The sequence below is a fragment of a genome, unplaced genomic scaffold (genome assembly GCF_019419815.1).
Source record: "Pyrus x bretschneideri cultivar Hongxiangsu unplaced genomic scaffold, Pyrus_bretschneideri_v1 Contig67, whole genome shotgun sequence".
Classification (NCBI taxonomy): Eukaryota; Viridiplantae; Streptophyta; class Magnoliopsida; order Rosales; family Rosaceae; genus Pyrus; species Pyrus x bretschneideri.
In genome coordinates, this window is record NW_025999806.1 from 1,776,779 (window position 1) to 1,836,526 (window position 59,748).

A 59,748-nucleotide genomic window follows, 5' to 3' on the forward strand; every position below is an offset into this window, starting at 1 on the left:
ATCTGGGTTTACTTTCCAGTGCGAGAGGATAAACTAATTCCTCGGCATCTATCTAGGTTTACCCTTCAACAGAAAGGAGCAAACTGTTTATGAATTTCCACACAGTTACTCATTTTGATGTGAATAGTTAACGATTTTCATATTCCCATAAATTTTTATCATGTTGTGATTCACACAGCTTAAATGATTGAATACTCGAAAACCGGCTAAGCAGCAAATGGTCAAAGGGCAACAGCCCATGGTGAACTCAACAGCTCAATGCCTATGAAGCCAAACCTCACAACCATAGTGACTTTGTAGGATCATCAACTTTTTGCATAACATATATCAAGATGAAGTTGTGTAGTTGCCACCATAGCCAAATAGCCTCACTTCCTATATTTCGTATATGTTGTAAGTTTTACCCCCGTTGAGCCATGTTAGCCCATGTTCTTTGTTAACCCACTTTATCTTCACCTAACCTAGAATATGACCGTCCTTACCCTTGTTCTTAAAAGATAGTGAGCATGACTTAAATGAATTCCTTTTGAGTTACATTATGCAAGAAAATGAGTGTGGGGGAAGGAATGCTTGTTCTTAAGTATGTTTTGAGTTTCAAAAAAAAAAAAAAAAAAAAAAAAAAAAAAAAAGAAAGAAAGAAAAAAGAGCTTGAAAAAAAATGAAAGAATGAGTGATTGAAGAAAGGGCTCAAAACACCAATTCTGGCCCAAAATTGTCTAAATTCTCCCTTTTGTTCCAAAGTTGAGTTTTCATTCAAAAGTGAATTCTAAGTTGATTCAATTGCCTTGCTCACTATTTCTTTGAGAACCTTTGTTTTCCATATCCCTTCTTTGTTATCCACACGCCCCAAGCCCCATTACAACCCGTGACTTCAATCTTGAGTGTTATGTGTTTCAATTTGTGGAGTTTGAACTTGGTATGAGCATATGGTGTCACTGGTTCTCGCGTCTAAGTAGTAGCATTCCATTCATGAGATCATAATCTAAACATGCTTATTAACTCCAAAAATTGCGTTCTTTGTGATACATATATGTGAGTGTTCGTTTTCATGTTTACATCAATCTTCTCACATATGACTAGATTAGGGTGTGTAGTTAGAAAATCTGAGTGAAAATTGAGTGCATATCTTGTAAGGAATTGAGCAAATTCTCTAAGGCATGTTACTACATTCAAAACATGGTTTTAAATGCTTAATTGTGAACTAGTATGTGGTGACTATGATTAAGAATGTACTTAAGGGTAAAGATGGCTAAATTCTGTGGGAATAATAATTTTTAACTTGTCATGTGCATTGGAAATCCCTGAAACGATTGTTGGAAGGTGTAGGTTGTGTTTTACGTGTTTAGTGTCGTTTTGTTTATTTGTTTTTATTCTGTTTTGCTCGAGGACTAGCAAAAGATAAGTGTGGGGGAGTTTGATAGGAGCATATTTAGGCGACTTACTTAGCTTGTTTTCGTGCATCTATGTTGTTAATTCTTAGTTGTTTTAGTAGTTTAAGCCATTTTCGTGTGTTTTTAGGTTCATATGGCTAAGGAAGCAAAAAGATGCATTTTGGAGCATTTTGGAGCAAAATTGGGCTTGGAATGGATAGCATATGATTGGAGCCAAAGTGTTGGACGAATTTGAAGGCTTTGTATTCATTTTGGACATAAAACAAAGGGCCTAGCCCATTCTCTCTTAAACCAACCCCAAGGCCATGCATTTCCTTCCAATTCCAAAGCCCACAATCACTTCAAAAGCCATGCAAAGAACCATCCATTCCATCAAAAACAATCCATCAATTCACATGCAAAACCACCATTAACACACATGCACCCAAACAAAGCCAACCTAGCTAACCCTACATGCATTCTTTATGCAACTCTTCATCATTCCACCATTCATTCTTTATTCCACAAACAAGTCACATGCATTTCCACCTTCCTACTTCATCATTTCACCACATTCTCCCTCTTTAACTCATTTCATTATTCATTCACTTTGCATTCATTCAATTCCACCCCACATGCACCCTTTATTCTTCATCATTGCAACCATGGCACATTTACACCAACAAAACAACTCCCATGCCATGGCCTACTCATATTCCCATTTCCTTTCCAACATCTCACATGCATTTCCACCTTCCTACTTCATCATTTCACCACATTTTCCCTTTTATTTCCACATGCAATTCTTCATCATTGTAGCCACAAACACCTTAAACAAATAGCCATATACATCTCCACTCCTCCTATAAATACCCTTGCATTCATTCATTCAAAAATCATCTCATCTCATTCACAACACAACACACCACAAACACATTCCTTTCTCCCTTAGCCGTGAGTCTCCCTTAGAATCCAAAAACCATCTTCCATTTCCACCACTCCTCATCCATTTCCATAATTTCCCAACACTTCCATCCTCCCAACCAACTATCCCTAGACCTTATGCTACAATAAAGAGGAAGATAAGAGGGCCTAAACGTTCATACAATTCAAGATTGAGTTGTTGGAATGTTTAGGCATTTCTTTGATTTCAATGTTTAATTTCAATTCTCTTTGTTTTGTACGTATGAGGAAATAAACCCCCTTTAGCTAGGGGGTGATTCGAAACTATGTTTATGTTTGTAATATGATTTGATTACTTTTAATTACGTTTCATAAGTTGTGAATTCAATTTGTTTAACTGTTTGATTGATAACCTATTTATGTATGTTTATTAAGAATGAACGCTTAATTTTCATGCATGAATTTGACGCTAGAATATAAGTGAGTTTCACGTAATAGTTATGAACTTATATTCACAAGTAGTGGAGGTTGCTTATAAACAATCGTGTTAAACATATTCTTGGCATAAGTTTCATGCAATCATAGTAACGAATGCCTCGTCAACACTTATAGTTTTCATGATGCTTAATGATTCTTGCTTGTATCTCTATTATGCAATTCATGTAGGGAACTTGTGAGGAATGCTTTGGATTGTCGTATGCAATCATCCAATTCATTAACTTAAGGAAAACTTGACGGTTAATTTAAGCGGACCTAATTAACCCGGGGCGTTGAGAATTCATGGTTTATTGAAAAGCAATTAGACATCGTTTTGTATGCAAGTATAACATATGTGGAGATGAACCCCTTAGCTAGCTTCCCATCCATTCATTTCCGTCAAATCCATATTTACAATTTGTTTTATTTCCAAGTTTCCATTTTTAGTTTAAAGTCGTCCAAATCCAATCCCCCTTTACTTTATTGTTCAATTTAGTTAGAAATCAATTTAGTTTGTGTTTTTAAAGCATTTTGAGTCTTTTGGTTTGTCTTAGTGTTTTAACGTTTAGTTTCACATTCTTTGAGTCTAGTTTAGTGTTTTATCTTGTTTTTACGTTTTTGAGTCAGTTTCCAAGGTTTTAGCAATCCCTCCTAATCCCCGGTCCAGAACGATCCCTACTTATACTTATACTACAATTGACAAAAAGAGGGTTTAATTTGTGTGCGTATAAATCTCGCATCAAATTTTGGCGCCGTTGCCGGGGATTAGCAACTTTGCTAATCCCTTGGATTGTTTTATTTTCGTTTGTTTTTATTTTTCCAGATTCTTAAATTTGTTTTGTTTCTTGTTTTAGGTACTAGTTCATGACTCGGAGTTCTCGTCCGATTCGTGAACATATCCTGGAGTGATTGGGTTCTTCGTCCGGCTGCAAGACGTAAAAGAAAGCGCTACTTGGGAGGCAACCCAATACAGTAAATAAAACAAAGCTTGTTCATTGATTTTTCGATAAATTACAATTGTATCTAAACATGGCAGAAATATGGAGTCTTCACAAAGGTTGTGTACGTGAGGCCCCACTACGTGGCAACACTCTCGGAGCAGAAGGCATCAGAAAAGGAGGCATCGGAACAGGAAGTCTCGGAGCAGAAGGCATTGGAGCAAGAGGCATCGGAGCGGAAGGCATAGGAGCGGGAGGCACCGAAGATAGATCATTCAAGGCCCCAAACCTTGGTGGAACGCTGGATGACCCAGGAAAGAGGTGCCTCTGGAAGAAAGCTGCAAGCCTTTGACGGTCATCAAGCTCATCAAGTTTCCTCTTCATGCCTGACGAATAATTGTTGGCAAGCACGTGCAAACTTCGGTTCTCGTACTTAAGCTGTTTGATCTCCTGCTTAAGACTCTCCACCTCCGCCATCAAGGATTCAACCTGACGGGAGCGAGCAAGAAGGCGTTGGCCCATGTTGGACACAGAGCCAGCACACTGAACACTCAGAGCCAGGGATTCTTGAACGGCCAACTCATCGGACCGTCCTGAAAGTAGCTGACTGTCTTTGGGAGTGAGGAGGTTCCGAGCCACTATCGTAGCCGTTGTGGGATCCGTCATCACAGAGTCCTCATCTGTAAGAGGGCCATGGGAAGATAAGAAAGACGGGCACCATACCTTACCCTGACGAGACGCGACCGGATCACTGCTTAGACTCAAATCTAAGCAAAGGTTCGATGGGTTGGATGAGCTAGCCATTGTTCACGAAGTTAAAAGAGAAGGGATGGACGGAGTAGATTTTCAAAGGGCCGGAGACGAGTTTCAAGAATGGAAAATCTTCAGAGTGTGTAAGTTGGCGGTGATCGATAGCTCTATAAAAAGCCAAGGCAACGCGTCCACCGATTCAAAAAGCCGGAAGTTCATGCGTAAAGTTCGGCGACGCTCCCTCGGCTTTTCAGAAAACGCGTTCAACACGTGGAGGCCATCATCGCAACTACACGTCTTTAGCCGACAAGCGCAAAGTTCGGCGACGCTTTATCTGCTTTTCAGAAAAAGCGTGCAGCTTTATCGAAGAGGCGTCTTCAAAGATCGAAGAGGCGTCTTCAAAGATCGAAGAGTCGTCACTATTCCAAAAAGCCGGATTTGCGGGATCAAAACGTTTGTCGACAAGGGTAAAAGAACAGTACCACCACTTGCTATTGGGAAATCCCTATATATGTCAACTTTCATCTTTTATGGCAAGGCAAACCTGAAGAAAATGCCCAACTTTTCCTCATCTCTGAGGGCGCACTCCCAGCAAAGCCTTTCGAAACACTCAATTCTTTCTTCTTGCCCAAAGATGATACCAGATGCCTGGATTACAGATGACCCAGGAGGAAGCAGCACAACAAATACATGTGCTGATTCATTTACCGCCTCTTCGAAAGCAAAGGTATCTCATATCATCAAGGGCGAAAGCAAAGGTATCTCATATCATGCTCTTTCCCTGTCTTTTCCTTTGTCCTTAATATTACTTGCATGGCAAAGTGAAAGAAGCAATCAGCCGGCACTTGGAGTCTATCTGGACTCTATTCCCTGGTTGCTTACCTAGCTTTGCTAAGCTATCCTCTAACCCTCTTCAATACGAATTGGAGAGATTGAACAAAGAAACAGATAAGAGGAGGAAGCTCAGACCTTCGGGGGAGACCAAAGGAAGCTTGCTGCCCAATTCAAGAGTAGCACAAAGGAAAATCAACGATGGGAGCAGCGCAGTTCAAGAGTAAGCCTGTGGAATCACAAAGATCCAAGCCTCACTGCAATCACCAAGGAGAAGATGGAACGAACACTCCATAACCAGATTTGCATCTCTAAACTCTTCTCTTTGTTAGATACATTCTGCCATGTTTAGTATGTTTAATTGTTGTTTATATGTTTGTTTGTGTTTAGTGTGGTTTTTAACATTGAGGACAATGTTTGATTTGAGTGTGGGGGAGTTACTAAAGTGTTTTGATGCAAATTCGTAGGGTTTTATCCACCATAACTTCAAATGTTGTTTCTTGCTGTTTTTAAGTGTGTTTAGTGTGTTTTGACTTAAAAATTCGAAAATCACATAAAAATTTGAAAAACTTGTTTTGAAAAGCCTAAAAAGAGTGTTTTGAGTCGTTTTTGTGTCGTAGGTCACCTTCCAACACAATGATAAGGATTTGGTTTCTAATTGCATGACTGTTAAAAAGAGTTATAAACATGGAGAAAAGTTTGATTCACTCTTGGTATATGCTTGGTTATGGTTATAATGTATGACTTCACATGCAATCATAAAAGAAAAAATTAGTTATGTAACATGCTTGAAGGAAGGAACTCAAACAAACGCTACAACCCTGAGAGACTTGAGCCTATAACGTTCTTTGGAGAGTATAATCTGTGATTTCTTGTTTTCTAAAGTCGTTGCATGATCTCATTATTCTTTGCTTGGTTACTACTTAGAAGGCGTTTCATCATATAGTTCCAAATGCTAGAACTCATGCCCATTTCATTCAAAGCATGTTATTGATTTGCATAACATATATCAAGATGAAGTTGTGTAGTTGCCACCATAGCCAAATAGCCTCACTTCCTATATTTCGTATATGTTGTAAGTTTTACCCCCGTTGAGCCATGTTAGCCCATGTTCTTTGTTAACCCACTTTATCTTCACCTAACCTAGAATATGACCGTCCTTACCCTTGTTCTTAAAAGATAGTGAGCATGACTTAAATGAATTCCTTTTGAGTTACATTATGCAAGAAAATGAGTGTGGGGGAAGGAATGCTTGTTCTTAAGTATGTTTTGAGTTTCAAAAAAAAAGAAAAAAAAAAAAAAAAAAAAAGAAAGAAAGAAAAAAGAGCTTGAAAAAAAATGAAAGAATGAGTGATTGAAGAAAGGGCTCAAAACACCAATTCTGGCCCAAAATTGTCTAAATTCTCCCTTTTGTTCCAAAGTTGAGTTTTCATTCAAAAGTGAATTCTAAGTTGATTCAATTGCCTTGCTCACTATTTCTTTGAGAACCTTTGTTTTCCATATCCCTTCTTTGTTATCCACACGCCCCAAGCCCCATTACAACCCGTGACTTCAATCTTGAGTGTTATGTGTTTCAATTTGTGGAGTTTGAACTTGGTATGAGCATATGGTGTCACTGGTTCTCGCGTCTAAGTAGTAGCATTCCATTCATGAGATCATAATCTAAACATGCTTATTAACTCCAAAAATTGCGTTCTTTGTGATACATATATGTGAGTGTTCGTTTTCATGTTTACATCAATCTTCTCACATATGACTAGATTAGGGTGTGTAGTTAGAAAATCTGAGTGAAAATTGAGTGCATATCTTGTAAGGAATTGAGCAAATTCTCTAAGGCATGTTACTACATTCAAAACATGGTTTTAAATGCTTAATTGTGAACTAGTATGTGGTGACTATGATTAAGAATGTACTTAAGGGTAAAGATGGCTAAATTCTGTGGGAATAATAATTTTTAACTTGTCATGTGCATTGGAAATCCCTGAAACGATTGTTGGAAGGTGTAGGTTGTGTTTTACGTGTTTAGTGTCGTTTTGTTTATTTGTTTTTATTCTGTTTTGCTCGAGGACTAGCAAAAGATAAGTGTGGGGGAGTTTGATAGGAGCATATTTAGGCGACTTACTTAGCTTGTTTTCGTGCATCTATGTTGTTAATTCTTAGTTGTTTTAGTAGTTTAAGCCATTTTCGTGTGTTTTTAGGTTCATATGGCTAAGGAAGCAAAAAGATGCATTTTGGAGCATTTTGGAGCAAAATTGGGCTTGGAATGGATAGCATATGATTGGAGCCAAAGTGTTGGACGAATTTGAAGGCTTTGTATTCATTTTGGACATAAAACAAAGGGCCTAGCCCATTCTCTCTTAAACCAACCCCAAGGCCATGCATTTCCTTCCAATTCCAAAGCCCACAATCACTTCAAAAGCCATGCAAAGAACCATCCATTCCATCAAAAACAATCCATCAATTCACATGCAAAACCACCATTAACACACATGCACCCAAACAAAGCCAACCTAGCTAACCCTACATGCATTCTTTATGCAACTCTTCATCATTCCACCATTCATTCTTTATTCCACAAACAAGTCACATGCATTTCCACCTTCCTACTTCATCATTTCACCACATTCTCCCTCTTTAACTCATTTCATTATTCATTCACTTTGCATTCATTCAATTCCACCCCACATGCACCCTTTATTCTTCATCATTGCAACCATGGCACATTTACACCAACAAAACAACTCCCATGCCATGGCCTACTCATATTCCCATTTCCTTTCCAACATCTCACATGCATTTCCACCTTCCTACTTCATCATTTCACCACATTTTCCCTTTTATTTCCACATGCAATTCTTCATCATTGTAGCCACAAACACCTTAAACAAATAGCCATATACATCTCCACTCCTCCTATAAATACCCTTGCATTCATTCATTCAAAAATCATCTCATCTCATTCACAACACAACACACCACAAACACATTCCTTTCTCCCTTAGCCGTGAGTCTCCCTTAGAATCCAAAAACCATCTTCCATTTCCACCACTCCTCATCCATTTCCATAATTTCCCAACACTTCCATCCTCCCAACCAACTATCCCTAGACCTTATGCTACAATAAAGAGGAAGATAAGAGGGCCTAAACGTTCATACAATTCAAGATTGAGTTGTTGGAATGTTTAGGCATTTCTTTGATTTCAATGTTTAATTTCAATTCTCTTTGTTTTGTACGTATGAGGAAATAAACCCCCTTTAGCTAGGGGGTGATTCGAAACTATGTTTATGTTTGTAATATGATTTGATTACTTTTAATTACGTTTCATAAGTTGTGAATTCAATTTGTTTAACTGTTTGATTGATAACCTATTTATGTATGTTTATTAAGAATGAACGCTTAATTTTCATGCATGAATTTGACGCTAGAATATAAGTGAGTTTCACGTAATAGTTATGAACTTATATTCACAAGTAGTGGAGGTTGCTTATAAACAATCGTGTTAAACATATTCTTGGCATAAGTTTCATGCAATCATAGTAACGAATGCCTCGTCAACACTTATAGTTTTCATGATGCTTAATGATTCTTGCTTGTATCTCTATTATGCAATTCATGTAGGGAACTTGTGAGGAATGCTTTGGATTGTCGTATGCAATCATCCAATTCATTAACTTAAGGAAAACTTGACGGTTAATTTAAGCGGACCTAATTAACCCGGGGCGTTGAGAATTCATGGTTTATTGAAAAGCAATTAGACATCGTTTTGTATGCAAGTATAACATATGTGGAGATGAACCCCTTAGCTAGCTTCCCATCCATTCATTTCCGTCAAATCCATATTTACAATTTGTTTTATTTCCAAGTTTCCATTTTTAGTTTAAAGTCGTCCAAATCCAATCCCCCTTTACTTTATTGTTCAATTTAGTTAGAAATCAATTTAGTTTGTGTTTTTAAAAGCATTTTGAGTCTTTTGGTTTGTCTTAGTGTTTTAACGTTTAGTTTCACATTCTTTGAGTCTAGTTTAGTGTTTTATCTTGTTTTTACGTTTTTGAGTCAGTTTCCAAGGTTTTAGCAATCCCTCCTAATCCCCGGTCCAGAACGATCCCTACTTATACTTATACTACAATTGACAAAAAGAGGGTTTAATTTGTGTGCGTATAAATCTCGCATCAACTATGCACTCCAATAATTATCATCAATATCCAATCATCATCAATTGCTAGCTTCTTACCCTTTAATTGGAAAGAGCATCCACACTTTTTCATTCTAGAATTTCTTTCTATCCTCATTCTTTATGTTTTTTATTTTTTATTTTTCTGCTAATTGGTTTTACATATTTGTCCATTCCTTTCACAGCCCAATGTAAATATGGGACTACTGTTATCTTTTCGCACCCAACCTATTAGTATGGTATTTTTTTAAGGTCCTTATTGGTCATTTGACAAATATACAGACTTGTATTTAAAATTTTCATTAAAAAGTGAGTGGGGAAATAAGACACTAGGGTGGGAATAACAAGAAAAACTTATGTGAGCCTCAGCTTGCCACAGGACTTCACTGAATGACGCTACTAACCACTCAAAATTTGCCACGTGGTAAGCTTTAGTGTAATATTTTCCATGCCAAATTTTATCTACCACCTAACTCATCATTCGTTCATGAGTGTTTCAAGCTTGATGATAATTGATAAAGAGTTCCATGTGTATCAGGATGACAACATGTTGGCCACTCTCTAAGAATCAGTCATTGGAAAACTTGAGAGGAAAATATAATTTGAGGTAATAATGGATTGGAATTTCAATTTAACCTGTGTTGGATATCACACAGAACCCAGATATAAAGTTTAAGAAGCAAATAATTGCAACTTCTCTAATACATAAAAAATTTCAACGAAATACTGCTTATAATTAGAAAAATGCACATACAACTTTTTTTTTTAAATGAAATTTGTGTTGGTTTTTTTATTTTATTTTATTTTTTTCATTTCATGATAGTTGGATATGAAGAAAGGAAAGATGGTTTTGGGAAGAAGATTGGATATGGCATAGAGTTTGTGAAGAAAAAGAGAGGGAGCAAAAATAAGGGAACTTTCATGAAAATGATTTAGGTTAAGTTTATTTTAATAAAAGATTATGCTATAACTTTATTTAATAAAAAAAATTAATTTTTAATGAAAAATTCTTAAATTTTAATTAAAATGACAAAAGAACTTAAATTTTAATTAAAAAACATAATTTTAATATTAAAAATAAATATTAAAAAACCGATGCATGGACCCGCGCGTCTTCACACAATCTGTTTATGAAACTTAATGTGACATCCAATCACAAGATTTATTGTATTTTATTCTCAGTAGTAGTGAAATTTCTAAAATGCCTCTGAGATGCCATGTAGACCTTCCAAGTGGACTTCAATTTTCCTTTCACTTTTCCAGTCTTATTTTACTTTTTGCGAATAGTACTCATTTATATGAACACGTGAATGCAGACGAAATTCAATTCAAAATTATAATGAAGAAGTTATGTTCGAAATCATGTAAAAATACCTAAGACAAATTCAAAGCTTAGAATTTTGGGAGTTTTAACGAAAAGTCTGCGGTACTGTTTACTTTAACGAAAAATCACATTTTTACATTAAAAAGTCAAACCTGGTACTATTTACTTTACCTTTTATTTTGTTCTTATCGTTAAAACCAAAAGCTTTCAAGTCATTTTCATTAATTTTCCTTAGAATTTTATCCTTGTGCAGCGTGCACCAATGCATGGGTCCTTTTTAGGACACTGAAATCTGTCTTTCGTGCAAAGATATTGCTGCAAGTATTGGCAATGTTGGTTAGTCTGTGTGCAAGTGGAACTATAAAATAATAGTTTCAATATATTTTAAAAACCTATCAATCCATCAAACGTCATTTGTCACTCCCTCCTCTTTTTTCTCATTCAACCGGTCATCTCTTTCTATCTCCCTCTTTCTCCCTCTCTCTCTTCCACACATATCACTTCCATCATTTTCTTTCTTTGGCCGGTACCCCACATCTCTCTCTCTCTCTCTCTCTCTCTCTCTCCCCCTAATTCTTTTTGTTCTGAAAATCATTCTTCCTCTCGAACTTTTGAACACACACACGCACTCCCTCTAAGCTCCGAGAGCTTCTCCCTAGCTTTCACCTCATTTCCTTCACAAATCAAACTTGAAACCTATGTCTTTGGAATCCTTGAGACTCAACGAACCCAACAATGCCCTTGCATGTGCCATCGGAGCACTAGGCAGTGACCTGCCATAGAACCCGAGAGCTTTGAGCTCTAACCTTCAACCCCAGGTGAGGTTCTCTGTGCGATCCCTGTGTATGGTATTATTTTCTTGCTCGGGAGGTTGTTTACATGGAAATGTAACTCGAAATGAGGGTTGAAATCCCCTGCTTTTCCTTCTGTTTGTTAACCCAGTTTCCGATGGTGTTCTTGTTAAAGGAAAAGAAATCACACGATTTGATTGAGAGTGATTGTAGCTTCAGAAATTGTCAACTCTTGTAATTGAGTGATTGTAGGATGTAAATATAATTAGCTTTATTCTAGGATTTGTTTACTTAGAATAGCACTTAGGTTCTGTATAAAGTCTTACCTTATGTACCAATATTTGAATCAATGCAATATACAAATTCTTAATTTAAGTTGGTACCAGAGCACCGATCTTGGTGACTCTATCACACTTTCGCCACTATAACCACCGTAGCCCTCCCATAACCACCACAGATCTCCCACAAACACCATTGCCAACACCATGACAGAACCAACCAAAATTATGAAACCAAATGAGAATCTCATGGAATTCTCAGACCCATATGCCATACATCACTCGGATCATACTGGGCTTATTCTAGTTTCCAAACCACTTGATGGGAACAATTATGGGCAATGGAGCCGTGCCATGTGCATGGGTCTCAGCGCAAAGAACAAGGTTGGGTTCATTGATGGAACCATTAAGGCTCCATCACCCTCGGACTCAAAATATGCAGCTTGGAAAAGATGCAACGACATGGTAACGTTGTGGATTGTGAACTCAGTCCACTCCGACATTGCTTGCAGCATTATGTACACTGAAACTGCTGCTGTAGTTTGGAACGATCTCAAAGATAGGTTTTCACAGATCAATGACTAGAGGATCTACCAAATTCGATAAGAAATTGTCCAAAATCGTCAAGGGCAGCTCTCGGTTTCTGCATATTACACCAAGATGCAGGCCTTATGGGACGAGTTAGCGTCTTACAATGACTCACTCACTTGCACTTGTGCAGGCTTAAGAGGACTCGCTGAATGGGAAGAAAAAGAAAGAGTTATGCAGTTTTTAATGGGATTGAACGACTCTTATGCGACTATACGAGGCTCGATTCTGATGATGAGTCCGCTCCCTGACACACGCCGAGTTCATGGCCTCATTCTTCAACATAAACGGCAGATGGATGTGGCCAGTCGCCGAGATATGGGGCGCACTCTCATGCAATGCAGGTTCAGCAAACCTCAACGCCATCGTTATCCAACAAGTAGCCTTCCAACACGTTTTCATGTAAGTCACTTAAATGCACCTACTGCGACGGAGATGGACACTTGGTGGACCGTTGCTACTACATTATTGGGTTTCCCGAAGGACACAAATGGCATGGCAAGAACGTGAAGCCCAAGAATAAGAGATCGGCAGTTAACAATGCCGAGGCTCTCAACTCTACTACAACCACCAAGCCTTATACTTCTGACGGTCATATGTTCACCACCGAAGAGTATAATCAGATCATTGCCATGCTCCGCAATGGTAATGGACAACCACTTGCAAACGCAACAGGTATCTTCTCACCTACATGCAATATAGCACGCACGGATTCACACTCGACTCTATATTGGATTGTTGATAGCGGAGCAACCGATCATATATCGTATTCTCCACCAACACACAACATCATTGATGCTCAGCATGATTTCGTTGGTTTACCAAATGGAGGGCAAGCAGAAATAAAAAAATATTGGCTCTGTAACATTGTCACATGATCTATCTCTTGATAAAGTTCTTTATGTCCCAAAGTTTCGTGTCAACTTATTGTCTGTTAGTAAATTGACGAAAGCTTTGCACTGTATAATGACATTCTATTCGGATTTTTGTGTTGTGCAGGACATGGATTCGAGGAGGGTGATTGGCCTGGGCAAGCATTTTGATGGTCTCTACTATCTTACACAGAGACAAAACCCTCACCTCGCCAACCATATTCATCATATCACTAGCCTATGGCATCAGTGTCTTGGACACCCATCATCTGCACCTTTACTTACATTAGCCAAAAATAATGTTGAAATAATATTTGATTCCAAACACATTTGTGCAGTTTGCCCTTTAGCAAAGCAAACTCGTTTACCCCTTTTCTCATAGTGAAATCAAAACTACTGCACCATTTGATTTGATTCATTGTGATATTTGGGGACCTCACAGAAATCTAACACACTCTGGGGCACGTTATTTTCTTGCTATTGTGGATGATTTCACACGTTTTTCTTGGGTGCATCTTATGAATTTCAAATCCGACACACAAACGATTTTGAAATCCTTTTTCTCTTGGGTCAAAACACAATTTCAACGTGACATTCAAGCTCTTCGTGCAGATTATGGTAGTGAATTTCTTTCCATGCGTTCTTATCTTGACTCATGTGGCACCTCCTTCCAACATTCTTGTCCTTACACACCACAACAAAACGGGGTGGTTGAACGTAAACATAGGCACCTTTTAAATGTTTGTCGTGCTCTTCGGTTTCAGGCCAACTTACCTTTAAAATTTTGGGGGGAAAGTATCCAAACTGCTTGTTATCTCATCAATCGTCTACCTACACCTTTGCTCTCCCATAAATCTCCATACGAACTTTTGCATAACACACCACCCACTTACACGCACTTACGCGTTTTTGGATGTCTTAGTTATGCTACCAACCTCATACCCACCAATAAGTTTGACGTTCGTGCTCGTCGTTGTGTTTTCCTTGGTTATCCTTTTGGTCAAAAAGGTTATAAGGTATATGATCTAGCCACCCATAAATTTTTTACCTCACATGATATCATCTTCCATGAGCATATCTTCCCTTATACTCACTCACCCACTATAGACCAAACCGACATACATGTTCATCCAACCCACGACATGCATGTTACTCCCATTATTCATCCAACACACCACTACACTTCCCCTGAAACGGTGCTTACTTCCCCATACAACACGGACCCCGATTCCCCGACCAACCCTGAGCCTTCATCTCTCACTGCACCCCTGGTACCTGACATCAACGCCCCACCGCCACCGTCTAAACCTGTCCTTTCTCATACTGAACCCATCACTTCCACCACCTCACTTCGCCACTCTACTCGTCCCACCAAACCACCTGCTCACTTCAAAGATTATGTGGCTCATCACTCCACCTTGCTCACGCCCACAGAGTCCTCCTCGCGGTCCACGTCCAATACACGTCATCCACTACATCGGTATGTTTCTTATTCCTCCCTCTCTCCTGGGTATCAACGTTTTGTTTCTCATATATCCCACTTGGTGGAGCCTACTACATATGAGCAGGCTTGTCACAATCCCCACTGGGTTGCAGCGATGCAGGCTGAACTCACCGCTCTCGAAGCAAATAAAACCTGGAGTTTTGTTCCTCTTCCACCTGGCCAACGACCCATCGACTGTAAATGGGTCTTCAAACTTAAGTGCCGATCTGATGGGACTCTTGAATGCTACAAAGTACGTCTTGTTGCCAAAGGTTTCACCCAATGTGAAGGTATCGACTTCACGGAGACCTTCGCACCGGTGGCCAAACTCCTTACCGTTCGCTGCCTCTTGACTGTGGCTGCTGTCCGCAATTGGCCTTTACATCAAATGGACGTCCACAACGTTTTTCTCCATGGCGAACTTCAAGAGGAGGTCTACATGTTGCCTCCCCCGGGTTATCGTCGATAGGGGGAGAATGTTGTGTGTCAACTACATAAATCTTTATACAGCCTTAAACAGGCATCCAGAAGTTGGTTTCAAGAGTTCTCTTCGGCCATATGTACCATCGGTTTCTGCCAATCTAAGGCAGATTACTCTTTGTTCACTCAAGTCAAGGGTACTTCACTCACCATTATATTGTTATATGTTGATGACATGGTGATTACAGGCAACAATGAGGCAGAAATTGAGAACCTAAAGACTTTCCTTAGTAGTCAATTTCGAATTAAAGATCTCAGACCTCTGAAGTATTTCCTTGGAGTCGAGGTCGCACGTTCGAAAGCTGGAATCACAATTTGTCAACGGAAATATACACTGGACATATTGGAGGAGGTTGGATTGCTGGGTGCTAAACCCACGAAGGTTCCATTGGAGGCAGATTTGGTACTATCACCTACAGGTAGCAGTTCACTTCACGAACCTGTGAAGTATAGACCTCTAGTTGGAAAGTTGATCTATTTTACCATCACTAGACTAGAAATAGCATATATTGTCAACACGTTGAGTCAGTTCATGCAAGAACCACAACGACATCATCTTGATGCAGCACATCGACTTCTTCGATACCTCAAAGGAGCTCCTAGGCAAGGTTTGATGTTTCCTTCTCAAAATGAACTACAATTAATTGGTTACTGTGACGCAAATTGGGCTCGTTGCCCTATTACACATCGGTCAGTGACTGGTTATTGTATCTTTCTTAGAAACTCATTGGTGTCCTGGAAAAGCAAGAAGCAAGTTACAGTAGCTCGTTCATCCGCAGAAGCGGAGTATCGATCTATGGCCGCAGCTACTTGTGAGTTAAGTTGGTTGCGATATTTATTGGAATACTTGCGAGTTAAGCATCCCCAACCGGCAAGATTATTTTGTGACAACCAAGCCACCTTACACATAGCCGCAAATCATGTGTATCACGAACGAACAAAGCATATTGAGATCGATTGCCACACTGTTCGTGAGAGGGTTCAAAAGGGAGAAATCAAAACTTTCTATGTCAAAACAGGGGAGCAAGTCGCAGACTTATTTACTAAGCCACTACGTGCGCCTATTTTCCATACACATCTAGGCAAGTTGGGTGTCATTGACATCCACACTCCAACTTGAGGGGGAGTGTTAAAGGAAAAGAAATCATACGATCTGATTGAGAGTGATTGTAGCTTCAAAAATTGTCAACTCTTGTAATTGAGTGATTGTAGGATGTAAATATAATTAGCTTTATTCTAGGATCTGTTTACTTAGAATATCGTCTTACCTTATGTACCAATATTTGAATCAATGCAATATACAAATTCTTAATTTAAGTGTTCTCCGGGCAAAACCGGTCGACTTTGTGGGTGGCGGCACTCAAACTCACTTGGAATCGATCCTAGGTACTAAATATCTTCATGCATGTGGTGTTTTTTTAGCTGGAAATCACTAAGATTGGACATGCATGCTTAATGTTTCCTATTTCCAGAAGCTGCCGAACCTCACCAAGCTCCATTCGTCGAATTTGAGGCGGATTCGACATCTGTTCCTCCAAATTTGATTTTGGGTATGAATCTAAACCTTCTTTTGAGACTTAAATCTGTGTTTTTTTTTCACTTGGAAATGCATCGAAATCGAACTCGGGAACCCTTAACTGATTTTTGGGTTTTTCTCCAGTTTCTGGCAGGAAACTCCGCCCTTGCAGGCCGTTTTCCAGCCAGTTCCTGCCACCTTGAAACCCTCCAATATACTTATGTTTCTCTTGTCCCAACTTCTAATTCATATAGAATATGCTGGTTTGGTGGGAGATTTTAGGAAAGAATGTTGTTGTCGTACTGTTTTTACAATGAGGATCTAAATGCAAGATTTGCTGAAAGCTTTAGGGCTGTTTGGTATTTTAATGAAATTAGGGCGGTTTCGCAATTACCTCTAGTTTTAGGGGGAATTTTGGACAGATAAACTGTCATCTGCCCACTTTTGTGTATGATTTGTGTTTTAAGTATTTTGTTAAGTCAATGTGACTTGGTATAGGTACAAGCTTATTCGGATTTATGAATGACAAGGCTTATCGAGAGCAAGAAAGCTATGGTTATGTGAGTGGGTTTTTTTGTTTTTACGTATATATATGTATATATGATTTTTCCCAACAATTGCTTTTATATACTATGATGTGATATATCATGTTTAGCCTTACAAATAGACTTTTCGTACTTTGTATTTTAAATATTATTTGTGAGCATAAACTTATGGCATGACATCCTTGCATTTTATCTGCTCATTATTATATGTTTGTACGGTGTCTCTTAGTTATTTGTACTTTCATGGGCCAAAAACTAGCTTCACGTATAGTTCACATGCACCGTTTACATTTGTTTTGGATCCAGAGTTAGGTGTCAGCCTATCCTTTTGTGTGATGTTTTGGACTCGTATGTGATGCGACTAGCGCAACTCATGTGATGTAGTACTAGAATGTAAACCTAGCCTGTTCCACTGTCTGAATATCTCTACAGTGGACTTGTGTGCTTACATAAATTAATGAGCAATGATTTCGTATAATAACGACTTGGGATTTAATGTTGAGATACCTTGTTGGTGTACCCTACATCTTTTCACTCACTTTTGTTGTAGGGTACCGTATTACATACCAATATTATATTATTTTTGAGAAACCATATACTTGTATTACAGCGAGGGGTTACACTTTTCGAAAATATTTTTACAAAACTTTATTTTCAAGCCAACCCACCCTTGTTTTTCGCCCCTCCAGGATTTTAGTGCCAGAGGTTTCGTGACAACGAGGATTGTTGGCAAAAGCTGCTATGTATGAGACTTTTCCTTTCAATATAAATGCCATTACCCTTCTTTTATTGCAATTTATCTATGCTCTGACATCACTTGTGTGATATGGGTTCAAACCCCGCGCACATGCGCTCTCTAATTAGTCACTTTTAGGTTTTAGTTTATTCACATTTTCTACCTCTCTTCACTTTATGGCTTCATCACCTTCCAGATGTCGGCCAACACATCGCTGTCCAGGTGGACATTCCGGGTTGGGGTGTGTCACTTAACAATACTACACTGTTTATGAAAATTAACGATAGATGAAGATTAATTATATATGTAGCTATATAATAATGTGTATATGTGACAGTCCGTCCCGAAAATATCGAAAACGTACACGTGAAAAGACTGTTTTGCCCCTAGTTTGATTTCGTTACGTTTATTGTTTGTTTTGGGGTTTTGTTGGCATGTTTGGTGCCACACACACACTCCCATACTCCCTCAACCTTTTGTCCCCTTCCCTGCACCCTATCCCGTGCCCATTTTCTTCCCATTTCCCTTCCCATTTACTATTCACGTACAGACACACACCCAAATCCCATTAAACGTCCACAGATCGAGGGAACCAAGACCATATTCGAGCTTGTGAGGCTCGTACAAGTCCAACCATACCATTTCCAGGTAAGAACTCTATCGTTTTCACGTCGATTTCACAATGGTCGATTTGGGGTACTATTCACGCACACATGATTTCTCACGTTTTAGGGAAAATGAAGCTTGTAGATAGCTTGGTGAGGTCCCAAGGAAGCTCGGAGTAGTTCGTTTGAAGGAATTGGACGTCGGGATCGTTGGTTTCGTAGTTGGCCGGAATTGGATAGATTTTGCAGGTGAGATTTCGTGGTTTTTAAAATCGTGAAATTTGGTTGAAAAATGGCGGAGATATTAAAGTTTTAAATTTTCGCGATTTTCCGGCGCCGGCGACGTCGCCGGAGGTTCGCCCGGGAAGAAGACGGAATATTCCGTCAAGTCTGACGGAATATTCCTGACGCCATTGACGGAATCCGTTAGGGATAACGGAATATTCCTAACGGCGTCAGTTGACGCCGTCAGCGTGCCAGGCACGTGCCTACGCGTGGCCAGCGCGTGGGGGCGCGTGCGGCGGTGAAAAATTATTTTAAAAATATTGGGATGTTCGTGAGGTTGAGTAGATCCCGTTGGTGTATTCATACACCCCATTTGAGCATTGTATGAGAAGTTATTTTCAAAGGTTGGTTTTGTGCTTTAAAATTTACGTTTTTATAGTTATTTCGCATATAGGTGAGACGTATCCCGAGGACGAGCGTGGTCACTCGAGGCAGGGGGGCTACGACCCTTCCACGTACCAGTGAATGGGCTTTTGGTTTTCCGTATATACCTATATACTTATATTTTCCCAGGAATTGATTTGAATTGTTATTTGCCATATGCCATGCATTATATTATCGTTGTTTATGCACCATTAGTCACATTATTAGTAACATACATATACATATGCATATTGGGTGCTGTGGACGCACAAGTAAGTGTCAGGTAAGTGTTATTCATGTTTATATTCAGTAGTAATTCGAGATGTTTATAGAGCTCATAACCTGCGCCCCCGGTGTTAGTGCTCCTGCCCAGAGTAGGGCACAGTCCTTCACGTGATGTTCACCTCCCGCACCACACGCTCAGCTTGGATCCAAGTTAGGTGCACAGTCCTGTCGTACAGACCACTTTAGGTGGTTCCAACTCGTAGGTGACCCATGATTATTCGCACAGCCTTCACATGATCGTAGCACTAGAGCGTTTATATATATTACACCCAGGCCTGTCGTACAGACCACTTTAGGTGGTTCTGACTCGTGGGCAGGTTTAGTTATTGATATTGAGATTTGAGCTCTAGATTCAACCGTACAGGTCACGTTAGGTGACTCCGGCTGCCAGACTATATGTTATTGATTTGATTTCTACCTGAGCACTTGCATTTCATTCTGAGGTTCCGACATGGCATATCCTTGAGCATGATTGGCATATCTATATATACGTATACATGTTTATTTTCTGGGAAGTATACAGGTTTTACGGCGAGGGGTTAGAACTTATTTGTTAAATGGTTTTCGAAAAGCTTTGTTTTTGCCCACTCACGCTTTTGTTTTGCGCCCCTCCAGGTTCTAGCTGCCTAGCAGGTTCGGTGGTTTCCCAGAGGGCTTTCTCGGCATTTCTGACAGACGATCACCAGCGTAGGGACCACCTTCGGGTGTACTGTTGTCGCGTCATTTTAGTTGGACTGCTTTAGACGTTATACTCTGAACTTGTGTCTCACTTACGCTAGCACTTATTACTTTTACCTTATGTATGCTAGTTTTTATTTATTCGTACTTTTACGTTACTACTTTATTAGCTTCCACACTGTGCACTTGGCTACGTCACTTCCACGTGACGGCCAGCACGCCCTGATCTCGTTCGGGGTGTGTCAGTATAAACAATAGAAAATTCTAATCCTACTTTTGTCTATATAATCTACAAGGGACGAATTTGACTAAATTCGTGCACAAGTAGTAGTCTAATACAGATGCGAAGAAAATATTGGAAAATATAAACTTGTTAGAAACAAAGAGGAGAGGCATTGTTGTCAGGGAGAGTAGTTGATGAAGGAGAAGGAGACGAAGAATAATGAGGTGCTGATGAAGTATTGCACGCGCTTTACTTAGGTTTTTTTTTTTCATTATCTTGTCCTTATCATTAAATAAAGTTATAGGATGACTTTTGGTTAAAACTTAGTTTTGAAACCCCTTTCCTTGGTGTTCCTAAAAAAGAAACCATGAGATGAATCTCATGATGTATATTATTAAGTTGAAAAAATAATTATGAATAATTTAAATATATAAATGATAAATGATTATGTTTAAAGCTTATCACATGGCAAATTTTGAGTAGTTAGTAGTGCCACTCAGCAAAGTCCAATGACAAGCTGAGCCCCATACAAATTTTTCTCGAGAATAACATCACTCCTCATGAAATCATCATTAACACTGTAATCTTATGAAAAATTAACACTATAATTAAGACTGTTTCTATTCCTTTCGATAATTAACAATGTAATCTTGAGAAAAATTATTGAAACCAAGAACATGTAGTTGTAATCCAATTATACTTACTGGCAATGCCACACGCTAAAAAACAAGTGTGAGAAATATATTTTTATTTTTATTTTTCTCAAATGTTTTTTTTTTTAATTTTTTTTATGTGAGGAGCTATTTGTTTTTAATGGGATTGGCAGTTAAGGAGAGTGAAGGGTAATTTTTGAAAAAATAAGTTCATTAAGCAACATAATACATGCATTCAACAATTAAATAGTGGAAGCATGTTTCTATGCACTTTAAAACAAAGCTTAAACCATGAACTTCAAAGCCTAGTACCAAGACTCAACTAAAAAACAAAGTGAGTTGAAAAACATTATACTTTTGATGAATCATCTTTGCATGAGCAAAGGCTAATCACCCAAGAGAGAGGGCCTTCATTCCTTGCTTCTTTGCTCCATGGATTTATTAGAGAATGATGGATGAATGATTCTCCAAAAGTCCCCAGAGTTGGAGACCTCTAAGTTCTGACACCAAGGATGGTGAAGGATGGAGATGAGTGACATAGGAGGAAAAAGATTGCTAGCTAAATTCCTCCTATGTGGCCAGCCTCCTAGAGAGAAAAGGAGAACAAAAAATTCTCCCATCTTTCCTCAAAGAAACCCTAATGAACAAAAGGCTATAAAGTTACTTTTATAATTTCCTTTACTTGAGTGGTAAGCTTGTAATAAGTCCAAAACCACTCCCTCTTTAAGCAAGGCCGGTCTCCCTACGTTTAGTGGGTTATTGCCCATTTTGTTTTAGTTGTCGTATAACTTAAACTCAATGGCACAAGTGGACGAAAACCATTTTGGGTCTCTAAACCCAACACTAACTTAAAGCCCATTATGAACCTTTCGTATGATAAATTAACATATTAATATATTCTTGCCATATACAATTAAACTATTTAATTGTCCTTACTCATCTTCATTATTTTCTTCAATCATTACCTAACACATTGTGCTATCCATCAGGTTCTTTTTAGTGATGTAGCGGGCGATTTAAAATTCTTTCTAATCAATTATGAATTGAAACTTTCACTTCTCCCTTTAGTAATTATACATCTTCAGGGCTTTTACAAACCATGAGTGACATCTAGCAGTATGTCATGGCTACCCAACCTATTCAGTTTGTGATTACAAATGCAATATGGTCTTTCTTTAATACAATACTCTTGATCACATTGTTTGGTTTGATAGTTTATTCATGTCTTATATCCAATGTGATTCTCTTGTCTATATATTTACCTTGAATGTGATTTGGAACAACTTCCTAAATCTCATTCATACTCTGGCCAGAGACTCTTAATCATATCATACAGTATTCTCCCTCAACAGTTTGAAGTTAGAGATCCCTTATTGCGAATTCACCTGCTTTTATGGTTAAGTAGCTTAACCCAAATTATGTTGTGGACACCCTCTGATGGAGTGCCTTTAAGATCAAGGATCTAACCACAAGACAACTATGATGTCTTAGGTCAAAAGACTACTTTGCATTATCTAACTATGAGTTTTCATGTGACATGAGTATTAGAACTCCTCATTGATCACGTTCAATGGACTCATTCTCTATTGAGCATCTACGTACTTGTCTTGGTGTCAGTCACACCAATGACACAAGACCAGTCACTCTCCTTGAGAGCAGACATAACACATATTGATCTTAACGGGCTGCCAATGCCTAATTGACGATCCTATGATCAGGAACGTTTTGGATATGTGTACTACGAGAATGGTCTCATGAATCTAGCTTCTTTACATCACATTCTCCTAGTTACATATTCCTTGGACTTATTGTTCAAACGTATAACATTTATATGAGACAGCTTTTAACCATAATATTTCCCCATATATTAAACAAGTTTAGTTTAACATATAAAATCTCCATAAAATATCATCATATGATCAAGTTTAGGGCACATTTCTAATGAAGAGTTAGAGAGAGAGTGAGTGTAGAAGGCAATGATACATTGTTTTGTCTTTCACGGAAATGGATTCTCTCATGAGCATTTCCGCCTTTCACAATGCAAAAATAAAATAACAATGTTTTATGAATTTCTTTATTAAAAAATAAATAAATAAATAAAAGAAGAACTCCTTTGACAGTAATTGTGGAGATGCTATAAAGGTAGGACTGGAGTCTACAGTGAATTAGCCAATCTTATTATTGGAGTAGGATTTTTTCCCTTTTTATTCACATTTCTTTTTCTTTTTTCCTCTTACATTTTGTTTTTTGTCTTATGATATTTAAAAAAAAATCAATATAAGATGTTGACGTGGTTTAATCGTAACCGTTCAAGAAGGAGGGGAGTAAAAGGAAAGGAAATTAGGAGGGAGACAATTAAGGATGGCAATTTAACTCGTCAAATCTGATCCCCGCAAATAACCGATCCAAATGGTTTGGTTTCGGGCATCAAATTTCAAGTATTTTACGATTATGGGTAACTGTCAAGTAAATTTTTCGATTTCAGATTCGGTTATGGTTATTGGGATATCTGTCCCAAACCCATACCCAAAACCAAACTAGTTCATCTTTGGATAAAAAAAATATAAATACTTATTATATAAAAAAGGGTTGTTAATAATCATGCATTATTAAATATGAAATTAATTATTTACTTTTATATCATTAATAGTATGACTTATATCTATCTATATATATAAAGTGAGAGCCCCAGTTTGGTGAAGCTTTCCAAAATACCAAAATTGTCCCTTTGTTTCTTTCACAATCAAAACCCCAAAAATTCAAAAAAGAAGGACAAAGTGGTAAAAAAACCATAACTGGAAGAGAGAGCATCAAAGCGGAAGAGTTTTGTAGGATGAGGAATGAGAATCGCAAACGTGGGTTCAAACAACCCTCCACGTTCTACGAACTACCAACCAGATCAAAGCCGGCACCTTGATTTCAATTCCTATTCTTTCACATCCTTCCCCCTCACTCCCAACACCATCTCCACTCCCTCTCTCGCTTTCTCTAAAATCTAAAATTAAATTACGGAAAATTGAAAAAAAAAAAAGAAAAATAAGTAGATGTGCTTAAGCCTCTCAACTGCTAAGCGGTTTGGGCAGTTTTCTCCCCCATAGAATTCCACAATCTGAGTTGGGAGGTTCAACACTAGAGAAAGAAACTGTATTTGAAGCAGTTGTCGTAGTAGTCTCCCATTCCAATTTCACGATCCCTTGCGCTCTAACATCTCCCGTTCCCTTGCACTCATCCAGTTTCTAAGCAAGGGGCTTTTCAAAATCAGGTACACCACCTTTTGAATTATGTATTAATTTTGTTTGTTGCATTGATTTCAAATGGAATTTTGATTCAGACAAATTATAGCATGTTTATCATCATAATATAACACAAATTATAGCATGTTTATAAGGCTTTTCCTCAACTGGGTTCTCTGCTTTCTTTCTTTCGTTTACAGATTCGGTTGAATTGGCTAAAAAAACAATGTGGGTACTCAAGGTTCTGTTCGGAATCATTGTTGAGTTTCGGAACTTTCATCCATGGTTTCTGATTTTCTCAATTGGGATTATTTCTTACCAATTTCCTTTGAGATTCGCGCGTTTGTTTGTTAATGCTCTGTTTCTTCGTTTTTTTACAGGGAATGAAACTGCTCTCTTCCTCTTCTTGACACCCACGTTGATAACACTGATCTTCAAGAGTTAAAGGAGAGGTCTCATCTACATTCAGTCCCTCAATATATTTTTTTTTTGCCATCCCTTTTGCAAATTTATTTTTGTAGATTTTTATTTGAATGGATTTTTTTTTTTTTTGGCTTTAGGGAATTTTTGTTTATAATAATCCATTTTCCGATTAATCGTGCTTTTTCCATTAGGTGTTGGCGGTGGAGATAAATGCGAGCTGGTGTTGTGTGGGTGAGACATTGTAGGGTTAGTAGTTTGAAAATTCTCCGATTCTTTCTTCATTAGTCTATGTATTTTATTGATTTTTGTCCTGCCAAGACTTGGGTAATGTTTGAATTGAATTCTGTTATTTAAACTAATACATGTTAATTACTTTCGTGTTGCGTACAGACCCCGCTTCCGTATGATTTCTTCATCTGAAACCTGCAATCCGAAAAATAAATGTGAGGATTTACACAAATCCTCGAGTATTTCCCCAACTCTTTACTTCTCTGTCATTAGGTACCTTCCATCACTCTCTCTCTCTCTCTCTCTCAAATATTACAATGAGGACGAACTCTTACACACTCTGTCAGATTTTCTGTATTTAGAAAAAAAAACCCCTGAAATCGCTAACCTTGAAGAACCATTTGGTAAGCATTTTCCCCGCTACTCTATGTCATATTTTCTGTATTTTTCTTGGTTTTTGTGGGTCTGTTCAAGTTCTTGAGGGACCTGAAGTTTCTGTTAAATGTCTATCTGGTTTCCATCTTTGACGCCGTTTGGTTCCGAATGAAATAAATATTACTCGCATTATTTAGTATCTGTATTTCTCCTAATGATCCTAAGTTTGCTGCCACTGGGATAGTTTAGAAGTGATGATTCGTGCAGTTGTGTTGCTTTTGATATCTTTTAAATGTGTTTGAAGAGTCTAAACTTTGAAGAGTCTAAACTGACACAAATTCTCCTTCCCCCTTCCACACTCCTGGAAAACATTGGTTCCAGGCCTTTGGTGTGTTAATCGCTTATTTGTCTAAATAATATTGGCTGCATCTAATGTATGGTATCTAATTCTAGATAGTAATTTGCAGGTTCCCAGTGAGCAGAAGTTACCATCACTTTATCTTTTGGACAGTATTGTAAAGAATATTGGAAGGGATTATATCAAATATTTTGCTGCCAGACTCCCTGAGGTTAGATTTCCTGCTTGATTCTTATCATGCTTTTCTTTATGGAAGAACAAGGAAAGAAAATCTGCAAAAAACACAAGATTAGTCAAATTCTCCCACCGTTTCATTTTAAAGATGTTTACAGCTTTAGGAACCTACTTTTCATCCTGAGTTTTCATCCCACCGGAGATTGGCGGCTTCAGCTTCATTGTTGCTGAGACTGGTGGCCCATTGGTGTCGGGTACGGTTTATTGATATATAGGAGTTTATAGGTAGGTTGGTTTTTGTATACCTCTGTGTCGAAAGAAATATGTGTATGTTGTTTGCTGCAAATGAATTGATTTCATTGCATTTCAGGCTTAATGACTTGAAGCAACGTGGTGAGTTTGATTCCATTGCATTTCAGGCTTAATGACTTGAAGCAACGTGGTGAGTTTTATGCTCTTCGTTCGATTATAGTATATTCTTTTACAATGACTTTAAGTATTTACATAGACAGTTTTGCAATCTAATTTTTTTTATTTATTTATAAGTTTTTGCTAAAGATGCACGATTCAGTTTGGATGTAGCCTTACAATTTTTTTATTAGAATACGATGTTTTAATTGCTCTCTTACTGAGAAAAGTTTTGGACGGTTTGGCAATGAGAAACTGAAGTTCTGTTTGTCATTGTATCGATGTTGCAGTTTGCTTACTTGCCAAAGCTTTTAACGTGTTTCGGGAGTGATACACATGGAGAATACCAGTGGCTACACATTCCAGGTTTGAGCATTCGCTTGCTGTCTATTTGCCATACATGACGATAAAGAAAGCCAGCAAATTTTCAAGTCATGTTCGCTGATTAGGATTGGATTTGTCTTGGGTTAAGTAGAATTTGATTGAAGAGGCTAACATTAAGTATTTGTGGGTTAATTTTCGCATTGTTAGATTTTTTGTATGCAGAGAAAGGTCTCTGGCTCTTATATACCTAACTATTAGCCATTTATTTGTATTATTTCTTTGTTCCATATAAGTATTGCTTGCAATGTCATTTACAGATCAATTAAATTAGAAGCATCTATTTGCAAATTGAGAGAATAATTTGTACTGAATTTACTTTCTTGCATTGTTAGATTTTTTGTATGCAGAGAAAGGTTTCTGGCTCTTATATACCTAACTATTAGCCATTTATTTGTATTATTTCTTTGTTCCATATAAGTATTGCTTGCAATGTCATTTACAGATCAATTAAATTAGAAGCATCTATTTGCAAATTGAGAGAATAATTTGTACTGAATTTACTATGTCATTTTGGTTTTGGCTTTTACTTAGCCTTACTAAATTACATTAATTTTAGAGCATATTAAGCAACTTTTAACTATCACAATAGTTAGGTAAATAGATGAAGACCTATCCAGAAAAATGCACATAACATCATTAAGGTATCTTATCCATGAATACATATTCTATCTGTATCATCATGAACTTAGTTTATCTTTTCCACTTTCCTCAAAACACTACATTAGGGGAGCCTCATGATCATTATTATCATTAAAAACATATGTGTGATACATCTAATGATCCTTATTATCAATAAGACTTAGATCTTATCCAACAATTCTACATCCAAATTCCAGCCAATAATTGGAATCCCCAATCTAACCAACTCAATATATAGGTCTACAAAAATAGAACAAATTATAGCTTTAATCAACTCATCTTTAACAGATTTTGGTAAAATAAAGTGTTCAAATAGAATCCAATATGTAGTAAGCTGTATTTTGTGGTATTGTGAGGATAAGATGATATTTATGCGTCTGTTTTTCTCAATAGGAAACTGAGATTGTATGCTGCGGTTGAAGACGCCAACATAAATGCAACAGAAAGAAGAGGGACAAATAAAGAATAGAGGGTAAATACATTAGCTCCCTTCGGTTCTGTTAGTTGGCACTTTTCTCCTATTTTTCAATTTTTTTTTATGGACGAATACATATTTATCATTCCTATATACAATCAGAATAACTATGTATTTCGTGTATCACCATCCTCTTTGCCTAAAATCTTATTTGGATGGTCCTGCTTATGTACGAAGTTCTTTCTTATATGATGAATGATTTCCTAGCCTATTTTGTGTTCCATTGTACTGTAGCGTTAGGTGTAAGAAAACAAACAACCATTAATTGAAACAAAAAAGGCTGTTTTCATGGCCTGATCTCAAATGAATTTGTATTAAATTAAAGGGTAAAATTTGCACACCACTTAAATTGGCACAAATTTAGCATTTGTACTTTGCTCCAAGAACCTACTTTGTCCTAATTTTTTAGAAATACCCCGTGTTTTTACAAACTCAAAAAATCTTAACCCAAAACCATTTTTAGGGGCACGTACCAAACATCTTAACAATAGATAAGATCCCAAAATATCTTAACGCAAAACCATTTTTAGATGCAAGTTCCTACTTAAAGACCATGAACAATAGCAAGTATATGTAAATAAATAAAAAATAGTAGATGACAACATTAAGTACTCATTCAATAAAAAAGACAACACAAAAGTAACTGCTTATAATAGGGGTAACATAGTGAAACGAAACACAACACACATGGGAGATGGTTACGTGAGATATACTTTTTCTACACTCTTAGCCAAAATTGTTTTTATTCGCTCGATGAATCAAACCCTCCCTCAAAGCTTCCTCCTAAATGTCATCAATGAATGTGGCCCCTTAGATTAAAAAAATGGACGATGAAAACATCACTCCGATTTTTGATATAAGCACTATCCAACTATCCAAACAAACGGCAACTGTCATCTTCATGTACAACTCACGTTCTCTTATTACGGGTTACACATTTCTAAAAACTTTTTATATTATGTCTAGCCCACATCCGTCATTTATGATAGGGTTTAGGGGTATTAAAAAAATTTAAAATTCTACTCATCCAGTTCACATAAAAATTATAACTCTATAAACAATGCTAATTTATAAAAGAAAAAAACATGAAAGCTAAATCATATCGAAGTCCTAACACCAACCGAGAAGTGTAAATAGGCCCGTCATTTCGTTGCACTAATACCTATTACACTTCAAAAGTATTTTGTGATCATTTTATTTTGTTCTTTTGTATATTATTGTGATGTGTAGATAAATGTTTTTTCTTCTTCTGTTCATAGGCATCTACGTAGACTTTTTCGTATTTATGGAATGTAACAGAATTTGTATTCAATTTAGGTTCATTTATTTTTTAATTTTTTAGATAAATTTTTCCATGGAGCGTGGCCAAAGTCGTGCAAGACAATGGCGTCAATCATTGAGTCCTGAAGAACATCAAAGATATCTAGCTCGACGACGTCTAATAGCACAAGAAAAAAGACAACAAATTCCAACTCTATATGATGATCATACTATGACATCCCCCAGTAACATACAACAAGAAATTCCTGGTATTTATTTCATATTCCTTTTTCTTTAACTCATACTAATGCAAAAAAAAAAAAAAAAAAAAATAATCTAATTTCTAATTTTTCTTTTAACTATGCAACAAGTAGGTCCCAATAATATACAAGAACGGGTTCAGTTGGCTAACTATGATGTTGAGGTCGACCCCAGTAATATAGAACAACAAATTCCTGGTATTTATTTCAATTTCTTTATTTGTATTTGTTTCACACATAAAAAATTAGGTTATTTTTTAAGAACAAAATTTAGTGAATTGAAATCTCATTGTATTCTTTTCTTCGATACTTTCATATTGATCTCAATGTTGTAGTTATTTTTAGTGGTAGTCTTACGAAATATTAGACTCACAACTAAATATATTAAATATTAAAGACAAAATTTTTAACTAATCGTAATGTGGTCTATTTATTAGAACAAATTGAGCATGAAAGCGCGAATTCAAGGGTTTTGTCAGATATCACAAATCATGATGACCAAACTTCTACTAGAATGCGTACTCATATGGGACAGTTGGCACATTCAAATAGGTCACAAATATCTTATGGGATGCTCTCAATTCCTCCCCACAATGGTGAGCTTAGTATAAAATTTTATCTTTATATAGATATATGATTAGTTACAAAGAAAATTCTTATACTGAATGTTGGATATTCATGTAAAAATATCAGAAGAAGAACATGCAAACAGAACCAATTGTCATGTGCGCCAAACCAGAGGAAGAAGAAACCACAATTGTGCTAGAAATTATAATGAGAATCGGGGTATCCTAGGTTGCCAATTATCTGCTCCAACCATATGTCCGTATTGCTATGCACGATTGTTTGCTCGAGAAACTTTGAATATGTGTTGCTTGAAAGGAAGAATTGTTTTACCCCCAATACAATCCCCACCAGAAATGGTTGCTCTTTTCTCTGACCAAACAAATGAGGGTAGACACTTCAGGCAAAATATTCGAGCTTACAATCATGCATTTGCATTCACTTCAATGGGAGTACACGTGGATGAAAGAATTAATATTGGTGGTCGTGGGATTTACACATTTCGTGCTCAAGGTGCATTATATCATAAGATTGGTGGACTTTTACCAAATGAAGGGAACAGACCGCGATTTTTACAAGCTTATATATATGACACTGAGCATGAAGTTGAAAACCGAATGTGTGAAAGTGAAGTTTTAGATAGACGTGTGGTTGAAAAGATACAACATATGTTGAACAACCATAATCCTTTTGTTCATACATTGCGAAGCCTCGGACAACGCCAAGATTTGCCGAATTGCAAGTTGATCCTAAAAGAGCAACCAATAGATCGGCGTCAGTATAGTCTACCATCAGCATCACAAGTTGCGGCAATTATAATAGATGGAGATAATGCCACAATTGCAAATGGAAGGGATATCGTGGTGGAGACAATTAGTGGAAGACTTTCTCACGTCCGAGACTATGTTGGATTTTATGATCCCTTACAATATCCACTATTGCTGCCTTACGGTACATATGGATGGGATGTTAACAGTCGTGATGATGGTGGAAGAGCAATAACATGTTGCGACTATTATGCTTATATGTTACAGGTTTGTACTAATAACATAATTTACTTCCCGGTATATATAGATGAATGATGATTCCTATATTAAAAGCAATATATGAAATTTGCTTTTGTAGATACGCCATAATGGATCATCACTTTTGCTTCGAGGTGGACGTCTCTTGCAACAATATGCTGTAGATAACTACATTAAAATTGAATCACAAAAACTTAGATGGTTGCGTTCTAATCAAGCCACAGTTAGAGCGGATCTCTACAAAGGACTTGAAGACTCTCTAAATGCAGGTCAACACAATGCAGGTATATATATCGTTTCAGTCATCGTTATTTAGAAATATAACTTTGTTTAAAGTGTGTACAATATATACAGCTAATTGAAAATAAAATATTATTAGGTAGCATCGGGCGTAGAATTATTTTACCATCATCATTTGTTGGAAGCCCACGTGACATGTACCAACGATATCAAGACGCAATGACTTTGGTTCAAAGATTCGGAAAGCCAGATCTTTTTATTACCATGACATGTAACCCAAGTTGGGAAGAAATCAAAAGCGAATTACTCGCTGGACAAACTCCACAAGATCGCCCTGACTTACTCACTAGAGTATTTCGTGCAAAACTTGAGCAACTAAAAGAAGACATCATTGAAAAGGGGGTATTGGGCAGTGTTGTTGCTTACGCATACGTTATTGAGTTTCAGAAACGTGGTCTTCCACATGTGCATATGCTGGTTGTGTTAGATGAAAATGATAAGATCAATAACCCAGATGAGTATGACCGAATTGTTAGAGCTGAAATACCAAATGAAGATGTAGAGCCTCAACTTTATAATGTGGTGTTAAAGCATATGATTCATGGTCCATGTGGGATTCATAATCCTCTATCTCCATGTATGAAAAATGGGAGTTGTAAGAGAAAGTTTCCCAAACCATTTGCACCAGTCACCGTTCAAGGGAATGATTCGTATCCAATTTATCAAAGGCGAGGAAATCGATTGCCTGTCTCACTTAATCGACAAGGAAACATAATGGTTGATAATAGTTGGGTCATTCCATATAATCCATGGTTGCTGTTAAGGTATGATTGTCACATCAATGTCGAAATATGCGCAAGCATAAAAAGTGTCAAGTACTTATATAAGTATGTTTACAAAGGCCCAGACAAAGTGACAGTTGAAGTGCAATCAGACCCTCAATACGATGAAATAAAGCAGTTTCAGGATGCAAGATGGGTTTGCGCACCAGAGGCATTATGGAAAATATTCAAGTTCATTATTAATCGAATTTATCCATCTGTTGAGCGAATGTAAATACATCTTCCTAATATGCACCAAGTTCAGTTTCGTGCCGATGAAAGCATAACAAATATTCTACATGATGAGAGTACAAGAAAGACAATGTTGACTGAATTTTTTACACTTAATCATGTGGATGCAGAAGCGCGACATTATTTATACATGGAGATACCATCACATTACAGATGGATTCAAGCTCAAAGAAAGTGGTCTAAAAGAAAGAATCGTAACAAGGTTATTGGGCGAATATATGCAGTTTCACCTGCTGAAGGCGAAAAATTTTACCTTCGGATTCTTCTTAATCATGTTAGAGGACCAACATCCTTCACAAACTTGAGAACAGTTAATGGGGTTTTGCATCCAACATTTAAGCAGGCAGCAGAACAACGAGGTTTGTTAGAAAGAGATGACAGTATTCGACAATGTTTGTTAGAGGCCTCCACAATTCAGATGCCGTCGGCTTTAAGAAGATTATTCGTCACCATATTGGTATATTGTGCACCAATTGGTGTTCGAGGGTTATGGGATGAGTTCTGTCCATTCATGATGGAAGATTATGTTTCCATGACTAACATAACTCCCACACTTGCTACCAACATACTCTTGCGTGAGTTGAACATACTTTTGGTTCAATTTAACAAGAGTATAAACGAGTTTGATTTGCCCCAAATGACAAGAGGAAATGAATCAAGTTCAGGAATGACCGGATGTATTGAAGATGAAATATCCATATGTATTCCACAACAAGATCTTGATGCAATTGAACGCTTAAATGATGACCAAAAAAGTGCGTTTAACATAATAATGGGTGCAGTTCAACGATCGGATAATGCAACTTTTTTTGTGGATGGTCCCGGTGGAACTGGAAAAACTTACTTATATCGCGCATTGTTAGCAAGCTTGAGAAGGTTGGGGCACATAGTATTAGCAACAGCATCATCTGGAATAGCAGCTACGATATTGCCTGGTGGGAGGACAGCACATTCTAAATTCAAGATACCACTTAGTCTCGATGCATCATCGATGTGTTCGATCGGTAAACAATCTGATTTAGCAAAGCTAATACAAAAGGCAAAGGCAATTATTTGGGATGAAGCAACAATGACGCATCGTCATGCATTTGAAGCACTCGATCGAACGTTCAGAGACTTAACAGATATTGACTTACCATTTGGGGGGAAGATAATGATATTTGGGGGAGATTTTCGACAAGTTCTTCCTGTTATCCGGAAAGGAACCAAGTCCGAACTAATCCAAGCAAGTGTTGTTAAGGCATCATTTTGGTCACAAGTAAAGATTTTAAAACTCAAACAAAACATGAGATCCATAAATGATTGTGAATTTTCAGAATTTTTACTTCGTGTTGGTGATGGGAATGAAGATGTTATTATGGATGATATGGTAAAACTACCTGAATGCATGGTGATACTATGGGAGAGTGAGCATTCCATTAATCAATTAATTGTCAAAATCTTCCCTGACTTAGAGGATCATATAAATGATGCAACCTACATGGTGGAAAGGGCAGTGGTAACTCCTACAAATGAAGACGTTGATATGTTGAATGAAAAGATAATCAATATGTTTCCGGGTTTAGAAGAGACAATGTATTCATTTGATTCAGTTGAGGATGACGCAAGGAATTTGTATCAGCCAGAGTTCTTGAATTCAATCTCACTTGGTGGTTTGCCTCCGCACAAGTTAACTCTGAAAAGAGGTGCTCCAATCATGCTTTTAAGAAATATTGATCCGAAATTGGGATTGTGTAATGGTACAAGATTATTGTGTCGTGGTTCTTACCGAAATCTTATTGATGCTGAAATTCTAACTGGACAATTTGCCGGATCCAGAGTTTTCTTACCAAGAATCCCTCTCAAAAGTACTGATACTGCTGGGCTTCCATTTGAACTTACAAGAAAGCAATTTCCAGTGAAACTAAGTTTCTCCATCACTATAAACAAATCTCAAGGTCAGACAATACCACATGTTGGCATTTACCTTCCAGATCATGTCTTCAGCCATGGACAATTATATGTGGCTTTATCGAGGGGGGTCTCAAAGTCAACCACAACCGTGTTAGTAAAAAGTGGCTCGATAGTAGGCCAACAAGGTGTATTTACACGGAATGTAGTATACAAAGAAGTCTTGCTTCATTCCAGCTAATTATGGTGATTCCTAATAGGTAACAACTTTATTAACGATAACCTTTCAGTATGCATTTCTCACTTATCAATTAACTATTTTTATTTGATTTTTAATTTTCTCACTATCGTTTGTAGATTGACAATGAAAATTTGAAGCATCAATCATGAACAAATGGGTGGAAATTGCAGCATTGATGTCAATATGTAAACTTTCTTTTCAAAAGAAACAGTGACATAAAAACTCTATGAGTATTGTGAATACTGTACATATTGTTATGTACGATTTATATTTTGACATTTAAATTGTTTTGTATTTTGCTACGAGTACTTACTGTTTTCATCTACTATTTTTTTTTTATTTACATATACTTGCTATTGTTCATAGGCTTTAGGTAGGAACTTGCATCTAAAATCGTATGTTGTTTGATAAGTGCATGAATAACATTTAAATCATTACTTTACACAAAGTAAAAACAAAAAACATGATAACTTTTTAGGACGTGCATGATAAAAAAAGTTTCTCTTTGCACAATACATTTAAAGTATATCTTGACAATTACAATGGGAAAAACTAAAACAATACACCTTTAGGGGCGCGTAGCGCCCGTGATGCAAAAATGCCTCTCGCACGCACGTTAGTGCGTGCAGAGAGGCTAGTGCTTATAATTTTCAAGAATGTAAATGTTTTCTTGGTAATATAAATTTTTAATATTACTTATTAGATGCATAGTATCAATTGTACTAATAATAGCAATTTATTTAATATTGTTTTCTTAATATTCTTCATTTAGTTAATAATATAAATACATATATAAATATCATAATGGGAAAAACCGTTCCTAGATTAAAAATCCATCACCTGACAGGTTTGGTTATAGCAGCAAAAATCCTTTCGAAAATTCTAGGATTTGAATACGGAGAAAATAAACCGTTTAGATATAAGGATGGCACATCCGAATCCAATCCGTGGCATCGCCCATCCTAGAGACAATCCTCCCCTCCCGTGTTATTCACATAGCTCCGTAACGCGATATGCGTCCCCGTGCGGTCGGTCTTATTTCGAGAAGTTGAACTGTCAACCCAACCGCTCATTCCCCGGAAAATCCTACGGTCACTAGATCACCAATCCCGCCGCGTCTTTCAACCATCCATAACCCTACTCTCATCTTCTCGTTTTTTCCGTCTTCTCCAAACCCAAAGCTTTTTCATCCTTCTTCTTTCCTGTGATTATTTTCTACTTGTGTGCTCCTCCATGGTTCCTCTGTTAAGTTAATTCCCAAGGTACTTCTGAAACTCAATATTTTTTTAATTCCCCATTTCTCAGCTTCTTCTTTTTTCGCAATTTTTGTTCATAGTTTCTAGAGAAATGGGTCTCGGTTGGATCCATTTCTTTGATTTTGTTCAATTATGCACCTTCTTATTCCATATTGTTCTTTTCCTTGTTTCGATTTTGTATTATTTCAGTTTTGATTTGTAGGGTTCACTCTCCAATTTTTAGGATTTTTTTTCCTTTTGCAGGATATAAATTTCGGATTTCTGGGTTCGTCTCTGATTCGAAGTCTTAGATTTTGATTACTGGGTTTGTGTAATTGGAGGTGTTTTGATTACTGGTTTGTGTAATTGGAGGTGTTGGGGGTCAAGAGAGTTTCCATCCCTTAAATTCACGGTCAGAGTCATATCCTTTTATGGAATTTGAATGCCAAGTGAGTATTCAGGTTTCTAAGAATTTGGCAGACTCTGTAGAAAATTCGTTTCGACAGCAAACTGAATCGAATCGATTCAATTCTAACCCTGAAGCCGAAAACTTTAGCATTTCAGGACGAACGTTAGATTCCTATCTTGAAAAGGAAGAAACTTCAATTCCAAAATCCACACCAATCAAGAAGCCAAACTTGGAGTCTTGTGGTTCGAAACAGTTGTTGTGTAGCGATGTCCTTGTTAATTCTCATAGAACAATCACCGATCTTCCTCCAGCTTTGTTATCCGAAATTCTGAATTGCCTTGACCCAAAAGAGCTAGGCATAGCTTCATGTGTATCAGCTTATCTCTGTAAGGTTGCGTCTGAGCACCATGTTTGGAAGGATTTTTACTGTGAGAGGTGGGGAACTCCCACACTTCCAACACCTTTGGGAACGGGAGTCTCTGACAAGACATTGTGGAAGGAGTTTTTTGTTGAAAGGGAGTTTAGGAGTAAGACCTTTATGGGACGTTATAGCATTGGCGTTATGTATGGTCATGCTGAAGCTGTTCAAACAGTTTTCCTTTTGGCTTCCGCAAAGCTCATATTTACTGCTGGGTATGACCAAACTGTAAAAATGTGGAAGATGGAAGAAGGATTGTTGATTGCTTCTTCAAGATCTCTTGGTTGCACTATTCGTGCAGTTGCTGGAGATACAAAACTCCTGGTCGCCGGTGGTACTGATGGGTTTATCCAGTGTTGGAGGGCAGTGGAGGGCTTTCCACACTTGTTTGATATTAAGGGTCCTCAAAACCAGAATACCGAGTTTCGACTATGGGAGCATGAGGGGCCCATAACTTCTCTTGCTTTGGATTTGACTAGGATTTATAGTGGTTCCTGGGACATGACTGTTCGTGTATGGGATCGGTTTTCACTCAAGTGTGTAAAGATTTTGAGGCATAGTGATTGGGTATGGGAACTTGTGCCTTGGAATCTTACAGTTGCTAGCGCATCGGGTTCTGATGTTTATATTTGGGATGCTAGTAGCGGGAGACTGATGACCATTATTCATAATGCTCATGTTGGTAATACCTACTCTTTGGCACGAAACCTCACAGGGGATTTTCTATTTTCTGGAGGGGATGACGGTGCAATACACATGTATGAAATCACTAGTCATGGTCACAAGACTGATGCAATACTCGTTGCCACATGGGTTCCTCACTCAGGCCGTGTCTATTCCCTTGCATTTGAGTTTCCATGGCTTGTTTCTGCTTCTGCTGATGGGAAACTCTCACTAATTGATGTGAGAAAGCTTCTAAGGACTAGAAAGCGTGCTTCAGAAAAGGGTTTTTCATGTATTAAGCATGCGGACCCAAGTACTGTGGAACCTCCGCAGAGGATGTTACATGGTTTTGCGAAAAATCTTGTGTCAGTGGACATTGGTGCTGATCGTATTGTATGTGGAGGTGAGGAAGGTGTTGTTAGGATATGGGACTTCACAGAAGCTTTGGAGATTGAGCGGAGGGTTTGTGCTTCAAGAGCAATGCGGTTGGAGAATAGGATGAGGCGGCGTATGCTCCATTTAGAGAATAGCAGCAAAGCCAGTCGGAACGATCAATGTTCGGTTGCAGCCAAGAAGAATCCAGTCACTGGTGACAGGAGTGGTTGGCTCAGTAAAGGCGCGTTGAGCGGGAAGCTGAAGTCATAGTAGCAGGTAACAGTTACCTTATATGCTTCTAAACTTTACCACTCTTCCCCCCTTCCGTTGTTATACCGGGTAAGTGATGTTAGTGTGTGGAAGGGACAAACTTACCGTTACTTTGGCTTAAATCTCTGTTGACCGTTGATGAAGCGGCAGAGGCACTTTCATGTAAAAAAATCCACTGTTTGGCTCGGTGTTTGCATTTTACGTGACAATGTATGTCATGCATATATGGATCTCATGTGTGTGATTGCTTATGGTTTCAGATAGGAATATGGCGAATACATGTCTTTCTTGTCCAAGTTGGTGCACGGAGGCTCTTCTTTTACATTGACGAAGTGATTATGCTCCGGTGAGTAGTATTGTTTGCGCACCTTAGGATATACGTACGCAGAGGTGTAGTCATGAAAATAGTTAATGATCAGCATGGTAGAGAAGGATATACGTACTTTGCTTTTAACTGAAACTCACGAATGCGTTGAGAAGTACTAGTCGTTGTTATACTCTTATTCTTACCCAAATGACTCCTCGTCCATGACGATGCTCACGAGATAATACTTTGTACTTCACTAGGAAATAACTCTTATCAAAGCATGGTTTGTCTTGTATGTTGTCAAATTCTTTGACCCATTTCATTTATACTTTTAATGTAACTTTTGAAATAAAGCTTAAAAATTTACATTTCAGGAAAATATTAAATTTGATGAAAAAATGACTTACATAAATTACATCTCTTTTTAAAGACGCTCTTATTCTTCGGAATCCTTTTCAGTTTTAGGCAATTTTCAATGTTTAGATGATTGAGCTTCATCATTTCATTATCTTCCGCTGCCTAATCCTCTAAATCTACTAAACAAAGGTGCTTAACAACTGAATTTTCTTGAGTTCGGAATCAATCAAACGTAGCCCATCTCCAACTGAAGGGATTAAACATAGCCTCGTTCAAAATTATAGCCTAGCAAAATATTATTTTTAAATAAATAGTGTCAAGTCATATTCATATATCATATGTAAACAAATGGCTAAACATAGCCTCCTTAATAATTTATTAGTTTTTTGTTTATGCTTTAAATTTATTGGTTAATTTAGTTAAACTACCGTTGAGTTTGAATCAATTATTGCAACTAAGGGGCTCGCTCCAAAAGAAAAAAAAAAAAGGGTTAAGAGGAGGGCTGCATTTGGCTAGTCTATTGCTCCTTTGACCAAATAATAATCTGGTGGGTCCGTAGAGTTATAGCCTAGCTATTGATTGGAGATGAATTTTTAGACAAATTAGATCATTTTTTTGGCTTTTAGATCCTTAGCCCTTTCTAAGCCTAAAGCTCGATTAGGTTTGGTGACAATGAGAAAGTGAGTTGGAAATTTGGATCATCATCTTTCTTGCATATTTTTTTAGTCAACCTCTCGAAGGGAAATTTGGATCCACATTATAGCGTTTTTATCACAAATAGTTCCTAAAATTAACTATCACCATCAAGATGGTCCTTGGAATTGAAAATCAATCAATGTAGTCTTTAAAAATATATGTCGCAAATCAATATGGTCATTCCATCACAATTATGTTAAAAATCCCGTTAAGTGCTAATGTGACACATAAATGGGCTTCACAAGATTTACAGGTTTCTATCATAAATGGTCCCTGAAATTAACCCACACTATCAAGATGGTCCCTGGAATTAAAAATTGATCAATATAGTTCTTGAAAATAGGTATCGCAAATCAATATAATCCTTTCATCACAATTCTATAAAAAATAAAAATAAATAAAAAAATTTTATGTGCTAATTTGGTTTAATAATTAATTAAAAAAGTTGTCTAAATACTTTTTTGCGTAAGGAATTTTTTTTTTTTTTTTCTTCTTACAATAGGGCCTACTTCGAAGAAAGATAACCTCATTATCTCAAGATGGTCCCTTGAGATACTGAGGTTATCAAGGCTTAACCAAGGTTTAAGAGGGGGTTTGAAAATAGTTTTAACCAACACTAGGTGCACCTTGATTATAATCTCATTATCTCAAGGTAAGGTCTCACCGTTCTTTGAGTCACCAGACCACTGGGGAAGTACCAAACAAGCTCTCCAATATTAAGGTTGTGAGATCTTGATCGCCTAAATGTTAATGATGATGTCCCAGAAGTCATTGCCAATCGGCCAAGCCGTCACCAAAGGCGATTTCGATCTAGGTTCAATTTGATGAAGAGTGTCGAAGTGTGCAAAGATGGGTGTATAGAGATTTTTTTTTTTTTTTTTTTTTTTTTTTTTTAAGAGAATAGAGAGCAAAGGAGGTAGAGGTATGTGGATGGGATCGGAAGTGATTGCAGGACTGGGTTTTTGGGTTGACAACTTCTTTATTAACTATTAAATTATTAAACCTAATTGTAATTTTTTTTTTCTAATTTAATTAGACTTGTGTGACCCATTTATGCGTCATGTCAGCACATGACATAATTTTTTGACAGAGTTGTGATGGAATGACTACATTGATTTGAGACACTTACTTGCAGGACTACGATGATTGATTTTCAATTTCAGGGACCATTTTGATGTCACGGGTCAATTTCAATGATCATTTTGATGTCGTAGGTCAATTTTAAGAACCATTTGTGAGAAAAAAAATGAATAATGGGGTCCATTTATGTGCCACATCAACACTTAACATAATTTTTAATAGAATTGTGACGGAAGAATCACATTGATTTGCAACACCTATTTTCATGAACTATATTGATTGATTTTCAATTTCAGGGACCATCTAGATGGTGAGGAACAGTTTCAAGGATCATTTGTGATGAAAACCCCACATTATAAAGGAAAGCGGAAAGAAAGTGGGAAAACTGAAGAACACTTGCTTAAATTCGTACTTAAATACATCTACAAGATAATCGTCAATTAAAATTGAAACTTGTATCCTGATGAGAGTAAGAATTATTGATTATGTCTTCTAAGTAGCCATAATATCTGTTAGCAGCATCATCACTAATATTGTGTTGTGTGAAATCTGATGACCCAACTGGATCGAAGGGAAGAGCTTTCAAAGCCGGAGGGAAAACATGTTCTGCAGGTGAAACATCAACGGCGCCATTCGGATCATTACCATCTTCCCCTATAAAGTAGTTGAGCATTGCAGCATATCCAGTGTCATCCACTACCCCACCTATATCCTCCACATCTTGCCTTAGCAAGAAGTTCTCCAAATCTTCTGCATTCCAGCTGAAAGATCCCTTGCCGTTGCCATTGTCGTTGCGATTGCCGTTGCCAACATCATGATCATCACCCACCGTTGTTAGCGTTGTATTAGGCAGCGTGTCTTTAGATATCAATATTGGTCTGATCGAGACATGTTGCGCATTATTATCTTCCAAAACTATATCCCGGTTGATACATTGCCTCTTACTAACGGGTGATTGTGATTGTTTAAATCTCTTGTTAATATTTTCATGAAGCACCAAATATTTTTGTTTAAACGCCACCAACTCTGCAACTGTTTTGCAGGTTTGCAACTCCTTCTCAACCGACTCTTTAACCTTTGCCACCTTATTCTTCTCCGCAATCTCCTCCTCTCTCTTTCGCTTCTTATGACTTTCAAGTTGCTTTCTGAGCACTTGGATCTTGTCTCTTTGCTCCTCCTGATTGTCTTCTGTAAAGCGGCTGGTAGAAGGTGCTTGCGCTATCTTAAAATAGCGATTGAGCACGGCATCAACAGAAGAGTGTCCGAAAGAGTAAGGCCTACCAGCAGGAGACAGCACTAGAACGGCAATTTGTGCGTCGAACTTCAAGCAAAATTCCGAAGCCTTGCTGAACAGCCCGTAACGCCTCTTAGAGAAACTCACATACTTTCTGTTTAGCTCTTTTTGTTGTACTACTCTTGGATCCACTCCTTCTTGCGACTCCAGTTTAATTACTTGACCGGCTCTTCTTCTTCTCGACATGGATGGAAGGATCGAAATATGCGGTTGGGAAATGAATAATGTATTGTCAATTAATCGTTGCGTCTTGTTTTGAATAGCTGACTGAATTATTGTTGGTGCTGTCTGTGTGTGTTCGTAGCTACATCCTTCACAGTGATCTCTTTCTGTGTATATAATGTAGTTGGTTTTTCACCTGATTGCAGTAGGAAACTGCCTGCCTTGGTTCGGAAAAGGCAAAACATCGATCGGGAAAGTCTTTTTGTCTAAATATCCCAGCTCAGCTGGATCAATTAACAATAAAATAATTCTATCCAAAAGAAAATAGGAAAAATATATAGCTAAGGTTAACGGCCAGATATTCATTTTATTTTATATTGGGAAAGTCCTCCTTGAATTTCCCAGTAGTAGTGTACTATATAATAATAAAAATAAATTAGGAAATAGACAAGATTATTGTTATTTTATATTTTTTGTAATAAACTTGCCAAATTAAATTGGGAGTGCTTTCTTGCGAAACAATTCAAGGCATTCATTGATCGTTAGCATCCACGGCTCATATGGAATCCTTGCATCTACATGCAAGGCAACCTCCTCCTCCTTGTTAGATTTTTGGGTCGATGGGCTGAGAATCCCACTCTAACTAATATTGGTGAGGAAAAAAAATAAAGAGAGAGTTTAAATATGATTATCATACTCTAACTAATACCGATGTTTTTTTATGATAAACTCCATACTTGACAGATTGGACATGTGGTAATTACCAAGTTTGGAATAATATCAGTGTTGTTAAAGTAGGGTCCCGACCCGTTGACCTCAAAAATTTAACATGGTATGAAGTTGAATTTTTTAGGTCAACGAGCCGAGGGTCCAATCCAACAGCATCGATACTGTCACCCAACTTGATAATTACCACCTGACGGATTTGGCAAGTGGTAATTATTAAGTTGAGGACAGTATCGGTATTGTTGGAGTGGGAGCCCCGACCCTTCAACCTAAAAAATTCAACACTTTTTCTCCCGTCTTTCCAGAATTTGTGCAGCATCTTTACCATCTCCTCCCCTTCTAGCTCAATCAAAATCTTGTGATGAAGTTCATCATCCTTGAAAGCAAGTTACTTAGTAAGGCGCAATGCACTAAACAACTATTAACTCCTCTATCATGCCAGAATTCTGTAACATTGCCTTACCTCAAAACAATCCTACGTTTGTACTTGCATCACCTTTTCAAATAACTCAAGATTTTTCTTGGGTCCAACAGCTGGCTCATCTTCTTCTACAGCTTCTGCTTTGGTTGCTGTAAATTGCCATCGAGTACCACAACAAACCTTTTCGTATGATTAATAAACTAATTATTAGTCTTGGTCATGCTCAATTAAAGTATTTAATTGCTTATCCATCTCATTGATATTTCTTCACATTCATCCTTATTCGGTGTACGACCCTTAAGTTTCAATTAGCGAGGTAGTGGGTAATTGTAACTCTAACAGTCGATTGTGAATTGAGACTAACTTCCAATTCTCTCTTTGTTGAAGATTAGTGTTTGCTAACCTTCAGAACTTTCACAAACCATGAGTGACACGTAGTAGTATGTCATGGCTACCCAAACTAAGTAGAAGTGGTTGGAGAACAAATCCAGTTACAACTATAATGCTATATGGTCATTCTCTAATTTAGTACTCTTGACCACATTGTTTAATTGATAGTTTGTCTACTATCCAATGTCATTCTTCTCTATATGATTCCAATGGATGTGATTTGAAACGTACTTTCTAAATCTCATTCACACAATTCTGCCATGCCATTGTGCTTGCAGTACAATAGGCGTCTGCCTCCTAGAATTCTACAATCTATAATCTGAAGTCAAAACACTGCAATCTTCAGACTCTAACAAACTTTATACATTTCATACTCTCAAGTCACAACTTAGAATTGAAAATGGCAGCTAAAATATTAGAGAATATATATCCCGAGTAGAAAGCAAAGTCCCTAATTCTATATTCTAAATATTCCTAAATTCCATTCATATGCTTTAGTCAAAGACTCTGAAATCATATCTCAAACATTCCAACAGCGTACAACCTTCTAAAGTCAACTGAGACGACAATGCACGGTTTTTTATGGCTTGAGTCAACCATGGCCCTCCGAAATGTAAACCATGAACCTCATCTCATAGGTTACCACCATATTTACCATCATTTACTACGATTTCAGAATCACCACACATACTTCTCTCTCATTGTTATTGTTTGTAGTAAAATTAGAGAAAGTGAACCCAAAGGGAAAGATATGCAAAAGGTGCACAACAAGAGGGAGCCCCTAATCACTTGTGTGCTTAGTAATTTTTTCCAAATTTGTTTTGAAAAATTAATTATGAAATCTTGGCTCATACTTCCTTTCCGAGTTGTATTGATGCAGTTTTAGTGATGATGATGAGGAAGATGAGTTGGAGACGGTGTTCGATCCTGATTTAGATTCTAATTCCAAAGAAAGTATCAAGCAGTAAAGAACTAAAGATGAGTTAAATCATGCATCATTAGTTCCTTACTGCTTTCTGTTTACTTAGATTGGAATGTTCTTTATGTTGCCCTTAACTACTATCTATTGCTCCAACGCTATTGGAATATTTGCTAGTTTAAGACTTTTTTTTTCCGTCATTTTAAGATAAATGATTTGGTAATGGAGTTTCATTTATCTAGTTGTTGAATTCCCTATATATTTCTTTTATGTTTTTCTACTTTATGGATTGCTATAAATGGATCAAAATTAGTTGAAAAAAAAAAATCACTACAAAATAATCTTAATTGGCTATTGATTTTGAAGATCAGTCTTGTCAAGCCGTAGAATTGAAGTTGGTGGAAAAGTACTATCGCGGCCATTGCGTGAGTAAAAATAAAAATATGCAAAAGTGAAAGCAAACTTACACAACACGACGTTAATTTCGTCTAGCACCAGTCTTGCCAAATAACTTATCGGGGGGAGCAACAACCAAAGTCGTCCAGTGAGTAGAATACGAAGTATGCCAGTCAAGCGTGTTGTTTTAGTTACACTATAACATAGTATAATTATATCAAAGTCTTCATCACATATCTTGCCATATCACATCGTCCCTTCACATGTTGTTATCCTTCATAATATGTAGCTCACCACCTAACCCTAAATTGGTCATCTTAATATCTTCGTGTGCCATATATTTGGCCAGCCTAATATCCCCGTGTGCCATACAAAATGACTAAATAATCCATTAACTGGTTGCTAATCCATTGTCCTTTCAATAAACGAATCCCAAGTGATTCTTTGGGATTATATAAAATTGATGTTGTACAAGTATTATGTTGAAATTTATTAAATGTTTATGGGGGAGGTTCCCCCCACCTATTCTATGAGCTGATGCCGCATAAGTATTACGTTGAAAATTATTAAATGTTTTTTTTGGGGGGGGGGTGGGCGGGGTTCCCCCCAACCCCCTCCCCAAAACTTATGACAATTGATTTTGCATAATTCTATGAATTGATGCTGCATAAATATTAATAACATTCGCCAAATACTACTAACTCATAATCCATTCCAATTCTAACAAATATATTATAACTATACTGCAAAAAACAAAGGAACTTCAATGAAAACCAAAGCAGCACAACAAAAAATCACCTTCCTCAAACACTTGATCAAATAAAAACTGAATCAAAATCTTCAAAACTAAAAAACCGTGACTGCAAAAACAAATACAATAAAAAAAAAATCAATGCGACCAATAAAAAATTGAAAAATCAGAGACTCTTCAAAATCTAAACCGAAATAAATTCAAAAACACACTACACTTTGAAAAATCTAAATTGGAACAGATAAAATTAAGAGAGATACACTTGCCTTCGAAGAAAACTTGAATGATTCGAATAGAAATTATGGTGATAGATAATTGAGGGAGATGACGAGAGATAAATTGGAACAGGTAAACTTTAGAGAGAAAGAAAAATAGCAGAGAAACGAAAATAAAATTTAAATGATTCAAATAGAAGAGAGTAACTTCACCGCCAATCTCGTTTAACATAAAAAGGAAAGGCAACTATGTAACTCCGTTTCTAATGGAAAAACAGGACATGATGTCATCTTACGCGGGTTTAAAAAATGTCCTTTCTTGAAATGTTTAAAAAGTGTAGTCTAATATATAATTAAGTATTGAAAGTATACTCTAAGTGTAATTTTTCCTTTTTAAAATTTAATTATTTTTATTTGCCACGTCAACAAAAATATATGGGCCTTATATTTGCCATGTCATCATTTAACAATCAAATTAAACTAACGAATGTATGCAATTGCAACGAAATGATAAGTAATGTACGAGATTGAAATATTTTAAAGATGTTGTATGAGATTGAAATTACACCAAAATCTCAGGGGGTAAAATCTAATTTATCCATAAAAGATATACATTAAATTAAATTCAACAAAAAAAAAAACAAAAATCAGAAATTGGACATTCACAAAAACATTGAAACTGTGGCCCAGAAAAAAAAAAAAAAAAAAAACATTGAAACCAACATTGCAGGCACATCCATGGATTTCCGGAAAGCCATGCTAATTATAAAGTTTGTAGGAAAACGGACATGAGATTTGATGCCCACCCAAATAGATAGAAAGAGAACAAGAACAAGAAGATGATGATAGAGAAAGGAGAACACATCTGAACGGAGAGGTCCCCAACCTAACTCAAAGCCCATAGTTGAGACACCTGCAAATCAAAACAACTAAATTCGCAAGTGGGGGAGAGTGGCAAAATTTGGTTCACATGGGTAGCTGTTTTTCTCGTGAGACCTACTGCTTTTTGGGGCTAGATGTAGCCTAATTTTTTCTACCCAATAAAGAAGTTGCTAGCTCAAGTGGTGGATATAGCCCCAATTTCAGACTCATTGGGGATGAAATTTCTCATTAGGGCTTCAAATGTAGTAGCTTTATGAAGGATAAAACCCTCATTCTAAGAACTCCTAAACTCACAACCTATCATCCACTGACGATGTACTACACTTGAAATCGAAAAACAGATCGTCAACAAAATTGAAGAAGATCACTGGAAAATCAAAGAAAAAGATCGTTGAAAAATTGAAGAACGATTGCAAAATTGAAGAAGAGGTTCGAACCAAATGGAATAAGATGATCGAGCAAACGCAAATGAAAATAGAAATTGCGGAGACGGACTTGTAACCTGTGTGCGCGTTACATAACCCACCTTATTACATTCATAAATCATCATGTTTAATTTTGCCTATCTTATATCTTGACACAACAAATAATGAACTAGATTCGTAGCTGCTGCGTTAAGAATGTGACACACAAATTAAACCCTATTTGGGACAATTGTAGTAATGATGTAAGTAGGGATCGTTCTAACCGGGGATTAACTAGGGATGCTAAACACTTTAAACTGACTCAAATAAATAAAACTAACCTTTAAACACTTAACTCATTTAACAAAAACTCAAAACAAGTCCACAAGACTCCAAATATTTAAAAACACAAAATAAGATAGATTGTAATGACTAAGACTAAACAAAATATGGGGGGATTGTGTTTGGACGAAATTAAATTAAATGGACAGATTGTAAAGAAAACAGATTGTAAGACAAATTGTGATGAATCAATAGATGATGGAATAGCTAAGGGGTTCATCTCCACACATGTCATACTTGCACACAAAACGATTTCTAATTGCTTTTCAATAACCCATGAATTCTCAACGCCCCAGATTAACTGTGAATTGCACTAATTAACCCTCAGATTTTCCTAACGTTATTGAATTGGATGATTGCATACGACAACCCAAAGCATTCCCCACAAGTTCCCTATATGAATTGCATAATAGAGATACAAGCAAGAATCATTAAGTTCTTTGAAAACCATAAGCATTGACGAAGCATTCGTTACTATGAATTGCATGAAACTTATGCCAAGAATTTACTTAACGCAATTGAGGTCATCAACTTTTACTACTTGTGAATATAAGTTTGTAACGATTAGGAGAAACTTCCTTATATCCTAGCATTAGATTTACGCATGATAATTAAGCGTGCACTCTCAACCAACATACGCAAATCAGTTTAATTCAAATAGATAAGTAAATTGAATTTACAACTTATGAAACGCAATTAGAGGTAATCAAATCATATAGCAAGCATGATCATGGTTTCGAATCCCCCCCTAGCCAAGGGGGGGTTTTAGTTCCTCATACGTACAAGACAAAGATAAGTAAATTTAACCATTGAAATCAAGGAGAGAAAACACCTAAAAATTCCAACAACTCAAACTTGAATTGTATGAACGTTTAGGCCCTCTTCTCCTCCTCTTTGTTGTGGCACAAGGTCTAAGGACAGGTTTTGGGGTGGTATTTGTATGGAGGAATGGATGTGTGATGGTAGGGTAGTGTTTTGGAGGGATGGGGAGTGCAGGAAATGTAAGGGGAATTGCACGGCAAGGGGAGAATGGTGCTGGAATGTGTATGAAATGGTAGTGTTTTGCACGGCTAAGCTTGTTTGATGGGTGAAATGTGTATGAATGGATTTGAAGGGAAGTGATGGTGTTTGGGGAGAGAATGGGAATGGTGTGAAGTGTGTATGAATCCTCCTTTGTGGCTGCAATGGACGTTTATTTATAGGTGGATGAATGATTAAAAAAGAGGGAATATGACAGCTAGGGAGAGAATGTGGCTGCCATCATGAAGAGTGCATGGATGTGGCTGAATAATAAAATGGGAAAGCATGTGGGTGAATGGATTAAAGAGGGAATGATGATGGGAGAGCATGTGGGTGACAGCTAGGTTGGTTGGTGGCTGAATTATGAAGAGGGAAAGCTGGAAAGGGTGCTGTTTTGCACGTCAAAGGAGTGTAGGTTGCTGGAATGTGGAATGTTATTGCACGGCACAAGGGATTTTTGGGATAGAAAAGGTATGTGAGATGTGGCTGAGATTTAGGTGAAAAAGGAATGTGTTTTAAGTGGTTTAAAACAGGAAACAAGGCCCTTCCTTGCACGGCAAGGAAGGGAAACACCAAGGGACACACGGCAAGGGCTTTAATGTTGCAAGGGACATTGTTTTGTGACCTAGAATAGGTAGGAGTCCTTGATATTGCTCAAACATAAGATCTTTAGGTCTTCAATTTCGTCCATTTCTTTTGCTCCAAGCATATGCTATCCATTCCAAGCCCAATTTTTGCTCCAAAATGCTCCAAAATGCACCTTTTTGCTTCCTTAGCCATATGAACCTAGAAACACACGAAAATGACATAAAGGACTAAAATAACTAAAGAAACACAACGTAAATGCATGAGAACAAGCCAATTAAGTCGCATAAATATGCTCCTATCCGTAGCCATTTTAATTGAGCACAATCTATCAATCCAGCGCACCAAGCGGTCAAATGAGCTTTTCACTTAAATAATAATAATAAAAAAAAGACCTCATTTTCACACCCAATTAGTGATTTGACTCGTTTGGCAGGGTGAAAAAAATGAAAAAGAGAGAGAAATCGTGGAATTCACTCTCAATCTCCCTCTCATTAGTCATTAGTCGTTTCCAGCGGTTCATTTTATTCTAGGGTTTGTTTCTTCACCCTCTGGCTCTCCAAATCCCCAAAATCCATGGCCGAGATCATTAACATGCCTGTCGAGTCCTTGGACCGCCGTCGTGATCGCAAAGAGAAGTCCTCCGATGACCCCCAATCCCCGCCGCAAGAAGCACCAGCTCCACCCCCGCCAGCCGCACCATCGCGAAGACGCGACAGGGACGAAAGGGACAGAGGCAAAGACGATAGGGACCTCGACCGCCCTCTCAGTCGCCGCCCCGATTATTACGATCGAAATCGCTCACCTCCGCCTCCTGCTATTCGAGAGAGAGATAGAGAGAGGGACTATAAGCGCCGGAGCAGCCTCAGTCCTCCACCCCCGTTTAGGGACCGCAGGCACTCCCCACCGCGGAGGTCTCCACCCCCTCCGTTCAAGCGGTCTAGGAGGGAAGATGGAGGGTATGATGGCAGGAGAGGGAGCCCCGAGAGGAGGGTTTGGACCTGGGGATAGGAGGTGAGTGAGTTTTGTTGGTTTTCCTTTAGATTTACTAGTGGTTACAGATGAGTTTGTGCTTCTTCTTTTTCTGTTTGTTTTTGGAGAGCGAAGACGAGGGATTAACTTTAGTAGGTGGAGAAATTGAAGCTCTGCATTTTGACCTGGAATTGAATTTGGACATGGAGATTTGAGGACATACCGAAAATTGTCCCCAATTATTTCTATTTATAAGACCCATAGTTGCATTTTGATGACTAAAGTATTCAAGAATGTTAGAGGAACATGTGAACCTTGGGTTGAATACAGGGTCTCCATAATCTTTTGCTGAAAAGCAGAAAGCATCTGTTCCCTGGTGCATAAAATTACACGTTCCTTGTGGGTTTTTGTAAAATTCAGATCTAAATTTGTTGTTTTATGGATATGCTTAATCATCAAATGATTACGGTCCTTGTGGTTTGAAATGTTCATCTGTCTTGTTAGTCATATAACCACAAGTAATTCGTCACTTGATTTCTTGTCTCCCGGTGGTTGGAAGGTAGCTGTGATGAGCATGTCAGTGACATCAATTTTAGTGGAAACTTTGTAAAAAGGGAACTAGATTGATTATGCAAAATTTGGTTCCTGTAATTTCTTTTTAAAAATTGGGGATAAGTCGGATTTCTGTTTTTGATAACCATTCTTATCGATTTCTGTTTATGATAACCATTCTTACTACACTGGCAACGTGGATGCAAGTTAATAATTCTTTTTAACTAATAAAGGGAAAAAATGCCTTAATCTTAGAGGAAGGGGACTCGAATGTCTCTCTTGCTGTAGATGCATCTTGTGTTTTATACAATACTGCCATGCTGTATGCCGTTCCTGGTCCTTTAATGCTTATTTGTTCTTTTGTTGCATACCTGTTGGATCTTTGGGCCTATTTCTCAGTTTCAGTTTATGGTTTGTTTTTCTACAGTATAAAGTTTGAAATATTTGGCACTTTATATGGTACTGTCTTTGTTGTTCAATCTCTTGAGCATTGTTCGTATGATCTTTTGATGCACAGGTTTGGATATGATTATCCAAGTGGATATGATCGTGAGATGGGGGGTAGAGCTGGTTATGGTGACGAAAGACCTCATGGTCGGTATGTTGGACGCCCATCTGGTGGCTATGGTCCTGGTGGTAAGTGCTTAAATGTTTTTCAGCAACTTTTTATGGGTTGGTGTGGGTATGCTTCAGTCTTAATAGTAATATAATGAAGTTTTTATGTGTTAATGTGATTAAGAGGTAGTCAATCAAGTGATTAGAAGGATTATGGATGATAAGATACTTTTGCTAATTATTAAAGTCATGAGTTTTCTTATGTGGTGAGCTCTATAGGAAGGTTCAGTGTTGAAGTTGAACAGACTTCCATTGCTATATGATCTAAAAGCTTTCGTAAAATCTTTGACCATCTGCTCTGACATAGTGTTAAGGAAGTGTAAATAAGTTCTAGCTAATTCAATGGTATGAGTCGTGATACAAGGAAGCCTGGGCATGGTTTATGTTGTTGGGAATCACTTAATGTTTACAAATTTCTGGTTAAGACCCAAATTTTAATATTTTTAATTAGAAAATTTTGGTCATTTTCTCAGACTGGGATTCAGGAAGGGGTGGTTTTGGTGATGCTTCCAGCACTGGGACTACTCAAAGGTTAGGATTTTATCCTGCACTTAGTTCTATTTTTACTCATTATGTTTAATTACTTATTCATTTTGTATTTTCTTTTTCGTTTATTTTATATGTTTATGATGTTATTAATTTTTGCTTACTTAAAATGAAAAGTCAAAATTATTCCTATTCTTTATCTATTATTTGGTTCTCAGTTGTGCTTCATTTGAGCACACTGTCCATTAGTTCAGGATTCTTGACTTTATCAAAAGTGAAATGTTAATCGAACTTCAAAGTGTGGTATTTAGGGCACTTTGTTATTCAGCATCTTGATACATGGCCATACATAATGTGGCATTTCTCCTTATGTTCTGTAGTAAATTTTATTTTATTTTTCCAAATCTTTAGTTAAGGTCTTGTTAGTAGGTTAGATTACTAGCATTTTAAATTTTGACTGGATGACTGTTGAAGCCTATGAACAAGGTTGTGCTTGTTGAATTGCTTAGATTTAGTCTGTACAGTATAGTGCCTGGTGACTGTAATAACTTAATACTTGTATAATCCATCTAAGCCCTCTGCTATCCTGCATATTTATGCTTTTTTCCATGCAAGGCTATGAAAATGTCATAAATTTCAATTTATTAGTTGTGAAAAATAGGTGCTGTCTCTCTTTTCAATGGTTTTTTCTAGTGAAATAAAATGGGTATTAGAGAGTATTTATTGTTTTATATTTGGTTTAATTTGATTTGCTTTTAAATCTGCTATGCTCATCCTTGTCTGTCAACTAACAAGTAAACATCCTGACATGCTTGACTGTTTATTGACTCTCTTAATTTAATTGATATCTTCGGGGTTGGGGATGTATTCTTTCACCAAGTAATGTGACATACTGAATAACTTTTCAGAGAAGGGTTGATGTCGTACAAACAATTCATTCAGGAGCTTGAAGATGACATTCTTCCATCTGAAGCTGAGCGCAGGTACAGAATGGAGTAATTGTAAAGCAGATGACATTTGTTTGGCTTAACGTATGATTTTGAAGAATACAGTAGTGATTGCAACTTATTTATAATGTAGATATCAAGAATACAAGACAGAGTATATATCTACCCAGAAGCGAGCTTATTTTAATGCTCATAAAGATGAGGACTGGTAATATTGTCTTACTTTGTTTCTTTCCTTTAGCTAACGTCTATCATTCTAACAGAACTAGCTTGTGTCTATAGGCTGAAAGACAAATATCATCCCACAAATCTGCTCACTGTTATCGAAAGGTGTGCACTTAAGCAGAATTTTGTTGGTGGAAACTGTTTTTGTTTTTTTTTTCGAGTGCTTCATTCTGTTTGGGTGACGTAATCTTACAAAGCTGATATTGTTATTTTTTTTTATCATAACTCGTACTAAACTTTTCTCTTGGGTTTCTATCTAGGAGGAATGAACTTGCACGAAAAGTAGCAAAAGATTTTCTGCTTGATCTACAAAGTGGGACCTTGGACCTGTAAGAACTGTCTACACCTTGTATGCATGTTTGATTGTGTCTTTTGTCTATTAAAGCAGGCTGATGGTATTTTGGCTTTTGGCGCAGAGGCCCAGGTGTCAATCCTGCAGCTCCAAATAAGCCAGGACACAATAGTGAACCAAATTCTGAAGATGAAACTGACGTGGGTGACAAGCGGAGACGGCCTGGCAGGGAACCAAATAAAGAAAATGATCATCTTTCAGCTGCTCCTAAGGCTCACCCAGTCAGTTCTGAGCCCAGACGTATACAAGTAGACATTGAACAAGCGCAGGCCCTTGTTCGCAAACTTGACTCTGAAAAAGGAATTGTGGAAAACATTTTATATGGACCTGATAATGACAAAAATAGAGAAAAATTGCATGGTGGCTCCGGTGGCCCTGTTATTATAATACGGGGTTTGACATCTGTAAGGGCTTGGAGGGCATTGAGCTACTAGACACTCTTATTACTTATCTCTGGCGCATCCATGGTTTAGATTATTATGGAATGAGTGAATCAAACGAAGCAAAGGGTCTACGGCATGTGAGAGCAGGGGGGAAGAGTTCCGATCTGACTAGTAATGGAAATGAGTGGGAAAAGAAGTTAGACTTGTGTTGGAAAGAAAGGTTGCAGAGTCAAGATCCTTTGGAAATAAGGACTGCTAGGGAAAAGATAGATACTACTGCTTCTGAGTCCTTGGATCCCTATGTTCGGAAGATCAGGGATGAAAAGTACGGCTGGAAGTATGGTTGTGGAGCCAAGGGCTGCACGAAGCTCTTTCATGCTTCTGAATTTGTGCACAAACATCTTAAATTGAAACACCCTGAACTTGTGATGGAGGTGACTTCCAAACTGCGCGAGGAGCTGTATTTTCAGAATTATATGAAGTATGTATTTTATTTTTAGAACTATGCAAGTTGATATTATGTGGTTCTTTGGATTCAAATAGTCATGACGTTTATCTCTTTATGTGGTTTTCAAAAATATACCCTCATCAGTGATGTGGATGCACCTGGTGGAACTCCTATTATGCAGCAACCTGTACTGGTAAGAATCTTTGAAATCAACATATTATTGTTTCTATTGTGGTTGTGTACATTATACCTTTCCTATGTACACATGTACCCAGGAAACAAATTGGTAGCATAATTTCAGGTTTTTGCCTCCATCCTTTCTCTATGTAATTCAAGGTTTAATAAAGACTGGGATATTAGAAACTTGACCAGTTGGTATTGTTATAGTTTATTACATGACTATGTGGTGAGTTTCGAACTTTATATTTCTAAGTTTTATTAGTCTTTCCATACAGGAGGCAGATAAAATTTAGGCAAGAGTAATAACGTACTAATAATCCCAATATCACAATGAATTGAATCATATGATCCTAAATGCATTCAAATGGAAATAACAATTTTAGAACAATACTCGAGCAGACTTTTAAGTTTCCTTTCTAAGAGATGCATTTCTGTACGCACATAGGGACAAGACTTGGTTTGACTTTGGTTATCCCCCGTTTAAAAGTGCATAGTTTTGGTGTATCAATATCTGTTTTGTCTTGGTTAGAGTTTTTATGCTATTTTTGTAGTATGGTTATTATAAATGCGTAATTTTGTTGCTTGTCCATTTTTCTTTTGGTATCTTTTTCGCATCATGTGATGATTGGCTTATTCACATGATAAGCTAGGATTAGGATTATTCAGAATTGGGTGTACTAGTTTTATTAGTTCTGTATTCCTTTTTTCCACCAACGTTTCTGACTACATGTAAAAAAATTAAAGAGGTAAACATGTTTTAAATTGCAGTAGTCTATTACAGGAAACTTAATTCTATTAATATTTCACCCTGTTTAAATATGTTATTCCCTTACAGATCATCTTTTATGTTATTGTTAGCATTGTATTTGATTCACTTGCATCACGCTGATTTTGTCATTTACAGAGGGACAAACCCCAGAGGCGTAGGCCTTTAGAGAATAGATTGAAAGACGAACGGGGTAATCGTAGAGAACGAGAAAATCGAGTTAATGGTGAGAGATTTGATAGGTCTGAGAATATGCAATCAAGTGAATTCCAGCCCAATAATGATGGTCCAGATGGAGGAAATCATGATGACCCGATGTTTGAAAATTTTGGTGGGCAAGGAATGCGCGTTGGTCCTCCTTTCCCATCAGATATACCGCCACCAGCCTGTATTGATGCCTGTGCCTGGTGCTGGGTATGTTCACAGTTCTTGGACATTGTTTTCATTATATTTGAAATGGCATTGGTTTCTCTCTTTTTATTTTCTTTCTTTCTTTGAGATCAAATTATGTATTGGTTTCAATGCAGTCCATTAGGACCTTTTGTTCCTGCTCCCCCTGAAGTTGCAATGCAGATGTTGCGAGATCAAGGTGGTCCTCCACCTTTTGAAGGCAGTAGTAGAAATGTGTGGCCTGGACCTCAAATGAGTGGGCCAGCCCCAATTCTTGCTTTATCACCAGCTTTTCGACAGGATCCTCGACGTTTAAGAAGGTAACTTATGTTTGAAACATAATTGAAGTGTAAACTTCCTGACCTGATCTGGTGATTGGTGTTGGAGCCAAGCTCAGTATATATTGGTTTTCTGGTTGAAACAATTAGTAATTAGATTTTGAGTATGTTCCTTAACTTTTAGATGTCGAGGGAAATATGTTGTTCATAAGTGGGTTCGTTGTAGGGAAAAATCTTCTACAAGCTCTACCAGAAATAATCATAAATAACTGAATACAACTTACATGGGATGTCTGAATACCAAATTATTGATTATATTACAATTTATGCAGTTATCAAGATCTAGATGCCCCAGAAGATGAAGTGACGGTGATAGACTACAGGAGCTTGTAGATATTTTTGCAGGCAGAACGGTCATAGACTTGAATTCTGTATAAGCTACATATTATTTCCAGGCCAAGGCAACTCCAGTACTCTTGAGGTCAGCCAGTGAAAGTTTGTTGCATCTTGACTTGACTGCAGTTTGAAGTTGTAGTAAAATGATCTAGCAGGACACGGGCCCTGATAGTCGCTTAGAATCCACCGCTCTTTTTCATTGACGGTGAGGCGATGAGCGTGCTGTTGGGGATGTAACTCATGTTGACTTTTGATTTATTGAGAGGTATTTGAATTCCTGAGTTGTTGGAAATCATAATCGCTGGCTGTAAATTGGAGTTGTGGACACTATAGATTGCAGATGGCTTTGCTGCATTTGTTTCCTTTCCATCTTGTTGGATTAAATTAAATTGTTAATGACTAATTCTCAACTGTAGATTAGTTAGTCATTTGTAACTTTTGCCCACTTATGTTTTCTTGAGTTAAAGGCTGCTGCTTTTTTTTTTCTATTTTTTTTTTTTTTTTTTTTTTTTAAATTGTCATTATCATCTCGGATCTGAAGCACACGACGTTACTGGTGGCGTTTGTTTCGGAAATATCAATCATCTTCCCACTGTATTTTGGGTTTGAATTTATTGAATGGGTGGTCTTATTTAGAATTCATTCTGGATCCTCTTTGTAGGATTTTGAGGATACGTGAATCGTGTTCGTTAATCGTACATTATGCAATCATAAAATATAAAATTGAATACAAATAGTACTTGTACGACGTACGAGGAATGTATACGATTCACGGATTTTTGAGATCCCGACAAAGAGAGGATCCGGAGAGGATTTTGTTGGGTCTTATTCATACTCTTTTTTTTACCTTTCACATTCTTTTCAACTTTTGGCCCATTAAAAATATGGATAAAGCTGGGATTTTTAAACCAAATTTGCAGATCGGATAATGTGTCACCAATAGAAAGAGAAAATTGCAATAATGGTCTTTCAATTTTAACTCAATTGGAGCACTGATCTCTCAATTGAAAATCTATGACGATTGGTCCCTTAACTCATCAAAACATGTAGCTATGATCATTTTGGTTAACTCTATTAAAACTTCTGTCAAAATGAGTTACGTGTTATGCACGTGAGATCAAAATCAAGGGGCAAATATAGGTAACTCAATTAAAAAAATTATAGAAATAGTTCCTCAACTTTAATCCAATTAGATCAATGATTTCTCAACTTTGAATCAATTGTAACAATGACACTTCCAACACGATCCTGTAAACACGAAAATTCTGTAACGAATGAAATGAGAACGTGTGTATAAAGTAGATTTGTATTGATGAATTTGTAGGGTTACAATCTCTGTTTACAACTTTTCTCTGATTCAGTCTTCAAATTTGATGTAGATGCGTAGGTTGTTGATCCAAGGGTAGTGATGACTTTCTCGGACGAACAATTGAACGATTGCTTCAAGTTTTGAGCTTGAAACAACGCTTGGATAGTCTTCTCCTTAGGTTTAGGGCTACGACAAAGGTGATGTTGATTTGGGATTTTGTTGATTCAAGGGTCTTGGCGACTTGATCTTGAATCGAACGTCGTTACAAGTTTTAAGCTTGCAACAAAGTCTTGAAAAATCAGCACAAGTGCTTGTTGATTCTTCAAGGGAATGCTTCGGCTTTGGTTGAAAGAAAGATTCGGCTTTGGTTGTACATTTTTCGAAGAGAGCTTTGGCAATGTATTAGTCTTCAAATATTTGGCAGAGGCTATCCTTTTGTGAGAATTTCGGCCCTTCAATGTAGAAATTGTCAACCTTTATGCTTGTCTGAGGAACTTGTATTTATAGACTTCTCAAAGCTTGCCTTTGGATGGATTTGACCTTGATTTGTGTCTTGATTCGTCCATGAGAGAATTTAGGCATTTTTGTGTCTTAATTTTAGCCACTTTCCCTTGCTTGGCCGAAATCTATAGGGCTTTATTGCCTATTTTGTGAGCAATCTTCAATTCTTGCTTGTTTTGTGAAGATGTTTTAGCTTTCTTTCCGATTTTGGGAGCAATTTGGGCCCCTGTTGATTTTAAGGAGATTTCTTTCCCTTTGCTGCATTTTAGGAATGCTTTGGAGCTTCCTTGACTTGATTTGTGCCACATGTCATTGATGACTTGTCCATTTGTGATGAGTCGTACTCCACGCGGAGCTTTATGATGCATCATTTGTATACAACAAAATTTACATGTCTACAAATGCCCCTACCTCAAGGTGTGTTGTAGGCATGTGCTTGTCACATGTAGGAAATGTGTTTTGAAGTCCTGCAATGTGAATGTTCTAACTCAAGGGTCGTTGAGACTTGATCTTGAATTAGTTTGCTTCTTCAAGGGCCATGAAGGCGTATTTCTTGAATGGAAATGATGAATTTCCTCAAGGGTCGTTGAGGCGTATTTCTTGAAAGAAACATTTCTTCAAGGGCTATTGAGGCTTGATCTTAAATTGAAGTGATGAATTTCCTCAAGAGCTGCTGAGGTGTATTTCTTGGACAAAATCCTTCAAGGGTCGTAGAGGCTTGATCTTGAAAGAAATTTTGGAAATGGATAAATCGACACATACTTATTGTGCGCATTGATTTTCCATAATTTTGACAAAATACATTTGGTGTATTTTGAATTTTTTCCTTGTGGTTGTAGGAAAAAAAAAATGTTTTTCCTTCCTTAGGTAGGAACCTCCTTCAATTTTGGTAATGAGGGTGATTTCTTTCAAAGTGTTGGAAAACTTTGGTGATTTCCTTCAAGGTTTTGGAAAGATTTAATGCTTGTCCTTGGGTAAGTAGGATTTGCATTTTTTCTTTCCCTTTCCTTTTCCACAGCAAATAGGGTGCGTTTTTTTCCTTTTGATTTGGGAAACTTGAAGACTTGTCATTGCTTTGGAGGGATTCCTTCTTTGAATTTCGGCAAAGGGGCAATTTCCTTTGATGTTTTGGAAATTTTGAAGTCCTTTCCTTATTTCTTTGTTTCCTCTTCTTCTTCTTCTTTTTTTTTTTTGGCTAATTTTTGTTACAAACACAGCATGTATTTCCCTTGTTGGCCGAATTACATTGCCCTTTTTTGCTTGGAATTTGCTTCCTTCTTGCAGCTGGAATGTGCTTCCTTTTTTTTTTTTTTGTTTATTTTATTTTATTTTCTTTTTGCTATTTGGTTTGTATTCTCCCTATAGCATTAGGAAGCAATTGACCCTTATTTATAGGACAATTGGGTGTGTGTTTTTGTCACAACAAGCCTTGCTGTGCACATTGACTCTGCTTGCTGTCGTGGGACTTTTTTTTTTTTGCTGCTGCTGCCATGAGTTTCGTTGTTTGAAGTTTGTTGCAGTGTGTCACTTTTACCGCGTGGTGCTGTGCAAAAGACTGCAGCGGGGTTTCGCTGTGTAGTGCCTTTTGGTCACAGTTTTCCCTCGGTGGTGACATTGCCATGTAGTGCAAGAAACTGATTGCGTAATCACTGCGAGGTTACGTAGTGTGATTATGTAGCATTTTGGTTTTCTTTGCTACTATATCATGCTTTGAAGAACTGTCTAGCTGCCCTCTTTGTTGTGCTGCTCAAGCTTTTTGTGGCTGATTTCTTCTCGTTGTTGTGACTTTATCATCATCATTCTTCAACGCTCACGAGGTTTGTCTTGCATGTCTTTTGCTTTAGTGAAACAATCTTTTTTTTCTTGCTGTCCCACCTTATTCTTATGTTTTTTTTTTTTTTTTCTTTTCTCATTGCAGCCATGGTATTTTTCAAGTGCTTTAAGAGCAATACCATCACTATTCTTGCAAAGGAAGGCGATTTGCAAGATAGGGGAATGATGTTGAAACTTTGTGTGCCGTTGACTGGCCCTAAGGCGCTTGTTCTTCTTGCAAAAGAAAACTCGATGTATATCAAGTCGTGGTCTTCTGAAGTATCTTAGGAGGTGACAGATTTTGGTCAACCAAATACGAAGAAGAAGGCATGTACATCGAGGATTCTTATCTTGAATCCTTCACACCATGTTCATGACAATTCACCGGCTTCGTTTGAGCTTCTAGGTGATCGCATCCGTAGT

At 37.4% G+C, this 59,748-nt stretch overlaps 3 protein-coding genes and 1 long non-coding RNA gene across 4 annotated transcripts; 3 read left to right on the forward strand and 1 right to left on the reverse strand.

The window, feature by feature from the left end:
• Positions 1 to 24,857: 24,857 nt before the first annotated feature.
• LOC103937159 lies at positions 24,858 to 26,979 on the forward strand. The gene is made up of 4 exons (XR_007254150.1): positions 24,858 to 25,303; positions 25,873 to 26,222; positions 26,308 to 26,330; positions 26,636 to 26,979. It is a non-coding gene; the product is annotated as an uncharacterized LOC103937159 (long non-coding RNA).
• An 8,347-nt stretch (positions 26,980 to 35,326) lies between these two features.
• On the forward strand, positions 35,327 to 38,378 carry LOC103932370 (F-box/WD-40 repeat-containing protein At5g21040). Its single transcript, XM_009341950.3, has 3 exons — positions 35,327 to 35,658; positions 35,896 to 37,772; positions 38,027 to 38,378. Exon 2 carries the CDS (start codon positions 36,063 to 36,065, stop codon positions 37,764 to 37,766), a length of 1,704 nt encoding a protein of 567 aa, XP_009340225.1. The 5' UTR covers positions 35,327 to 35,658; positions 35,896 to 36,062; the 3' UTR covers positions 37,767 to 37,772; positions 38,027 to 38,378.
• Positions 38,379 to 40,570: 2,192 nt separating this feature from the next.
• Positions 40,571 to 41,779, reverse strand: LOC103932374 (MADS-box transcription factor 50-like). Its single transcript, XM_009341953.2, has one exon. The coding sequence runs from the start codon at positions 41,684 to 41,686 to the stop codon at positions 40,643 to 40,645; it is 1,044 nt and encodes a 347-aa protein (XP_009340228.2). The 5' UTR covers positions 41,687 to 41,779; the 3' UTR covers positions 40,571 to 40,642.
• Positions 41,780 to 49,174: 7,395 nt separating this feature from the next.
• Positions 49,175 to 56,148, forward strand: LOC103932369 (serrate RNA effector molecule). The gene is given in 15 exon segments (XM_009341949.3): positions 49,175 to 49,694; positions 49,696 to 49,727; positions 50,755 to 50,873; positions 51,326 to 51,383; positions 52,247 to 52,321; positions 52,419 to 52,493; positions 52,568 to 52,615; positions 52,771 to 52,839; positions 52,927 to 53,264; positions 53,267 to 53,726; positions 53,838 to 53,886; positions 54,778 to 55,023; positions 55,025 to 55,053; positions 55,167 to 55,349; positions 55,640 to 56,148. Coding segments are annotated over 15 exon segments (2,247 nt in total). The 5' UTR covers positions 49,175 to 49,289; the 3' UTR covers positions 55,701 to 56,148.
• Positions 56,149 to 59,748: the final 3,600 nt, after the last annotated feature.

What these genes read in the sequence shown, in the direction of transcription:
- LOC103932374 (XM_009341953.2), bottom strand. Translation starts at nt 41,686, where the DNA reads ATGTCGAGAAGAAGAAGAGCCGGTCAAGTAATTAAACTGGAGTCGCAA.
- LOC103932370 (XM_009341950.3), top strand. Translation starts at nt 36,063, where the DNA reads ATGGAATTTGAATGCCAAGTGAGTATTCAGGTTTCTAAGAATTTGGCA.